We start from the raw sequence: 72,089 nt of genomic DNA, 5'->3' as shown, positions 1-72,089 counted from the left end.
GAACATGAAATATAGCTCTGTGATAAAAATATAGATTAGTAACCTTTGGCCCATAGATGATATTTGAAGTAATGGTAAGAGTAGAGTCAACTGGAGAAAACCCATATATAAGACATGAGCATGGCTGGGACAGAAGCCCCCAGGAAAACCAGCATGGGAGGACTGGCAGGGATAGAGAAACTCAAGAGGAAGGAGAAGTGTTAACTAGCACAGCATGGTTGACCAATTCTACTACAATATAAAAGTTAAAAAATGAAGAATGGAACTTAGGGGAGAGGATGCATGAAGCAGAAGCGGGTGGACAAATAGCCCAGGTCAGTGGACTCCCTTACGGAGTAGCTTCTTTAGCTCCCCACATTGCGTGGTGCATGATCTATCTGCTTTCTTTTCATCTTGTGGTTACCTGCTTCACTATCCATCCTTCCAGGTCCCATAGTTGGGGCCATATCTGTGTGCTTCTGATACCCTGTACCTAGCAGAGGGCCTGTGAATTGCTGCTGCTGCTGCTGTTAAGTCGCTTCAGTAGTGTTCGACTCTGTGTGACCCCATAGATGGCAGCCCACCAGGCTCCCTCATCCCTGGGATTCTCCAGGCAAGAACACTGGAGTGGGTTGCCATTTCCTTCTCCAATGCATGAAAGTGAAAAGTGAAAGTGAACTGCTAAGTATGCTTTAATTTCTTACTCAAGAGTCATTTCCAAGGGCTGTCCTTGATTCCAATCATTTCCCCCCATCTTCCTCATTTCCAGTATGAGTTCAGTGCTCTTCTCTGAGCTCTCTGAATATCCAGTGAACTTCTATTATTGTCCTAAGTTTCATATCTGTCTTATAGTGAATTCCACCTAAACAGACTCCAATTCAAGGATTCAAGTCCAACAGTTTATTTGGAAAGTGTGAGGATGATGGGAAGGAAAGGCAGCCAGTTAAAGATGCATTCTTAAATCAGGCAACACTGGGCAATTTGAACTTAACCCCACATCACATCTGAGAGCTAGTGTAATAAACTCACAGTTTTCCTGCCCAAGGTGGGGTATTTGTCCACCAACTCCTGATATTCACTGGTTGAGGACTGTATATGTGCACATATGTGTGTGTAGACTGTCTCACTTTGGGTAGGGTGCTTCATAAAATTCTGGGAAAAGACACAAGTTATAGAAACATAGATATTAGCAGCTGGAAAGTGCTGAACTCATTACAATTGCTAAGGTTAGAGGCACATGGGTAGGTCACATAGAGCATCTGCTTCATCTTATCACACATACACAGAAATCACCCATTCATTATCTATCTATCCATACACACATATATCTATATCTATCCATCTATTTAAGGGTCTGGTTTTCTTAGACCTTGTCCAATACATGGCACAGGAAAGGAACACAGTGAATATAAAAGGAATGAATGAATGAATAAGTAAATCAATGGATGAAAGAAGGCAAGACCATCCAAACAATTAATTTCATATATTTTGCTTTCTGGCAGACTGGGGCCAGGGTAAGGGAATTTATAGGGTTTTTAGAAGAGCATAGAGAAAGACAGTAAGCTTGCTGCAAGGAATTTTTCCTATGTAGAGGATGGAGGAACATTTAACAAACTCATCTTTATTGATTAATGGGGGGTAATTAAAATACTGCCTTTATTTTTTATCATATTTAAAGAGTCAAATGATTTATAAACTTATTAAGAAAAGAGTAGCCCCTCTCTCCATCATTTCCAAAATTTTCTATTCTCCAGAGGGAATTGATTTACTTTGTTTTTAGCTGTTTTCTCTTTACTTTTGTTTCGATATTTTCTTTTTCTTCTTGGAAAACAATGCTTTTATTTCTGTCTCAATTTTTCAGTTTTAGGAACTGTGCATTTGCCTTTCACTATATCAATAGGAGATTTATTTATTTCACCACCCTTCCCACTCCACCTACTCAAGTACACATTATTGTAATTATACAAGTGCCATCACCAGGTAAGCACATACCACAATTGCTTCTTCATTCCTATCCACTCATTTTTTAATCTGTAATATTTTATTTCTCTGTATTTCACTCTTTATATCTTTATTTTCCATACATTTATTATAAATTCGGCCCCGAACTGTATAGCAATGTTAAGATAATTCACCTATTTATAAACCTTATCTTCATGAAGAGACCTTTCCCGAGGCCCTTTCCAGTCTGTACTGTTGCATTCTAAGCCTGGTTCGTAGCTGCTGTTTCTGCGACCTTCACTTCCCATTATACTCGGAAGTCCCTTGCATTTATGTCATCTGCTGCTCTGTCTTGCATTCCTACACAGGTATATCTGAGAGATATCGCAGACTCAATTTCAGATCACTGCAATAAAGTGAATATCACAATGAAGCAAATCACATGAATTCTTTGGTTTCTCAGTGCCTATAAAAGTTATGCTTATACTATACTGTAGTCTATAAGTGTGCAGTAGCATTATGCCTAAAAATATTATACATAGACCACGATTAAAAATACTTATTATTAAAATGCTAGCCATCATCTGAGCCTTCAGCGAGTTATAATCTTTCTGGTGGTGAAGGGTCTTGCCAAGCTGCTGATGGGTGCTGACTCCTCATGGTGGGGGATGTCAAAGGTTGGGATGGCTGTGTCAATTTCTTAAAGAAAGACATCAGTAAAGCTTGCTATATAAATTAAATCTTCCTTTCACGAAATATGTATGTGTTATTCAATAGCATTTTCTTTACAGTGTAACTTTCTTAAAATTGGAGGAAATCTTCTCAAAAACCTGCCACTGCTTTAAGTAATATTAAAAATCCTTTGTTGTCATTTCAACAGTATTCACAGCACCTTCACCAGGAGTGTATTCCATCTAAAAGACTTTCTTTGCTCATTCGTGAACAGCAACTCCTCAGCCATTAAAGTTTTACCGTGAGACTGCAGCAATTCAGTCACATCTTCAGGTTACACTTCTAATTCTAGTTCTCTTGTATTTCCACCACACATCCAGTTACTTCCTCCAGTGAAGTCTAGAAACCCTCAAAGTCATCCATGAGGGTTGGAATCAGTTTCTTCCAAACTCCTGTTAATGTTGATGTTGACCTCTTCCCATGAGTCATGAATATTCTCCATGGAATCTAGAATTGTGAATCTTTTCTGAAAGGTTTTCAGTTTATTCTGTCCAGATCCATGAGAAGAATCACTATAGCAGCTATAGAGTTACAAATGTATTTCTTAAATAAAAAGACTGGAAAGTGAAAATTACTCCTTGATCCATGATCTGAAGAATGGATGTTACATAACAGGCATGAAAACAACAATAATCTCCCTGCACATCTCTATTAGAGTTCTTTGGAGATGTTGTTGATGAGCAGTGATATTTTAAAATAAATCTCTTTCTGAGAAGCAGGTCTCAATATATTTGCTGTTTCATGTATAGAGCTCAGGCAGAGTGTGGATTTAACAAAATTCTTAAGGGCCCTAGGATATACAGAATAGTAAATGAGCATTTGTTGTTGTTTAACTGCTCAATCATGTTCAACTCTTTGTGATGCCATGGACTGCAGCACACTATGCTTCCTGTCCTTCACCATCTCCCAGAGCTTGCTCAAACTCATGTCCATCTCATCCTTTGCCATCCCTTTCTCCCCTGGGCTTCTATATTTCCCAGCATCAGGGTCTTTTCTAATGAATCAGTACTGCACTGATGTGAAGTCAAAATATTGGAGTTTCATCTTCAGCATCAGTCTTTCCAATGAAAATTCAAGGTTTGTTTCCTTTAGGATTGACTGGCTTGATCTCCTTGCAGTCTAAGAGACTCCAAAGAGTCCTCTCCAACAAGTTTGAAAGCATCAGTTCTTCGGTTTTGATATTTTGAGTATTAGCCTTACTGAGAGTCCCCAGCTGTGTCAGTTACTACCAAGGGAATCAGCTTGTTCTTTGAAATTTTGAAGCTAAGTATTGATTTCTCTTCTCTTACTATGGAAGCCTTATATGACATCTTTTTCAAATAGGAGTCTGTTTCATTTATATTGAAAATATATTCTTTACTGTAGACACTCCCATTACTTGTCTTAGCAAAATCTTCTGAACAACTTTCTGTTGCTTCCACATCATACTTCCTGCTTCATCTTGCACTTTTATGGAGATGACTTCTTTCCTTAAACCTCACAACCCAATCTCTGACAGCTTCACATCTTTCTTCTGCAGCTTCTTCACCTCTCTCAGCCTTCACAGAACTGAAGAGAATTAGGCCTTGCTCTGGATTAGATTTTGACTTAAGGGAATATTGTGGTTGGTTTGATCTTCTATCTAGACCATTAAAACTTTTTCTGTATCAGCAATAACACTGATTCACTTTCATACCATTTGTGTGTTTGAGGGAGGAGCAATTTTAAATTCCTGCAAGAATTTTCCCTTTGCATCTACAAGTCGACTAACTGTTAGGCATCAGAGGGCCAGCTTTCAGCCTCTCCTAGCTTTTGACATGTGTTTCTCACTCAGTTCAGTTCAGCTCAGTTGCTCAGTGGTGTCTGACTCTTTGCAATCCCATGGATTATAGCACGCCAGGCTTCCCTGTTCATCAACAACTCCTGGTGCTTACTCAAACTCGTGTCCATTAAGTTGGTGATGCCATCCAAACATCTCATCCTCTGTTGTCCCCCTTCTCCTGCCTTCAAACTTTCCCAACATCAGGGTCTTTTCCAAGGAGTCAGTTCTTCGTATCAGGTTGCCAAAGTATTGGAGCTTCAGCATCAGTCCTTCCAATGAATATTCAGGACTGGTTTCCTTTAGGATTGACTGGTTTGGTCTCCTTGCAGTTCAAGGGATTCTCAAGAGTCTTCCCCAACACCACAGGTCAAAAGCATCAATTCTTTGGTTCTCAGCTTCCTTTATAATCCAACTCTCACATCCATACATGACTACTGGAAAAACCATATACTTGACTAGACAGACCTTTGTTGGCAAAATAATGTCTCTACTTTTTAATAAGCTGTCTAGGTTGGTCATAGCTTTTATTCCAAGGAGCAAGCATCTTTTAGTTTCATGGCTGCAGTCACCATCTACAGTGATTTTGGAGCCCCCCCCCCCCCCCCAAAATAAAGTCTGTCACTGTTTTTACCTTTTCCCCATCTATTTGGCATGGTGTGATGGGACCAAATGCCATGATCTTAGTTTTCTGAATGTTGAGTGTTAAGCCAACTTTTTCACTCTCCTCTTTCACTTTCATCAAGAGGCTCTTTAGTCCTTCATTTTCTGCTATAAAGGTGGTGTCATCTGCATATCTGAAGTCATTGATATTTCTCCTAGCAATCTTGACTCCAGCTTGTGCTTCATCCAGCAAGGCATTTTGCATGATGTACTCTGCATATAAGTTAAATAAGCAAGGTGACAATATACAGCCTTGATGTACTCCTTTTCTGATTTAATGTTTCTCGCTAAGCTTAATAATTCCTAGCTTTTGATTTCAAGTGAGAGACATATGACTTTTCTTTTCACATGAACACTTAGAGGTCATTGTAAGGTTACTAGTTGGCCTAATTTAAATATTGCTGTGTCTCAGGGAATAGGGAGGCTTGAGGAGAGAAAGAGAGATGGGGAGGCAGCTGGTCAGTGGAGCAGTCAGAACACACATACATTTAACCTTAAGTTCACTGTCTTATATGGGCATGGTATGTGGCAACCTAAAACAACTGCAATAATAACATCAAAGATCATGGATCAGTGATATCATAACAAGTATAGTAACACTGAAAAGCTTGAAATACTGCGATCATTATCAGGATGTGAAAACAGAGAAATGAAGTGGCAAATCCTCTTGGAAAAATGATGCTGTAGACTTGCTTGACTCAGGGATGCCAGAAGCCTTTAATTTGAAAAACGAAACAAAAAACTGCCTATCCATGAAGTGCAATAAGTCAAAGTGCACTAAAATAAGGTGTGCTTTTATTTTTGTTTTGTTTTGTTTTTCTTAATCTCCTCCCTTTCTGTGTAGAACCTATCTTTCAATAGCTTTATGAGAAAGAGAGGTTGGAGATCAATTTTTCAAACTGTATCTATAGAAAGGTTTACTTTTTTCTATCTTTATTCTTGAGTTTCAGTTTACTGGGGTATAGATTTGTTTTAAAGGTTTAAAGATTATTTTATTGTCATCTATCTTCTATGGAGGTTGTTGAAAATACAGGATACATATTATTCCCTGATTCTGTGCATTTAACCTTGTTTTTCTGTCTAGAGTCTTATAGGATTTTTATTCTTGTCCTCAGTTTTGTAATTTTGTGCTTTGTGAATATCTGATTTTATTCATTTTATGGGCCTTTTTAAGCAGAATATTTGTCTCCTTTGGTCTGAGAAATCTGCTTGCATTATTTCTTTGATAATTTCTTCCTCTACATGTTCTCCTTTCTCTTTTCCTGGTGTTTCTATAATATTTTTCATATGTTGGCTAACCTGGACTGGTTCACATCTTCTTTTTCATATTTTTCATTCTCTTTTGCTTCCTTTCTTGGGAAATTTCTTCAGATTTATATTCTAAATCTATCATGCTCTTATTTATGCTATCTTATTTTTAGCTTCTACAAGTTATCTTTTCTTCTCTGCATATTCCATTTCTATAGCATCATACAGTGTCTTTTACATTACTGAAAATATTTATGACATTTTGGTGGTGGTGTTGTTTCTCTGAAAAGTTTCTATTTCCTTTGATTTTTTAAAAAGTCTTTCCCAGTTTTGGTGTTTCATTTTCAGGGTAATCACATTCTTCAACTATCTAGTGATAGTTGGTTTCTGATTACATTTAAAATTAGGTATTGGGAGACTGATCGAAGGCTCTGTTACAAGAGTGAAATTCCACATGTGAGTTTCACTCTGAAATGACATGTCAAGGCCTTTCCTTGAGGAGTCACCCACCATCAATATCTTTTTGTCTTTTATCTCGGGTTAATCAGATTCTCTAAAGAGATATGTTCTGATTTCTGACTTGGAGTGTAGAGACCAGAATCCTGGAAACTGTGTGGATAAAGCGGACTATACAATTCATGGAATTCTCCAGGCCAGAATACTGGAATGTGTAATCTTTCCCTTCTCCAGGTGATCTTCCCAACCCAGGGATCGAACTGCGGTCTCCCACATTGCAGGTATATTCTTTACCAGCTAAGCCACAAGGGAAGCCCAAGAATACTGGAGTGTGTAGCCTATCCCTTCTCCAGCATATCTTCTCAACCCAGGAATCGAACCAGAGTCTCCTGCATTGCAGGCAGATTCTCTACCAACTGAGATCTCAGGGAAGCACCCAGTATGGGGGGGGGGGGGTGCCATAAATTTTTCATGTGACTATTTATTTAATCTGTTTCAAAGCAAGAAAGCAAAGAGAAAAGTGTGAACTAGTTTAGCAAATCCATGAAACTTGGTTCCTACACACAAAATGGGAAAGACAAGAAATTACTTAGGATATACAGCAAAGCACTAAAAAGCTCAGAATCTTATGACACCAAGTGTCTCTAATTGTTGGGATTAAAAACAAGGCAGAAGGCTGACGCTCCCAGTAGAGTGAGCAGCAGGTCTCCCAGATGCCCTCCACTCTCTGGCAGAGGACTGCAGGGTTCTCCCCTGGAAGGGGGCTGATTGGGCAAAGTCTGCAGACCACGAATTGTCTTGCCCTTGACACCACAACTTTTTCTCCTTGGTTTCCCATGGCATCTTGCTCCTTTCTCATCACTGTGACAGACACCACAGTGGCAGACTGTAAGCTCCCTGAAGTCAGCGCTATGTCCATGACCCTGTTGACCTGCACAGAGCCTGCGCTGGGTAGACTTATAGAGACTGAGTACCTCATTTCTAATAAATTACTTACTGATGTGGAAAACTTATCAGATGTTTAAATTCCTCTCCCTGTCATCTTTCTAACCCTTTTGGTAACCCCCAAGAGGGTTTCCTGTAAGAAATAACACGTAGGGAAACAAAATGTTTGCAACACTTCTTAACATGAAAACATCATAAGGTATTTCCTAAGTCATAAGGGTCATTGGAAAGACTGGTGCTGAAACTGAAGCTCCAATACTTTGGCCACCTGATGCGAACAGCTGATTCATTGTAACAAACCATGATGCTGGGAAAGATTGAAGGCAAAAGGAGAAGGGGTCAACAGAAGATGAAATGGTTAGATAGTATCACCAACTCAATGAACATGAATTTGAACAAATTCCGGGAGATGAGGCCAGAGGAGCTTGATGTGCTATAGTCCATGAGGTTGCAAAGAGTCAGATACACCTTACTGACTGAACAACGACAAAGGGTCAGTCCACACATGAACATGAAACTTTGGATTAAGACAGTAAGTCACAATTAGAATATTGATATCTTTGTCATGTTTTCTACCGTTATTCTAAATAACAGATGCCCATGTCTTTACTGGGCTTCCCAGGAGGCTCAGTGGTAGAGAATTCTCCTGCCAATGCAGGAGTCACAGGAGACACTGGTTGGATCCATAGGTTGGGAAGATTCCTTGGAGAAGGAAATGGCAACCCACTCCAGTATTCTTACCGGAATAATTCCCATGGGCAGAGGAGCCTGGTGGGTGACAGTCTATGTAGATCTCAGAATTGGACACAGCTGAGTGACTGAGCCCGCACACATAGTCTTTACCAGCCAGTATATGCTATAATACAAAAAACAATACAGCATAATTTATATTTTTAATATTTACCTTGTAATTCTTTAAATGAGTGACCCTAATTTGACCCTTATTAAGTAAAAAAAGGAAAAAATTGCCTAATAATTATGATCCTTTTGCAAAACACACTAAGAGGCTACTTTTCCTCTAAGACTGTTTTAGCCTTTCTGAGATGTCACATTAATTAAAATCACATGAAGAAAAACATTAAAAATGCAGTTGTATTTTATAGAAAATCCTTTTTTCTCTAGTATTTTACTATGCAAAGTTCATATTTTTTCTTAGGAAATGTATATTTTATTATACAAGTAATTGGTACAACAGGGCTTCCTTAATGGCTCAGTGGGTAAAGAATTCACCTTCCATGCAGGAGACACAGGAGACATGGGTTAGATTACTGGATTGGGAAGATCCCCTGGAGAAAGAAATGGCAACCCTCTCCAGTATTCTTGCCTGAAAAATCCCGTGGACAGAGGACCCTGCAGTCCAAAGTGTCATAAAGAGTCAGACACTACCCAGCGACTAAGCACAATTGATGTAGTGAATATCTAAAACTCCGAAAGCATTAAAAAAAAGAAATCAACTGTAAAAGACATCCATTATTCCACCCATCATGGGTAACCTGGAGAAGGAAATGGTAACCCACTCCACTATTCTTGCCTAGAGAATCCCAGGGACAGATGGAGGAACCTGCTGGGCTGCCATCTATGGGGTTACACAGAGTTGGACATGGCTGAAACAATTTAGCAGTAGCAGCAGAAACCTGGGTAACCAATGAAAGTAGCATCTTGGTTTTTTAATAAACTTTTCCCCGAATGTATATGTTGTTTTTCACATGTATAAAGATTCTATAAGGAAAATTGTATGCCCTGCTCTCTCTATATTTGTAATCAACAGTATACTGGTTCTCTGAATCATAAAATGTGTTTAAACATGGTTTTGTACCACTATTTATTTAATAATTTCCCGTATTGGATGTTTAAGTCACTTAAAAGTTATCACTATTATAAGTGATGCTGTGAGGGACATCTGTATGCATCAACATTTGCCTACATCTCTGATTCATTCCTTAGTATAGATTCCTGGAGGTGGAATTGCTCTTTCAAGGATGATATTTCTAAGGTTCTGATGCATGTTTCTGAGTTGGTTTCCAGAAAGTTTGCAGGGGTTTCTCCTGTCCTATACAGTATCACTAGAAAGTTTACTGTAAAAAAACCCTTTCTGATGCTAGTGACAAGTTCCCTTCCACCCAGAAGAAATCAAAGCAGAGCACGTAAAATCTCCCTGTTAGACACTGGTCAGAGTCAGGATATCTGCAATGCCTGGCTTTTGCCAGAAAAGCTTTGTACAGTTCATCTAAAACACTTTCTGTTAAAATGTCTGTATTCAACATTCTACTGCGTACCTGTCCCTCTCCCTTGCCAAGTACAGTGGCTTCATGGCATACAGAACCCATGAAGGCAGGACCTGAGGCAACATAAAGGGCAAACAGATATTTCTCTATAAGTTCTCTCACTCATTTGTCCATCCACGCACCTATCTATCTATTCAACCAACCTCTCCTTGTGGATGCGCATCACTCTGGATACAGGGAAGGATGAAACAAAATTCTAGCCCTCACAAACTCTCAATCTATATGGGAAGGCAGCTCTCTAATTAACTTCTTTTTCTACTGTATGAATAGATCATGTGCTTTTATTGGCTTGTGTTAATACAATCCTCTTTCACTAAATAGCTTGGGCAGCAAAGTGTCACTTATGAATAGTTGAGCCCCAAGCTTGATGCACTTATTCCACATCCTCATGCCAACTACAAAAAGATAATGCTTCTACAACCATTCCACAGAGAGGGAAACCACAGTTCATAGTGAGCAAGCTGCCCAGGGTCACCACAAAAATCCCCTGGTGTGGTGCTCCTCTCTCTGTGGCACCTGGTGGTCATCACAACAGGAGCACCCCATGGAGCTCAAGCAAGCTCAAGACTCCTCCGGATTAATTCAGTTCCTTAAAATCAGCTTAGTGTCAGCTCCTGGGGTACTTGCCTTACAGGTGCAGAGGTGGCACGTGTGAGCAGAGGCTGATGCCAGTTTCCAAGACAGAGTGCCTGGGTAGGGGAGGGGGGGATGTGAGAGCTTCCTATGGGTCAAGGGACTGCTGCAGATGAGAGCCAGGCTTATAGGTCTTGAAAGAAACCTCCTGTCAAGTTGATGCCTAGGTGAAAATCCTGCAGGACTGGACTCCACGGGCAGGAGCTGAGAAAAGCTGTCAGAAGAGAGGCAAGGAGCAGAAGAACTGCAGTTTGGCAGTCCTAGCAAGTAGTCTTTGAGACCTTAACAGTGGTCTTCATTTTGAAACAGTGAAAGATGCCTTTGTCCTTGGCTTTCAACTTGGGTGCAGCAAAAAGCTGTAAAACCAGATCCAAGTAGAGAGCAGGGCTATGCTTTCGTTACTGACTTGGGCTTCCCTTGTGGCTCAGGTGGTAGAGAACCTGCCTACATGCAGTGCAGGAGAATCAGGTTTGATCCCTGGGTCAACAATATCCCTTGGAGAAGAGAATTGACTACCCACTCAAGTATTCTTGCCTGGAGAATTCCATGGACAGAGAAGCCTGGCGGGTTACTCAAAGAGTCAGACCCAACTGAGTGACTAACACCGTTTTTTTTTTTGTTTTGTTTTGTTTTGTTTTTTAATTTTCTGCTGAGAGGACTACTTGGAACAATACAGGACTTAGGAATCAACACTAATGACTTTCTTCTTTCTCCATTTAAAAGCTCAGAAATACAAAGCTCAGAAAGATCAAGAAATCTGCCCAAGCCTCAAATGTCTTGTGTCTGTGATGTGCTCATTGTGACTCATTGGAGTGAATGATGTGCTTGAGATTGATCCTAAAGATTACATCATTTCTTAAGAAGGAAAGTAGTGCTAGTTCTTTATTTACTTCATTTATGCAATTATTACTTTATTCATAAATATTGATTAAGTACTAACTCTCTACCAGGCATGGCCCGGTCCTGGCTCTATGAAGACCAGTTCATTAGGTCTGGACTGAAGGAAGTCTAAGCTTGAGTGGAAACACCTTAGGGTGGATGCAGCAGGGTTATTTATATTATTATGCTGCATTCAGTCATGTCTGACTCTTTGAGACCATATGAACTGTAGTCTACCACGCTCCTCTGTCCATGGGATTTTCCAGGCTAAAATACTGGAGTGGGTTGCCGTGCCCTTCTCCAGGGGATCTTCCCAATCCCAGGATGGAACCCGTGTCTCCTGCATTGCCTGTACTGGCAGGCAAATTATTTAGCACTGAGCCACCTGTAGCACATTAACTGGCATTTTCTGTGGCAGTAAATGTGAAAGTGAAAGTCACTCAGCTGTGGGTGACTCTTTGTGACCCCATGGACTGTATAGTCCAGGTCAGAATACTGGAGTGGGTACCATTTCTCTTCTCCAGGGGATCTCCCCAACCCAGGGATTGAACCGGGGTCTCCCACATTGCAGGTGGATTCTTTACCAACTGAGCCACAAGGGAAGCCCAAGAATACTGGAGTGGATAGCTTCTCCCTTCTCCAGCAGATTTTCCCCACCCAGGAAGTGAACTGGGACCTCCTGCATTGCAGGTGGTTCTTTACTGACTGAGCTCTTAGGGAACAGGAACCCATTATTTTAGAGTAAAAGTTAATATTGTAACAAAAATTGTATGTGGTTCGGCTCCTAGAAAATCACAAAACAACAATAAAGAAATGCTCACATTCTACCTTGAGTTGTTACTAGTCCACTGTGGTCTTATTTTCAGCCTTAGATATTAGCTTCAACCATATAAGGTAGGTCAACCATATTCGCTTCAACCACATAAGGCAGGTAGGTAAAAATGGTTAAATAGGAATCTCAAATTATTCATCCCAAGTAATTGGGCTGAGACATTCAGAACCCTGAGACATTCCTGGAATATCTCCTAGAACAAAACAGCAAAGCTGCAAAGCTGCAAAGCTGGGCCACAACTCCTCATCTTCAAGGTGGGAAGTGTGGAGTTCTTCAAGGTTAGACCATCTCACAGATTACAGACAAAGAGGAAGTCCCACCTGAACTCACCCTCTTACAGAATAAAGGGAAAGACTGGGGGTTGGCTAGAAGTTGTGCCAACTTCCATCACCTTTATTAAAGGATAGGATTAATAATCACTAGCACCTCTACCTACACACTTAAAATGGTAGAACCCTCATTGATTCCTCTGGGAGTTTTCTCCACAGTCAGCCTGTCCATCAGTGTCTTTTGTTTGTTTGTTTGGATAACTAAAGCTGATACTTCTACCAATTTGAAAGCAAAACATTTTTGGATGAGCCCAGCCCAGCTCAGTCCTCAGCAATGACCTAACAACATCCCTGAGTTGATTCTGATTCTGCCCAACATCAGTTATGCTGCAGGCTTATCAGAGCATGGCTAGGTACATTTACATGAAACACTAAAAAATGTTTAAAATGGCCTCATCCAGGGGTTTCTCCTTGTTAGCTTGCAGTGTCACACTACCTTGATGGGACACAGTCCCTGGGGTGAGCTTTATAATAGTGGAGAACTTAAGGGTACAGAGCCTCTAGTTTCCAAGTGGTCCGTCTTGGCTTAATCAAGACAGGTGCCCTTGGCAAATTATTCTCAGACTTACAGAGTCCACAAAATTTACAATGTGTATTTTTTGCACATGCTGAAGTCCTCCATGTTGTCGGTGTAGCTGCAGCCAGATTGAAATGATGTAACATATTTGTCATGCACTTTTTCCTCCAGAAAAAGAGAAGGAAAGGGAACTAAGCTTGAATTTAGAAGGTCTACTCCTTGGAAGAAAAGTTATGACCAACCTAGATAGCATATTCAAAAGCAGAGACATTACTTTGCTGACTAAGGTCCACCTAGTCAAGGCTATGGTTTTTCCAGTAGTCATGTATGAATGTGAGAGTTGGACTGTGAAGAAGGCTGAGCGCAGAAGAATTGATGCTTTTGAACCACAGTTGGAGAAGACTCTTGACAGTTCCTTGGGCTGCAAGGAGATCCAATCAGTCCATTCTGAAGGAGATCAGCCCTGGGATTTCTTTGGAAGGAATGATGCTAAAGCTGAAACTCCAGTACTTTGGCCACCTCATGCGAAGAGTTGACTCATTGGAAAAGACTCTGATGCTGGGAGGGATTGGGGGCAGGAGGAGAAGGGGATGACAGAGAATGAGATGGCTGGATGGCATCACAGACTCAATGGACGTGAGTCTGAATGAACTCCAGGAGTTGGTGATGGACAGGGAGGCCTGGCGTGCTGTGATTCATGGGGTCGCAAAGAGTTGCTCAGGCTTATCAGAGGATGGCTAGGCACATTTACATGAAATGTTTAAAATGATCAGACTGAGCGACTGAACTGAACTGAACTGAACTGAGGGCATGAAAGATTGTGTGGGCCTCCGTGAACCTTCTCCAATATATTGCTTCATTGGAAGTCTTAATGATCACAACCCAGCAAGAAGGTTACAGGGAAGCTAGGGACTGTGGAATCAGCCCACCTGCCTCTAGTAGATTTAATTATTGTTTCTCTCTATAGATGCTCCTATAAAGAAATGTGTCTGGACACACAGACACCCCAAGACTCATACCACAGTCAGCAAAGCTCCCCATCAACTTGTTCTGTTATTTACTTCCTCAAGCCCTTTCTGGACTCTCCACCACTTCATGCTAGCTGCCTCACAGCCCAGCACTGAGTCTCAGCTCCAGAATATCCTATTCCTCCAGAAAAGCATCTCTGAATAATCCCCATCCTAGCCATACTTCCCTAGATTGAGTGGTACTCCCATAGCATCCTCTGATCAGTTCTGCTGGCACTATAATGTGACATTACTATCTTCAAAGTCCTTGGGGATTGGGATGATCTGTTACTTTTGTATCATCAGCATCCATCTCAAATTGGCATATTGTTGGAACACAATAGAAATGCCAATTTGGGGGTATATATTTATTTTTTATGCTTTTATTTTTCATTTTTTTATTGGAGTATAGTTGCTTTACAATGTTGTGTTAGTTTCTGCTGTACAGTAAAGTGAATCATCTATACATACAAATGTTATATAAGTATAAAGCATTTTTTGAGTTTCTTTCCCATTTAGGTTACCACAGAGCATTGAGTAGAGCTCCCTGTACTATATACAGTATGTTCTCATTAGTTATCTATTTTATGTTGTTGTTGTTGTTTAGTCACTAAGTCGTGTCTGATTCTTTGCGACCCTATGGACTGTAGTCCACCAGGCTCCTCTGTCCATGGGATTCTCTAGGCAAGAATACTGGAGCGGCTTGCCATGCCCATCTCCAGGAAATCTTCCCAACCCAGGGATTGAATCCACATCCCTTATATCTCCTGCATTGGTAGACAGGTTCTTTATTACCAGTACCACCCTGGAAGCCTCTCTATTTTATACATAGCATCAATAATGTGTATATGTCAATCCCCATCTTCTAATCCATCCTGCCTCCCCCCTTCCCAAATCCAAATTTTTTTTAGTTGTTTGCTTTTTTTTTAACTTAATTTTTCTTTACAGTACTGTATTGGTTTTGCCATACATCAACATGAATCTGCCACGGGTGTACATGAGTTCCCAATCCAGAACCCCGCTTCCACCTCCCTCCCCATACCATCTCTTCGGGTCATCCCAGTGCACCAGCTCCAAGCATCCTGCATCCTGCATCGAACCTAGACTGGTGATTCGTTTCTTACATGATATTACACATGTTTCAATGCCATTCTCCCAAATCACCCCACCCTCTCCCTCTCCCACAGAGTCCAAAAGACTGTTCTGTACATCTGTGTCTCTTTTGCTGTCTCGCATACAGGGTTATCGTTACTATCTTTCTAAATTCCATATATATGCGTTGCTGCTGCTGCTGCTGCTGCTAAGTCGCTTCAGTTGTGTCCGGCTCTGTGTGACCCCATAGATGGCAGCCTACCAGTCTCCTCCATCCCTGGGATTCTCCAGGCAAGAACACTGGCATGGGTTGCCATTTCCTTTTCCAATGAATGAAAGTGAAAAGGGAAAGTGAAGTCGCTCAGTCATGCCTGACTCTCAGCGACCCCATGGACTGCAGCCCGCCAGGCTCCTCTGTCCATGGGATTTTCCAGGCAAGAGTAATGGAGTGGGGTGCCATTGCCTCCTCCGTATATATGCGTTAGTATACTGTATTGGTGTTTTTCTTTCTGGCTTACTTCACTCTGTATAATAGGCTCCAGTTTCATCCACCTCATTAGAACTGATTCAAATGTATTCTTTTTAATGGCTGAGTAATACTCCATTGTGTATATGTACCACAGCTTTCTTATCCATTCATCTGCTGATGAACATCTAGGTTTCTTCCATGTCCTGGCTATTGTAAACAGTGCTGCGATGAACATTGGGGTACATGTGTCTCTTTCAATTCTGGTTTCCTCGGTGTGTATGCCAAGCAGTGGGATTGCTGGGTCATAAGGCAGTTCTATTTCCAGTTTTTCTAAGGAATCTCCACACTGTTCTCCATAGTGGCTGTACTAGTTTGCATTCCCACTGACAGTGTAAGAGGGTTCCCTTTTCTCCACAGCCTCTCCAGCATTTATTGCTTGTAGACTTTTGGATCACAGCCATTCTGACTGGTGTGAAATGGTACCTCACTGTGGTCTTGATTTGCATTTCTCTGATAATGAGTGATGTTGACCATCTTTTCATGTGTTTGTTAGCCATCTGTATGTCTTCTTTGGAGAAATGTCTATTTAGTTCTTTGGCCCATTTTTTGATTGGGTCGTTTATTTTTCTGGAATTGAGCTGTAGGAGTTGCTTGTATATTTTGAAATTAGTTGTTTGTCAGTTGCTTCATTTGCTATTATTTTCTCTCATTCTGAAGGCTGTCTTTTCACCTAGCTTAGAGTTTCCTTTGTTGTGCAGAAGCTTTTAATTAGATCCCATTTGTTTATTTTTGCTTTTATTTCCCATATTCTGGGAGGTGGGTCATAGAGGATCCTGCTGTGGTTTATGTCAGAGTGTTTTGCCTATGTTCTCCTCTAGGAGTTTTATAGCTTCTGGTCTTATGTTTAGATCTTTAATCCATTTTGAGTTTATTTTTGTGTGTGGTGTTAAAAAGTGTTCTGGTTTCATTCTTTTACAAGTGGTTGACCAGTCTTCCCAGCACCACTTGTTAAAGAGATTATCTTTTCTCCATTGTATATTCTTGCCTCTTTTGTCAAAGATAAGGTGTCCATAGGTGCATGGATTTATCTCTGGGCTTTCTATTTTATTCCATTGATCTATATTTCTGTCTTTGTACCAGTACCATACTGTCTTGATGATTGTGGCTTTGTAGTAGAGCCTGAAGTCAGGCAGGTTGATTCCTCCAGTTCCATTCTTCTTTCTCAAGATTGCTTTGGCTATTCGAGGTTTATTGTATTTCCATACAAATTGTGAAGTTATTTGTTCTAACTCTGTGGAAAATACCGCTGGTAGCTTGATAGGGATTGCATTGAATCTGTAGATTGCTTTGGGTAGTATACTCATTTTCACTATATTGACTCTTCTGATCCATGAACATGGTATGTTTTTCCATCTATTAGTGTCCTCTTTGATTTCTTTCACCAGTGTCTTATAGTTTTCTATATATAGATTTTTAGTTTCTTAAGGTAGATATATTCCTAAGTATTGTATTCTTTTTGTTGCAATGGTGAATGGAATTGTTTCCTTAATTTCTTTTTCTACTTTCTCATTATTAGTGTATAAGAATGTAAGAGATTTCTGTTTGTTGATTTTGTATCCTGCAACTTTACTATACTCATTGATTAGCTCTAGTAATTTTCTGGAGGAGTCTTTAGGGTTTTCTATGTAGAGGATCATGTCATCTGCAAACAGTGAGAGTTTACTTCTTCTTTTCCAGTTTGGATTCCTTTTATTTCTTTTTCTGGTCAGATTGCTGTGGCCAAAACTTCCAGAACTATGTTGAATAGTAGTGGTGAAAGTGGGTACCCTTGTCTTGTTCCTGACTTTAGGGGAAATGCTTTCAATTTTTCACCATTGAGGATAATGTTTGCTGTGGGTTTGTCATATATAGCTTTTATTATGTTGAGGTATGTTCCTTCTATTCCTGCTTTCTGGAGAGTTTTTATCATAAGTGGATGTTGAATTTTGTCAAAGGCTTTCTCTGCATCTATTGAGATAATCATATGGCTTTTATTTTTCAATTTGTTAATGTGGTGAATTACACTGATGATTTGTGGATATTGAAGAATCCTTGCATCCCTGGGATAAAGCCCACTTGTTTATGTTGTATGATCTTTTTAATGTGTTGTTGGATTCTGGTTGCTAGAATTTTGTTAAGGATGTTTGCATCTATATTCATCAGTGATATCGGCCGCTAGTTTTCTTTTTATGGTGGCATCTTTATCAGGTTTTGGTATTAGGGTGATGGTGGACTCATAGAATGAGTTTGGAAGTTTACCTTCCTCTGCAACTTTCTGGAAGAGTTTAAGTAGGATAGGTGTTAGCTCTTCTCTAAATTTTTGGTAGAATTCAGCTGTGAAGCCGTCTGGACCTGGGCTTTTTTGGCTGGAAGATTTCTGATTACAGTTTCAATTTCCATGCTTGTGATGGGTCTGTTAAGATTTTCTATTTCTTCCTGATTCAGTTTTGGAAAGTTGTACTTTTCTAAGACTTTGTCCATTTCTTCCACGTTGTCCATTTTATTGGCATATAATTCCAAATGCAAATTTTAAAAGTAAGTATGTGTGATGGTTAATTTTATGTGCTAACTTGCCTGGGCCACAATGCATCCAGATACCTGGCTAAACATTGTATCTGGGTGTGTCTGTGAGAGTGTTTCCAGATAAGATTCGAATTTGAATTGGTGATGAAGTAAAACAGAGGGTGGCCAACATCTCCTCGGTTGAGTGAAGAGCTGCGACACTGATTTTCTGCCCTGAAACTGGAACTCACTCCACCAACTTTTCTGGTCTTTGGCTTACACACAGAAAACTGTGGGACTTTTCTGCTTCCATAATCATGTGAGCCAATTTCTTATAATAAATCTTGATAGATAAGCTCAAGTTGCTCGGTTTCTCCAGAGAGCTAACGCAATATGAGTGGAAAATATAACAACGACAAAAAGAAAAAAAAATCCCTGCCAATTCATTTTGTGGGGAGGGAGATCTGAAATTCCCTCCCATGCATGAGTTCCCGACTTTACTTGGCAGCAGCCTCCCTTCAATTATCCACTGCTCTGCCCTGACTACAAGTCTGGCCCAATGTAAGCACAAGAAGGGTTAGCACTGTGGCCACTGAGGATGAGGCTTGAGTGATTAAGAAAGTCTACTTGAAATAGAATCTGATCTATGGCAGGCCCACTGCTTTTTCGTGGAGTAGGGTCTGAAACACGTGAATTGACTTGAGCTTTTATACTTGTGGCTCTTATGGGGTTTGAAAGGGAGAACCTGATCTTTGGGGGGAACATTAGAGCTGCATCTACTCATTCATTCCAAGGACAAGTCTATTCTCCTATGTGCTATGAGTAGTTCAAAACGTCATTCTCATGGATACAGACAGTAAATACACATCCGAGTAATATCCCCAGTGCTTCTAAGTGTCACAAGGACTGTATATATTGCCCTACATATATAGTGCATCTTCCTTATCAATTCCTCTGGTGATGGACATTTAGATTGCTTCCATGTCCTGGTTATTGTAAATAGGGCTGCAATGAACATTGGGGAATATTTTGGAATTATGATTTTATATATATTATGGAATTATGGAATTAAGGAATATTATTCAGCCATAAAAAGGAACAAAATTATGCCATTCATAGAGACATGGATGGTCCTGGAGGCTGTCATACAAAGTGAAGCAAGTCAGAAAGAGAAAAATAAATATTGTATACTAATGAATATATATAGAATCTAGAAAAATGGCACAGATGAACACATTTGCAAAGAGGAAATAGAGACACAGACATACAGAACAAAGGTATGGGCACCAAGGGAGGAGAGGTGGGATGAATTGGAAAATTGAGACTGACATATACACACTACTGTGTATAAAATAGACTGCATAACAAATGGAACTGTACTCAATTCTCTTTGGTGACCTCAATGGGAAGGAAATCAAAACAAGAGGGGATATATGTATATATATATATATATACTTGATTTGATTTACTGTATAGTAGAAACTAATACAGCATTGTAAAGCTGCTGCTGCTGCTGCTGCCGCTAAGTCGCTTCAGTCGTGTCCGACTCTATGCGACCCCATAAACGGCAACCCACCAGGCTTCCCTGTCCCTGGGATTTTCCTGGCAAGAGGCCTGGAGTGGGTTTCCATTTCCTTCTCCATGGTAAAGCTACTCTACTCCAATAAAATTTTTAGAAAACAAAGGGGACTCCTCAGGTGGAGCCTCTCTGATGAGAGAATATGGGCATGTGACATTGTTATGGTCACTGACTGGGAATTCATCTAAATGAGATGGAAAGATTTTAACAGAGAGATGACATGATATGACTGAATTGAGAAAGATTCCTGGTTTCTGTTCTGGAACAGTGTGAAGAGCCTCCTGGGCAAGAACAAAGGTTCTTTATGAGTCCTCTGACAAGCGTGGCTGGGCCAGGGTGAGGGGATTGCCAGAGAAGATCTCCAGGAAGGCGGCAGGCTTGGCTGCAGACTCGGGGAGGAAAAGAGGAATTCAGAATGGTTTTGAGGGTGATGATAGCAGAGGTCCATAAGGGCTGGGATCCAGAGCTCAGCTCTGGGCATGATGACTCTAAAATATTGTCTGCCAATGAAGGGAGATGTTGACTGCATGGCTAGGCATATGGTCTGGAGTAAGGAGCAAGGTTACAGTTGGGAGTCACTCACACAGAAGAAGCGAAGAAGGCAATGGCACCCCACTCCAGTACTCTTGCTTGTCAAATCCCATGGAAGGAGGAGCCTGGTAGGCTGCAACCCATGGGGTCGCTAGGAGTTGGACACAACTGAGCGACTTCATTTTCCCTTTTCACTTTCATGCATTGGAGAAGGAAACGGCAACCCACTCCAGTGTTCTTGCCTGGAGAATCCCAGGGACGGGGGAGTCTGGTGGGCTGCCGTCTATAGGGTCAAACAGAGTCGGACACAACTGAAGCAATTTAGCAGCAGCAGCAGCAGCACACAGAAGAAGAAGGTCTGAGCCTGTGTAGGAAGTGAGAGCATATCGAGGAAAGGAGGCTGAGGCCCAAGCCCGAGGCAGTTAGGGGGATCCAGCCCAGGACATGCAGACAGAAAAATAATGTCTTATTGAGACCTGCGTTTTCCCCACTTGAAAAGTTGGCAACTTGATCTGGGGGCTCCACACACAGCATTGAGTACCCACTGTGTTCCAGGTCTTTATTCACATTGGGGATGCATGCCTCTGCCCTCCATGAGAGTGGAGCTCCCATCCATGAACGTATTCATCCACGAGGGTGGATCCAGAGGGAAGTGGTTCCACTGATGTGAGTGCATTAGTGAAAGCAGGGGCACTTACCTTATCTGGCAGTCAGGGGAGACTGAGGAGGGTGCTGATCTGGAATGATGAATGGGCAATCACTAGGCCCACAGTGGAGGCCGTAGCATGGTGGGAAGGATGTTTCAGAAGGGACAGAAGCATGAAATATCCTGGATGTTTTTGCCAATGCAAAAGATTCTCTAGCCCACCCTGCAGCAGGCCCTGATGTCTTTCTCCCAATGTAGCACATTCTTTTCTTGCTGAAGACACAAAGGCTCAAATCTCCACATTCATTCATTCAGAAATAAATGAATTACCTCCACTATGTGCCAGTCCTTTAGGAGCTGATCTGTTGGACTATGAGTGATAAACATGATAGCCATAGGTCCTGTGAAGCAAATAAAACACAGAAATATGAAGAGGGGCTGTGAGTGTCTGCTGGTCAGGAAAACAAATTTTGGAAGAGGACAATTGAGCTGGATGGTCATGTCTGTCTGGAAGGAGAAGCAGGGCCAAGCCAGGAGGCATCCCAAGGACCACCAAGTTAGCCAGGGAAGGAGTGGATGGTTCAGACTAAGTCAAAGTATTCACAGGAAGAGAGCATGCTGGATTTTGCTAAAAAGTTGAATTTTATTCTAAGTGGAAGTAAAGCCATTGCTCAAAGTATTGAGCAAGGGAAAATAGAACTGGCTGCTGAGTGGAGAATAACTTTCAGAGGAGAAGCATATAGCTGGGAGTCTCTGTGGTCTGGGTGAGTGGTGGCCTGCATATATCTGGAGTTGTATTTGGGATGTTGAGAAATGGTTAGATCCAGGTTGTGGTTTAGAGGTAGAGCCCACAGCCTTGTTAGGGCTTGCATCTGAAAAGCAAAGGAGAGGACAGGCTCAAGAATGATTCCTAGGTTTTTGCAGTAAGCTATTGGGTGATATTTCACAGACATAGGAAAGACCTTCCTACACCCTTTGTTCCTCAACATTGGATGCCACATAGAGATCACTCAGACTGAAACTCCCCAAGGACATGGCCTCCTCAACCACAGTAACTCTGCTTGGATGCATCCAGCAATGGTTTTCACTGCCCAACCAGTTTGTCCTGGCAGCCTGCTCTTTGAACACAGGAGGCGGGCAGAGTGGATGCCCAGTTGAACTGCCAAATGGATTTACAGGAACGAGGCCCCTCCAGGAACTGTTCCAAATTCTCATCTTTTAATTTATTTGTTTGTCTCTTAATTCTGCTGCAGAAGCCAGCAGAGGGCCTAGCACATATGATCAAGTAGTCTCCCTTGTAGCATTTCATTTATTGCATCTGAGAAAGTGACAGCACAGGGGCCATGTGCCAGCAGACGTGCACATTTTCCCTCTGCATTGAAGCATATTCAGATGATGTCACATCAAACACTCAAGTATGTCTTGGAGAACTAGTGTATACTCAGAGCTGAGCTGAATTCAAAATGTTCCTCTTGTCATAATAGCTCTGGGATCTTGGCCAAGTTATCAATCTTTGTGGGTCTTCTTTCCCCCTTTTTGTTAAAGAGTTCTTACCTCAAAAATATTATGACTGTTTCCAAAGGTGGTTGTGGTGGTTGCTCCTCCATGACTTTATTTTGTAGGGTAATGAAAAGAAGCCCTTAAGCAGGGAGCACAGGGCCAGATGTGGAGCAAATATCTCATCACCATGAGCTCTTCTCCTGTGAGGTGGGACCTGCTCTGGGGTGTCAAGTGGTGTGCACTTGTCAAGCAGCTGCTATGGTTCTGTGATTCTATCTAGTAGTTTAGAGAAGGTCTCTGGGGTTTATTTTGGAAGCTACTTAAATTCTATATATGAGAGGTCACAGTGTGCTGTGCTTAGTCACTCAGTGATGTCCAACTCTTTGCAACCCTATGTACTATAGCCCACCAGTCTCCTTTGTCCATGGGGATTTTCCAGGAAAAAATACTGGAGTGGGTTACCATGCCCTTATCCAGGGGATCTTCACAACCCAGAAATCAAACCCAGGTTTCCCAAGTTGCAGGCAGATTCTTTACCATCTGATCCACCAGGGAAGCCCAACTGATGCTGAGGCTGAAATTCCAATACTCTGGACACCTGATGCAAGGAACTGACTCATTGGAAAAGACCCTGATTCTGAGGAAGACTGAAGGTGGGAGGAGATGAGGATGACAGAGGATGAGATGGATGGCATCACCGACTCAATGAACATGATTTTGAATAAGCTCCAGAAGTTGGTGATGGACAGAGAAGCCTGGTGGGCTGCAGTCCATGGGGTCGCAAAGAGTTGGATACAACTGAATGACTGAAGTGACTGACGGGTTTTTCTTTTCCCAAGTTCAGGCTGGGACATCCTGGACTTGCATGCCATCAGTGGACTGTCCTTTAGGCACAGACTATATGTCTGCTCAATGCTTATAATCCATATTCAGCCGATGCATTTGTGAGACAGAAGTAGCCTTATTTCCTTTCTTAGAATTGGTGTCAAATAAGGTTAATGATTCACAAAACATTGGTAAAATGAGATAACAATATCTGTCCTGGAGAGTTATGCTGAGCAGCTTGAAGTGCATGGCACAGTACCTGTCATATTCAGTTCAGTTCATTTCAGTCACTCAGTCATATGCAACTCTTTGCCACCCCATGGACTGCAGCACACCAGGCCTCCCTGTCCATTACCAACTCCTGGAGTTTACTCAAAATCATTGTCATTGAGTCAGTGATGCCATCCAACCATCTAATCCTCTGTTGTCCTTCAATCTTTCCCAGCATTAAGGTCTCTTCCAATGAGTCAGCACTTCGTATCAGGTGGCCAAATTATTGGAGTTTCTGCTTCAACATCAGTCATTCCATTAATACTCAGAACTGATCTCCTTTAGGATTGACTGGTTGGATCTCCTTGCAGTCCAAGGGACTCTCAAGAGTCTTCTCCAATTCCACAGTTCAAAAACATCAATTCTTCAGCACTCGTCTTTCTTTATAGTCCAACTCTCACTTCCATACATGACTACTGGAAAAACCATAACCTTGAATAAATGGACCTTTGTTGACAAAGTAATTTCTCTGCTTTTTAATATGCTGCCTAGGTTGGTCATAGCTTTTCTTCCATGGAGCAAGTGTCTTTTAATTTCATGGCTGCAGTCACTATCTGCAGTGATTTTGGAGTCCCGAGATCAGTGGAGAAATAACTCCAGAAAGAATGAGGGGATAGAGCCAAAGCAAAAACATCCACCAGTTGTGGATGTGACTGGTGATAGAAACAAGATCCGATGCTGTAAAGAGCAATATTGCATAGGAACCTGGAATGTCAGGTCCATGATTCAAGGCAAATTGGAAGTGGTCTAACAAGACATGGCAAGAGTGAATGTCGACATTCTAGGAATCAGCGAACTAAAATGGACTGGAATGGGTGAATTTAACACAGATGACCATTACATCTACTACTGCGGGCAGGAATCCCTCAGAAGAAATGGAGTCGCCATCATGGTCAACAAAAGAATCTGAAATGCAGTACTTGGATGCAATCTCAAAAATGACAGAATGATCTCTGTTCATCTCCAAGGCAAATCATTCAATATCACAGTTATCCAAGTCTATGCCCCAACCAGTAACACTGAAGAAACTGAAGTTGAATGGTTTTATGAAGACCTACAAGACCTTTTAGAACTAACACACAAAAAAGATGTCCTTTTCATTATAGGGGACTGGAATGCAAAAGTAGGAAGTCAAGAAACACCTGGAGTAACAGGCAAATTTGGCCTTGGAATGCAAAATGAACCAGGGCAAAGACTAATAGAGTTTTGCCAAGAAAATGCACTGCTCATAGCAAACACCCTCTTCCAACAACACAGGAGAAGACTCTACACATGGACATCACCAGATGGTCAACACTGAAATCAGATTGATTATATTCTTTGCAGCCAAAGATGGAGAAGCTCTATACAGTCAACAAAAACAAGACCAGGAGCTGACTGTGGCTCAGATCATGAACTCCTTATTGCCAAATTCAGACTCAAATTGAAGAGAGTAGGGAAAACCGCTAGACCATTCACATATGACCTAAATCAAATCCCTTATGATTATGCAGTGGAAGTGAGAAATATATTTAAGGGCCTAGATCTGATAGATAGAGTGCCTGAACAACTATGGAATGAGGTTCGTGACATTGTACAGGAGACAGGGACCAAGACCATCCCCATGGAAAAGAAATACAAGAAAGCAAGATGGCTGTCTGGGGAGGCCTTACAAATAGCTGTGAAAAGAAGAGAGGTGAAAAGCAAAGGAGAAAAGGAAAGATATAAGCATCTGAATGCAGAGTTCCAAAGAATAGCAAGAAGAGATAAGCCTTCTTCAGGGATCAATGCAAAGAAATAGAGGAAAACAACAGAATGGGAAAGACTAGAGATCTCTTCAAGAAAATTAGAGATACCAAGAGAACATTTCATGCAAAGATGGACTCGATAAAGGACAGAAATGGTCTGGACCTAACAGAAGCAGAAGATATTAAGAAGAGGTGGCAAGAATACAAGAAAGAACTGTACAAAAAACATCTTGATGACCCAGATAATCATGATGATGTGATCACTAATCTAGAGCCAGACATCTTGGAATGTGAAGTCAAGTGGGCCTTAGAAAGCATGACTATGAACAAAGCTCGTGGAGGTGATGGAATTCCAGTTGAGCTCTTTCAAATCCTGAAAGATGATGCTGTGAAACTGCTGCACTCAATATGCCAGGACATTTGGAAAACTCAGCAGTGGCCACAGGACTGCAAAAGGTCAGTTTTCATTCCAATCCCTATGAAAGGCAATGCCAAAGAATGCTCAAACTACAGCACAACTGCACTCATCTCACATGCTAGTGAAGTAATGCTCAAAATTCTCCAAGCCAGGCTTCAGCAATACGTGAACTGTGAACTCCCTGATGTGCAAGCTGGTTTTCGAAAATGCAGATTAACCAGATATCAAATTGCCAACATCTGCTGGATCATGGAAAAAGCAAGAGAGTTGCAGAAAAACATCTATTTCTGCTTTATTGACTATGCCAAAGCCTTTGACTGTGTGGATCACAGTAAACTGTGGAAAATTCTGAAAGAGATATGAATACCAGACCACCTAACCTGCATCCTGAGAAATCTGAATGCAGGTCAGGAAGCAACAGTTAGAACTGGACATGGAACAGCAGACTGGTTCCAAAGAGGAAAAGGAGAACGTCAAGGCTGTATATTGTCACCCTGCTTATTGAACTTCTATGCAGAGTACATCATGAGAAACGCTGGACTGGAAGAAACACAAGCTGGAATCAAGATTGCTGGGAGAAATATCAATAACCTCAGATATGCAGATGACACCACCCTTATGGCAGAAAGTGAAGAGGAGCTAAAAAGCCTCTTGATGAAAGTGAAAGAGGAGAGCAAAAATGTTGGCTTAAAGCTCAACATTCAGAAAATGAGGATCATGGCATCCGGTCCCATCACTTCATGGGAAATAGATGGGGAAACAGTGGAAACAGTGTCAGATTTATTTTGTGGGGGCTCCAAAATCACTGCAGATGGTGACTGCAGCCATGAAATTAAAAGACGCTTACTCCTTGGAAGAAAAGTTATGAGCAACCTAGATAGTATATTCAAAAGCAGAGACATTACTTTGCCGACTAAGGTCCGTCTAGTCAAGGCTATGGTTTTTCCTGTCGTCATGTATGGATGTGAGAGTTGGACTGTGAAGAAGGCTGAGCGCCAATGAATTGATGCTTTTGAACTGGTGGTGTTGGAGAAGACTCTTGAAAGTCCCTTGGACTGCAAGGAGATCCAACCAGTCCATTCTGAAGATGATCAGCCCTGGCATTTCTTTGGAAGGAATGATGCTAAAGTTGAAACTCCAGTACTTTGGCCACCTCATGCAAAGAGTTGACTCATTGGAAAAGACTCTGATGCTGGAAGGGATTGGGGGCAGGAGGAGAAGGGGACAACTGAGGATGAGATGGCTGGATGGCATCACAAACTCGATGGACGTGAGTCTGAGTGAACTCTGGGAGTTGGTGATCGACAGGGAGGCCTGGAGTGCTGTGATTCATGGGGTCGCAAAGAGTCGGACCTGACTTAGCGACTGAACTGAACTGAACTAAAAATAAATTCAGCCACTGTTTCCACTGTTTCCTCATCTCTTTGCTATGAAGTGATGGAACCAGATGCCATGATGTTAGTTTTCTGAATGTTGAGCTCTAAGCCAACTTTGTCACTCTCCTCTTAGTAAGTGCTCAATTTAATGAAAGAAAGATATATCAGTTCAATTCAATGTGCAATGGAGGGAGATATTGACAATAATGTCTGCTTTTTAATATACTCTCTAGGTTGGTCATAGCTTTTCTTTCAAGAAGCAAGAGTCTTTTAATTTCATGGGTGCAGTCACTATCTGCTATGATTTTGGAGCCCAAGAAAATAAAGACTCACTACTTCGTTTCCCCATCTATTTGTCAAGAAGTGATGGGACTGGATGCCATAATCTTAGTTTTCTGAATGTTGAGTTTAAAGCCAACATTTTCACTCTCTTCTTTCACTTTCATCAAGAGGCTCTTTAGTTCTTCTTTGCCTTCTGCCATAAGGGTGGTGTCATCTGCATATCTGAGGTCATTGATATTTCTTCCAGCAATCTTGATTCCAGCTTGTATTTCATCCAACCCGGTATTTCACATGGTGTACTCTGCATATAAGTTAAATAAGCAGGGTGACAATATATAGCCTTGATGTATTCCTTTTTCTGTTTGGAACCAGTCTGTTGTTCCATGTCCAGTTTTAACTGTTGCTTCTTGAACTGCATGCAGATTTCTCAGGAGGCAGGTCAGGTGGCCTGGTATTCCCATCTTTTGAAGAATTTTCCACATTTTGTTGTCATCCACACAGTCAAAGGCTTTGGCATAGTCAATAAAGCAGAAATAGATGTTTTTCTGCAACTCTCTTGCTTTTTCCATGATCCAGCAGATGTTTGGCAATTTGATCTCTGATTCCTCTGCCTTTTCTAAATCCAGCTTGAACATCTGGAAGTTCACGGTTCACGTACTATTGAAGCCTGGCTTGGAGAATTTTGAGCATTACTTCACTAACGTATGAGGTCAGTGCAACTGTGCGGTAGTTTGAGCATTCTTTGGCATTGCCTTTCTTTTTGATTGGAATGAAAACAGACCTTTCCCAGTCCTGTGGCCACTGCTGAGTTTTCCGAATTTGCTGTCATATTGATTGTAGCACTTTCACAGCATCATCTTTTAGGATTTGAATTAGTTTAACTAGAATTCCATAACCTCCACTAGCTTTGTCCATAGTGATGCTTTGTAAGGCCTACTCGACTTTACATTCCAGGATGTCTGGCTCTAGGTAACTGATCACACCATTGTGGTTATCTGGGTCTTGAAGATCTTTTTTGTATAGTTCTTCTGTGTATTCTTGCCAGCTCTTCTTAATCTCTTCTGCTTCTGTTAGATCTATATATATATACATGGAAAATGAAATATTGGTCTTGGCTGATTTTTTAGAGGTCGAGATTATTCATCACTTCTGCCTAGGGAACTGGGAACTTGGTTCACTTCACTAAAAGTCAATCATATGCTATTAATAGTTCACAGAAGAATGAGTGGTGACTCAGTAAAGCCAAGTACTTTACCCAAGGTCCCAGAGTCTGTCAGTAGGACAGCTGGGATTTGAGCCCCACTGTGGCTCCAAAGTGGAGAAGGCAATGGCACCCCGCTCCAGTACTCTTGCCTGGAAAATCCCATGGATGGAAGAGCCTGGTAGGCTGCAGCCCATGGGGTCACTAAGAGTCAGACACGACTGAGTGACTTCACTTTCACTTTCCACTTTTCTGCATTGGAGAAGGAAATGGCAACCCACTCCAGTATTCTTGCCTGGAGAATCCCAGGGATGAGGGAGCCTGGTGGGCTGCCGTCTATAGGGTCTTTACTCTTTCCTTCTGGCTGTGTTGTCATCAGGAGATGCTAAGCCCTTGGGGTCTGACTATGAGCATCAGCACTGGGGCATGGGGGGAGGACTCTGTGTGAAGTGTGGGGAGCAGGATTTGAGGAAAGAACACAGGTTGGAATGAGGTTAGGTTTTCAAGCTGGACAGTGGGCCAGATGCAGGGAGGGTGGAAACAGACAAAGGGCAAGATGCTCTGTAAAGCCTGAGTTCAAGTGGTCAGACTGCTGGCAGACCACCAGACCCCACTCCCACCGTGGCAAGAGTGGTAGAACAGGGAAAGAGAAAATCTGGGCAAACAAAAGGAAAGATTTCTGGTTTGGATGAGTTGGATTTAGAATGTCTGTGAAGCAGCCTAGTGGATTGGCCAGCATCAGTTGAGGACAGGGTGTGAAGCTCCGGAGAAGGGCTGGACCAGTCATTATCTGGGGTCTGTCTATACAATAGGCAAGGACATGGATCCTGGAGCCTCTGCCTGAGATCAAGTCCTCCTCAGCACGTGCCTGGGAAAAGATTCCCAAGTCCTTTGAGAAAAATAGGGATTGTGATCATTCAAGGAATGAATGAGGTTGTTCCAGAGAATCTCTTTGATAGTGCCTGGCACATGTAGTACAGACTTAATAAAAATTATGGGTGAAAGCTGGGCTCAGGAGAGAATGTCACATGCGTGATCTCCAAATTTAGTGATATCTTGTCTCTTCAGATATAATTAAACATAACATCTACTCCAGAACTGCTTTCAACCAGGGCTCTTTGATTTAGACTGAGTTGCTATGTTTTGGGTATTTACAGACTTAAATATGGCTCATATCTCTGAAGAAGAGAGAACGAGTCAGCTGCGTGGGTTGTAGGGTCTGACTGGAAATCAGTTTCTTGTTTAGTCAGGGTGGCTGTAAAATTTATAATCCAGACCAGGACATGCCTGAGAGTGAATGAGGACAGGGCACTATTATTAATGATATAGAGAGAGCAGGTGTCAAGCTGGGGTACCCCTGGACATGGAGACAACTCTTGTGTTAAAGGGAAGTAATCCCAAGAGGACTGTACTGCTATGAACAGCTTGGGAAATGTCCCAGGTTAACCAGGCAGGTTGGAGGTTTAGCTGCTGTCTGAAGTTCTAGCCCCATTTCACACTCCTCTTCCCCTCCTGTCCCTCCAACTCATTCCCACCCCAATAATTTCCTGCATGGCTATTATCACAACAGTTAGCTGATTCTCTCTCTGCTTCACTTAAATATGAGATCCACAGAGGCAGTGACTAGTCTGCCCTGTTCTCAGCTATATCCTCAGCACCTAGGACCAGCAGTGCCTGGGATACTATAACCCCTCAAGAAACATGAAAAAGTAAAGTAGGCATGACTTCAAGCTGATCATGTGAGTATCCTTTGTTTTGAAGTTTTATTGGATCAAATCTGTCTATTCTGTTCTTGATTTGGGGGAGTTTATTTGTCTATCTGAGGCCAATGGCCAATTAAAGAAATGTGTGTGCTTTCCATGAAAAGAACTCATTGAGTGCCGCCTGAAATACCCTGCCTGCCCTCCCCACTTCTGCTCCCAGCTAACTTCTCAGTTCTCACCACTCCCAGATAGCCCTTGCTGCTGTCCCAGAGCACCCAGGGTCACTCTTGGCCCCTCTCCCATTATGCTGTAGTTGCTCACTTCAGTTCAGGATTTCCTCCCCTGTAGTCTGTGCATCGCACTCAAGGCAATATCTGGCACAAGGCAGCACTCAGGCTGCTCAATGGGTGTGGGAACGATGAGGAGGGGCCCCCGAGTGTACCAGTGACTAAAGATCCTGAAAGAGGGGCTTGGTGAGGAAAATCCTTCCCCATGGGGCACCACTCGGGCTTCTATCAGCTGCAGATGTCAAATGCTAATGGTGGAGGAAATTTATTCTGAATAAAACGGCGGTTAGCATTCGGCAAACATTTTCTATCTCAGACACACACAGAGTAATTTTGATGAAATGTGTTGGTTTACAGAACCTTTGGTATTCTGCACATTCACTGAAATGCATTTGGACTTGACTCTGCCTTGGAGGACTGTTGTGGAGGAATGTAATCAAATCACTTGTGCACTCAATATTGCTTTCCTATGGATTATTTGGATGTGGCTCTAATAAAAATGCTTGCTTTTTTCCCCCTTCTCCAGCAAATCATTGCTATGTGCAGCCATGAAATGTTGTTGCACTCCTACTTTATTGCAGATTTAAATTACTTGGATTATTTTGTTGGACAGTGGCTCCCCGTAGCACAATGAATCAAATCATTAATTACTGCTTGAATGTGTGATCCACTGGCAAACATTAAACTCCACTCAGGAGCTTATTTCGTGATGATGGCTTCTGAGTCAGTCCCCTGAGGCCCAGACCAGATGGGAACTTCCGGACAAGATGTTACCATTTGCTCTTCTGGTGCTTCAGTGGCAAACACTGCATCCCTGATGACCATCTGGCACCCTAAGGTTGCTGATCTTGTTGGAATTGGCACTCTTTTCATCCTCCATTCAGTGGGCCTGGAAAAAGTGCTGTGGCACCTGGATTTCCCCACAGCAGCCTCCTGCTTTGCACTCCATACATCCTTTAGTGACTACAAATAGAAGGAACTTTATAAAATGCAATACTGTCACTCCCTTTCCCTTGAAAAATGCTTTAAGACCTTTCCATTGTTGTTCAAGGTAAATGAAATCTTCTCAACTGCAGTCTGACGTGGTTTGTTTTTTCCTACCACTCTGGCTTCCATCCCTGCCACTTCTTCCTTCCCTCCCTGCCCCGTGCTGCTTGCCAAACCGGCCTTCTGGTGTCTCTCCTGTGTTTTCATGTCTATGGACAGTCCCCCAGCCTCTGCTACTCTCTGTGTAATGGACTTGCAGCTATGGCACCCACATCAGACTATTCGGGAATTTTTAATCAGACCTCTGACTGGGTGATCTCCCAGCACCCTCTGGTTCCCAGGACCCATCCCACCATTCAGCCTGGAGGGCATCCCTCTGTGTTATAAATGGAAGGTAAATTCTCCCTTGTGGGGTCTCTGAGCACCACACCAACAGAGCCACAGAAAAGCACAAGTCATAGAAAAAGGCCTCATGGGAGGGGCACCAGGGGATTGGGCTCAATTATGCAGGTGAAGTGCTGAGAGTGAGGACCTGCAGGCAAATCAGGGGTGGGGAACACACCGAGAAGCATGAGGGTCAGAGACAGAGGCAAGCAAGAGGGGGAAACTCTGGAGGGGCCAGCTCAACACTGCGATGCCTGAGCAGGGAGTACTGCCCTTATGTGGGGATGCTGAGACAGCAGGAAAGTGGAAAGTGTTTCAAATTTACAACAAAATTCTCATATGCACACAAGTACAGCAGGTGGCTCTGTGAGAGGCAGAGGCAGGGTGGAGAGGCACTGGGGAAGAGCACTACCACCGCCCTCCAGGTGAGGCTGCAGGGAAGCCTAACTCTGTGGGGCTGGACCCTTTCACATCCCAGGAGGCAGGAATAACAGACTCACTGTAAAATCTTCCTGGATTTCTCCTGGACCTTTTAGTGTTGTAGCAAAAAGAGTTTTTTTTCATGTAGTTTGCTTTGCAAATGTATTTTCACAATTGCTGTGTTCTAAACAAAATCCTTCTACCTGTCAGATGTGGCCCACAGGCCAAAAGTGTTGGTTTCCTCTGGTTTGGATGTGGCCAGTGGATAAGAGAAGCAGATTTTATTATAGGAAAAATGGGGCATGAGATGATGGTTATGTTCTAGGTCTCAGTTGAGTTCCTGGGATGATCAAGTGAGGGTCTTTAGTTGTGAGCAGGAAAGAATTCAAGAGTGAGTCATAATGAAATGAAAGCAGGTTTTTTAGAGAGATACACACTCAGACAGAGTATGGACTGTCTCAAAAGGCAAGAGAGGCCCCAGGGTATGGAGGTGGTTAGTTCCTAGTTAAAGAATGGGAGGATTATTCCAACTGTCTTGGAGAGGGTGGAAAAGTTTAAGAATTGGGACAACACTGATGTTTTGACCCTGAAACTGTCATGCAGCTTGTGGGTATGTCATTAATTAATGTAATGCAGTGAGTGTATACTGAGGCTTAAGGTCCCCTGGAGATCGAATCTTCTGCCATCTTGGGCCTGGTCGGTTTTAACTGGTTTTTGTTGTAACCTGTTCTTGGCAGTTGTGTCATACTTTTAACAATTGCCCCCTGTCTCCTTCCTTCCTGTCTCAAATTGTTTAGTCATCAGCCTCAGGAAGAGGCACACACCTCTCTGGGTGAATTCTGGCTTTGAGTTGGAATGGAAGCAGTGTAGAGGCAGGTGACCACATCCAGTCCACACTCCCCATCCTGCTGGGCATACACGCAGCTGGCCTGGACATGTGGTGTGGCCACAGCATTGAGTTCTGGCCAGTGGACTCAGATGGGAGGGAAGTATGTCATCACTTTGCACTCCAGCCCATAGAAATCTCTCCCTCTGTTCTCATCTTCTCTTCCTTGTCTGTTCTTTGGTGAGGGGTGGGAGTGGGGGCGGGGGGGGGGGGGGGGACATAGAAAGTGACCTCAGAAGCCATAGGATTAAGAGAGTAGAACTTCTGTCAACCTAGGTCTCTAAATAACTTGGTGAATCCCCACATGCTCCACCCCGCCTCTCACCAAGAATGTTTTACATGAGCAAAAACCAAACCTCTATTGTGGTAAGCTGCTGGGATTTTAGAATTCACCTACAGCATCTCCCGTTACCCTAGCTAATACAGCAGGGCTGCGTCCAGAATGAAAGCCTAGGATATGCCTGTCCCTCGGGACAAGTGAGCACGTACAGCAGAGGGACTGAGCCTGCCTCAGGTCCCCTCTCATATGAGCAGGGAGAGACGAGGCCCCTCCAGGTCTCACTTGGTCTGCAGCCCTGACTGTCCTTTGGTCTTGGCATTGTTTGCTGCTCTCCTGATAGACAAAAGAGAAAACTTTTATTTTTAAAACTATAGTTTAATTTATATTCTGAAGAGTTCACAGAGCAGGAGCCTCCATGTGTGTTTTGTTTGTGCAGGAGTTGCACTTACTCTGAGAGGAAATACACCCAGCAGACAGGAGGGGAAGCCTGGGGGCAGGAGTGAAAGTCTGTGTTCTCTTTATATTCTCTATGTCAGTGTAATTTGATTTTTTTTAAATGAGCACACATGCTATTTTTTAATTTAAAAAAAAGGGGAGGGAGGAGAAATGGAAAGAAGAAAGATAAGAAATATAATTAAGGGGATAGAAGAAGAGAAAGAAAAGAAGTAAAAGAGGAAATGATGAGAGATGAGAGATGTAGAGGGTGTCCTTTGCAGGGGCAAGACTGTGGGAGGGCAGAGAGCAGAAAGATCCAGCAGCCTCTTCAGACCAGTCTGGAGCCTTCTGCCCTCTGCAGGGCTTTGGAATCATTCAAATTGGTAACTGCTCTGCTTCTTTCTTTAACTGCTTTTCTTTTTTAAGTATTAGGAACCCCTTGTTTAAAGTCACAGCTACCCAAGTGTGAGAAGTGCCTCTCCAGTTTGCAGGGCAGGAACCACGGCACTTGACACCACTGTGGCCATCAGGGTTGGGTGATGAATCAAAGAAATATGGCCCCATTCTGAAAGCAGGAGAATCACTGGGCTCTAGGCCATTTTCCACATTAAATCCTGTGTTCACTCTTTACCAAAGCCATTTGCCAATCAAGGAAACCACACATCAGATGTTTAAAGGCTCTCTGTTGTGCCCCTGCATAAAGGGATGCATTGCATTTACACAAAAGCAGCAACGCTCACATCATCTGCGCCACTCCTGCCCTCCCTGTCTTGGTGGTGCAGCATCCTTAGACGTTGGTGCTGGCTGTACCTTCTGTGTGTGAGTTGTTAAACCTGCTTCAAGGCAAAGGAAGGAAGAAATAGTGTGGAGTGTGACAGACTTCTTGGTTGAATACAGAGGAAGACGTGGTGACAGAGGTCTCTGCACTCAACTTCCTTCTCATTTTTTGACAAGATAGAACCAAATGAGTGGTTTGGTTTTGAATGAAAACAATATTCTATACAAGATAATCTTCAGAATTCTTCAAAATTGTGTTTTCATTTCAAAGAAAATATTGGAACCTTCCAGGAGCAAATTGTTTCATTTACAAGCAACATAAGTTGCCTGAGTGTGTGTTTGCCATTGCCAAATTGCCTGCAAGAACTTTCTAATGAAGCCTTAAAACAGTATCCCAAGAAGCCCTCTGTACTCTTTGGGATGTTTGGCTGCCTAACAGGGCATTGAAGTTACAACAGGGTGAGGCCTCATTACAGAACGTAATCTTTAATTTACATTTTTAATATGAAAATTTTCAAATGAATTCAAAAGTAAGATCTTATTATGAGTTCTGCTTCAACTTTTCAATATAAAGAAAATCTTGTTTCATCTATAGTCAATAACCCTTCTCTCCTTTTCTGCTTTATTTCTTAGCAAAAAAGAGTCTTGGCAAGAAATAGAAGTCATCCTCCAGGATATAGCTGAGAACTTATTAAAGAGTTTCTTTCTGGGTGTAGGAGGATTATGGGAATGATCTGCGGCTGGAGGGCATCTGTGTATTATTAACAACTTACCTTCCTGGTTATCACAGAGGGAAATCCCCCCACCAGGAACTGCGGATGTCAGAGAGAGAAACACATTCCTGCTGATATGTGGCAGGGAGGGAGCCGGGAACAAATGCCTCCTCTCTCTCATTCCTTCATATCCTCTTAGATTCCCGGATGATGGCTCATTGGCTGAGCCTCACCAGAAGCCAGAGGTAAGAGATGCTGAGTGGCAATATTTCACCATAACTTACTCAGAAGGGACATACAGAGAGGGACTTTCTTTCCTTTCTCAAAATAATCACAAATCTAGAGTCACTCCTAACAAAGCTAACAATAATTCCTGATATCAATGGACACCCAGTCCATGAAACAGAAGATAAATGCCACCTTTAAATTTTTTTAATTGAAGTATAGTTAATTTACAATGTTCTGTCAGTTTCAAGTATAAAGTAAAATGATTCAGTTTTATATATATTCTTTTTCAGATTCTTTTCCGTCATAGGTATTACAAGATATTGAGTATGAATCCATGTGCTATATGGTAAGTCCTTGTTTTTTAAGTATTTTACATACATTGAAAGTGTGTGAAAGTGTCAGTTGCTCAGTCATGTCTGACTCTTTGTGTCCCATGAACTGTAGCCCTCCAGGCTCCTCTGTCCATGGAGTTTTCCAGGTAAGAATTCTAGAGTGGGTTTCCATTCCTTTCTCCAGGGGATCTTCTTGATTCAGGGATTGAATCTGGGTATCCTGCATTTCAGGCAGATTCTTTACCATCTGAGCCACAGAAGAGATTATATACACTAATATATATAAATTAATCTCAAGCCCCTAACTTATCTCCTCCCTTGCTATCCACAAGTTTGTTTTCTATGTTTTTGAATCGATTTCCATTTTGTAACTAAGTTCATTTGCCTCAATTTTCAGATTCCACTTACAGATGATATCATATGCCATGTCTTTGACTTACTTCGTGAAATATGATAATCTCTAGTTGCACCCACGATGCTGTAGATGACATTATTCATCCTTCTTATGGTTGAGCAGTATCCCCTTGTGCATATAGACCACACCCTCTTTGTCCCTTTATTTGTCAGTGAGCATTTATGCCTCGTTTGCATATCTTGGCTATTGTAAATAGTGCTTCTATGAACACCATGAACATTGGGACCATTATCTCTCTCTCTTTTTTTTTCAGTTTAAATTTCAATGTCCAAATTTATTTATATATTTACCTAAAGGATGCTACCTTGATTAATCAACATCTGTTTACATTTCTACACTTGAAGTTCTTTTTTTAAATATAAATTTATTTATTTTAATTGGAGGCTAATTCCTTTACAATATTGCATTGGTTTTGCTATACATCAACATGAATCTGCCATGGGTGTACACTTGAAGTTCTTTAGTCTTAAATTCCATATGAATGAGCTACAGTGAAATTAAAAAAAAAAAAAAAAAGAAAGAAAGAAAACAAACAAAACAGTAAGCTCTTTAAAGTTAGTCTTGAGATAGGACATGCAGTCCATCTATTTGAAAATTACTTTTCTCTGCTGTGCACATTAGCCTTGCTGGAACCTGGTCACAGATATGGATGCCCTAATGACTATTTTAATAACAAAGTCAGATAGGAGCATGAAGGGAAAGAAGTCACTTGCCACCAACAACCCAGTATCCCAAATCAAAATTCTAAACTGGCTGAAAAGAGCTAAAGTCTACTCAGGAGTTGGCTTCTCTGCCTAAAAAAATGTTGATGTCTCACCTAAGTTGCCATCCATCGAACATCCTGGCCAGAGAAAATAGGCAGGTGCTGAAAGGAGCTATCCCAGGTCAAACATTCCAGAGGAAAGCAGATAAACTCATCACTGACTCTCAGGATTCCCCACCACTGCCTTAGGTGAAAGCACTGCCACACTTGCTATCTAACAAGTCTGTTAAATCTCTGGTCCCAATTACTTAGTTCAAGAAATGTCATTTTTGCTAAAGAGAGGGTTGTTTGTGAGGACTCCAAACTAATCCAAAACTAGTTAAGTCTTATAAACATTGGCCAGAAGTAATCCACCATCCCACCTGAGGAGGAGGGGATTCAGAGAAAGAGGCCTATTACATGGAGTGGTCACCATTAGCTTACTCTATGAAAGGTTTCAAGGCTTCACTTTATTTCTCTAAGCAGCCTCTCCATGTTCTCTCCCCTCTGACAGAAATATCCTTTGTCCTTTGAAGTCTCTACCTATGTGAATAGAAAACACAGGTTTACTCTAATAAATAGGAAAAGGGACTTGATCCCAAGGCTGGGGTACCAGAATTAACAAAATCCTTGAAAGGTCATCTGGTCTAGCTTCTGCCGCAGGCAGATGGACATCCAAAGTCACACTGCTCAGACCTTTGTCTCACTCCTGATACATGAAGTGACAAAGACCAGAAAGACTTTCTCAACAATCCACTGCAGTGTTTTCCAGAGGTCAGCCTTCTCATGGTGACATGCAGCCTTCACCCCATCTCCTCAAGTCACTCAGGAAGTGGTGAGAGAATCCACCTTAGTTACTTTTAAGCCCAAACCCAGCAGCAGCTCTGAAAGTGGTGGCTTCCAATGACCTACCAAGGCAGGATACAAAACCAAGGCACTCTATTCTTACATTTAGGGAGGAAGAGAAGAAAGGAGGTGCAGAAATTACATTTATTGGAAGTATAAACTATATTCCTTTGTGTCAATTCAATAAAAAGTCAGGCTGTCTGGGTATGGGTGAACTTCCTGTGTAACAGCAATTCACCCCCTTGTATGGGCAACAGAGATTGTCAGTGACCAACATGAAATTGATGCCATAAGCCTCTAACAGGTTTGTAAGAAAGCCCTGGTCTCCTTGGGGATCTAACATTGCAGTGTAATGTGAGTCAGATAACAGGGAGGCCTGATTTGTAATCTACTGCATGTGTCATTTTAGGCAAAGACATTTGGTGACTTCATCTAAAAATCAGAAATGATGATTCCTGACTCACAGGGTTGTTGGAGGATTAAATGGTTTGAAGGGTGAGAATCTAGTTTCTTGACACCCCACTCCTTCATGTCGCATGGAAAATTTTGCTGTTTTCTTATCATTTAGAAAATATAGTCATAATGGAAGTCTTGCTCAAGAGCCTTTGGTTTTAAAATGTCTAATTGTAAAAAAATTAAAAGATATTCACAGTTTAATGGCTATTACAAATCTCTTCACCAACTAATCTATAAATCTCTGTTTAGCACTTATTATTTGCCAGGTGTATTATCCATAGAGAAGCACAAAATTGTTGACCTTTAAAACACCTTTCAGTCCTAAATTTATGATTCTTTCAATATCACTATATAACACAGGCAAGTCATCTGCTCCTTTGTGTCTTAATTTCTTTATCAGTTCAGATGGGTACAACGTCTGCCTGAGGTAACCCAGACGGCTGTGGGAAGGCCACTATATCTCACCTGAAGGGTTGGATGCTGGATTATTTTTACTTATTAACAGTTATTCTTAAGAATTTTATGATATTGGGGGGAAAAAGGAGTCCAGCGATCTCTTTTATAGGTAAGCAAAGCAAGACTTATAAGAATTTAACGATCTGCTTGGTGGTGTTAAGGCAGCATTATGATGGCATTAAAAACAGCCACTGTCTATTGAGAACCTACCGGGTCCCAGGTATTTCAGTAGATGTTTTTTCTCTTAGTCTTCAAATGAGCTGTCTGATGTTATTATCTACAGTTTACAGATGAAGAAATCAAGACAGAAGAAGCTTCAACACAATTAATCCTCCACAACTTGTTGAAAGTCAAGCTAGGGTTCGAACTCTGACTACTCCACACTACCAAAGTCCTGTTGTTCTAACCCAGTAAGTCCAGAACAAAGATGCCAGGCAAGAAGGGGCCAAGATTAAGACAACAGCCTGAATGAGGGGGCTAGCATGCAATGGAAAGACTACTGCATGCTTTGATTCCTTGCCCCAGCCCTAAGTCTGTTGCAGGTACTCTAACTATACAAAATCTCCTAGTGCCTGGTAGGTGCTCTTTGTGGGAACTATTCATATTATTGTGATTCCCATGTGCCTGCAGGATATGCTGCTCCATTCCCTCAGTCTGGTAGGTGAAAGATGGGCCAATATCTCCTTAGCCTTACCCAGAATCCCAGCAGGAGTTGGAATTGAATGAATCTGCCAGCATCTAGATATCTTTACTTGCATAGTTCAGATGGCCAAACCCCATCCTGAGTAACCATAGAACTTTCCTTGAGCACCTGCATGGACTACCCCTTGATGGGCATGAGTACACAGACATGAAAAAGGGAGTCCTCAAAGGGCTTACAGCTCAGATGGAGAGGCTGATGCATAACCAGGAGATTCCTCTGCACTCTGATTGGTGCTGATGCAGAGAGGAACATGGAGGACTCCTACCACACAGCAAGGACACTTGACTCTGTTCCATAACACTGAATTGAAGAGTTCTTGGTGTTGCCTGATTGGGAACCAGTCCTTATAACTGCCCAGCCCTTACTCTCAAACCTATGACTATCTGCCTCCATAGACCAGACCTCAGTTTGAACCTTGATTTAATTTTCCCTTCTCCATCCTCATCCTTCATTTGATCTTAGATAGCTTCCACCACTAAATATTTTTTCCCTCACTCCTGTCAGTTTACACCTCCCACTAAGGAATTCTTCCCTGATTTTCAGTCTTCAGTTAGCCCTGAGTATACCATACCCACTGCTGGCATATCATACCCATGCCAGACACTTGCTGGGATGTTAGTAAAACTGAACTCAGCAAAGTCAAGATGGTTTCATCCATCAGTAGACACATAGGATGTGTTTTTCATGCCAGGCCTTCTGGTGGAACTAAAGATGCCAAGATTACTAACACATGTGACAAATTTGAGGAAATCACCCATTTATTCAGGGGCAGGTAGAATGTAGCACTAGGTCACTCTCTGCTTGCCCAGGACAAAGATCACTAATCAACCACAGTATGCATTCCTGCTGAGTTAGAACTTGGGTTTAGAAACTTTCTTTTTAATCTGATAAGAAATATGAAATGTATGTGTTCCTACTGCTCTGCTATGTAAGAGCAGATACTACAAAGAATTCAGATTCAAATGGACAGAAAATTTTAATCAGAGTGGGAGCACCAGCTGGTGGGAGAGACTGGGAGCTCAAGAGTTCCCACTCTAATTTTCAGGTTACCTGTCATGATTGGCAAAGACCCTGATGCTGGGAAAGATTAAGGGCAGGAGGAGAAGGGGGTGGCAGAGGATGAGATGGTTAGATAGTATCACCGACTTAATGGACATGAGTTTGACCAAACTCCTAGAGATAGTGAAGGACAGAAAACCCTGGTGTGCTGCTGTCCATGCATTGCAAAGAGTCAGATATGACTTAGTGACTGAACAACAGTAGCACCAGCAGGCGAAAGAGACTGTGAGCTCAAGAGTTAATGCTCTAGTTTTCGGGTTACCGTGCCATGGTTGGAAACAGTGCAGGTCTTGTATCAGAGCTGTGCTATTCATCAGACGGAGGTAGGAGCTCCATCTGTGCTATGCGCTGCAATAACATGAGCACAGTAATCCTCATCGCCCCACAGAGCAGGCACAACTCCTCAGACTTCAAAGACGAGCAGAGTGGGCTCAGAGGATGGCAGCCCTTTGCCTAGGTTTGCACAGTGGGTATAACGGGACTTGATTTTGAGTGTGTGATCTGTCTAAATCCCAAGAGCCAAATTCATTCCATTCCACAAGTCTGCCTGTCTGTAAAGATAGTGCTTCCAAGGGTCCATTCCTGATTCAAGGAAGGGAAGTTGTTTTATTACTCTAGGTTGGATCATGGTCACTGCTACAGAGCTAGAACAAGGACTGAGTTTTGCGACTTGTAAGTCCAACATTCTTTCTCCTAAACTGTGAGTCTGTTCGATGAAATGCAAGATGTGGATAGTTCTGAAAATACTGATAATGAAAATAGCTGAAGTGTCATTTACCTACTGTTATGCCCCTTCTGAGAGGATCCCAGGAGGTTGGGGAATGATTCTTCCTGGGATCAACTCACCTGGTGTACAAATGTATAGGAGGAGAAAAAAAGAGAGAAAAGATCCTGTAAAGAATGTTAACCCTGGAAGACAAGAAAGCAAAGGTGAAAAGTGGGCTCTTTCTTTATCTCCTTAGTGGGTTTGAATCAATGCAGCTGTCTTGTTTTTTTTTTTTTTTTTTTTAAAGATATATGTGTGTAACCTCCAAATTTAACAGAACAAAAGAGGCCAGGATGAATCAATTAGGCTTAATTCCTTTGTGAGGGCTGATTTGCAGTTATGGCTAACAAAAAATCCCAAATGTTTCTAAAGCTCTAGGGACATTAATAGACATAACCCAGATTTGTACTAGACTGGATATGTAAAAGATATACGAAGTTTTAAGAGTTTAAACTTGGCCAGATTCCTGGCCCTCTTTCCCATCCCTCCTCACAACTGATATGTGGCATGACAATTTTTTTTGGAGAATTGCTATTCCAGTTTTATCTAGATGCATCAGTAGCAGTGCTGCTGAAGAGGAGGATGGAGGAGCAGACCAGGCAAGAACACAGTCACTTCTTTAGGAAAGCTACTTTCTGGAACATACAGTTGCAGCTGTGTCTGCCAGTGGCCTGGATGGAGCTGATTAGTATGCCGATCCTTAGTGACATGTACACCGGCCTTGCTGCCACTCTGTACAGTTTTTCCTTCTCCCGTGTCCTGCCTGACTACTGTAAATCTGGAGCCACTGAGAGCAGGCGCCAAACACCCTTGATATGGTCATAGGGAATCATTAACTGCCTTTTACCATTCCTTCAACTCATCTTCACTTCCCACAAGAGTCAGTCTGCACAGTGAGTCCTGAGAATTAATTTTCTATTCCAAAATAGCATAAAGCTAATTCAGTGACTCAGGTATGTATTTAAGCTTCCAATCCAGCCAGTCATTGCCTTTATTCTCTTGTTTATTTCAGAAGTAAAGCCTACCGCTTAACACAATAGCATTGCCTCTTTGTAGAGAAGGGAATGAGAAATTAAAAGCAGGCATTTTAGAGTTAAGCACACAAGAGTCTCAGGAGTTTTGGACATTGAAGATGGTGAACTTCAGGTTAGATATGTTGAAGATAATGTACCCTGGTCGAGTCTAGCACTTCATATTGCATATTAGATTGATAGCTCATCAGAAACATTATATTTCCAAGGCTGCAGCTTGGAAACAGTAAGTTTAAAAAAAAAAAAAAAGTTTTTAAGTCAATTTTAATGTTTGTGAAATAAGAGTATAGTCTCTCTTCCTGTCCTGCTCCCTTTGTTTATATGTCCTCGCTGAGGTTTTATATACACAGCCCTTGGTGCACTGTGAACATTGGTTAAAAGATTATAGCTGTAGTTACATGACCAACGTCAAGAGGGCATACTGGCAAGGCACCACAGTCTTAGTAGGAGTGATGGATCTGTCTGTACCATAGTAGGTTAGAAGCAGGTGGGAATACTCAGAGAAGGTATCTTTGTGATTGATAAAGGGCTGGATCTCATAAAAGTCTGGAAAAGGCTTGGACTTCCTTGCAGAGTTTGGAGGTAAGAGCTATGTGATGTTGACTCATATCTACACTCAAGAAAAATAGAACTGGGATGCTGTCAGCCTCCCTCTCTGAGTACGGATGGCTTTTTGCTCCTTCTTGTCAATTCATAGTAGAGGGAGATCTTTTGCAAATCTGTTATGAACCTCTGGGATTTTCAGGAAGAAATTGCTAAGTAGTGGTTAAACTGGTGAGCTGAAGATGGGCAAGTAAAGCACTTCATCTAACATACCCCACTGTGGGAGGTAAGATTAGCTTCTCTCTGAAAACTGCAACCACCGACTGTGGGGAAAGGTACTCAAACGTTATCAATAGGAACTCTTAAAATGGCGTCATCCCTATGGAGGGCAGCTTGGCAATATTTAAGCAAAAGTACAGGTGGATATATCTTGACTCCGCAGTGTGTGCTCAAGAGAACATATGCCCAGGATTATTAACTGAAGCAGTTTATTTTAGCAAAATATGGGCAACAACTCCAATATCTATCAGTATGAGACAGTGTATTTATATAATGGGATCTCTGCAGCAACACAAAGAAATAAGGTACTTTCCATGAATCTATATGAAAAGACCTCCAAGAGATATTGATTAGGTGAAAAGAATAAATAGCATTAGAATGGAATGCATAATGTGTTGCATTTATTTAAATAGGAGTGAGTACTAAGAAATGCTATTAATTCCTCGTATATAAGCAAAGAAATCAGAAGGATATATAAGAGGAAAATAAACGTGGTTACCTATGAGTGACAGTGGTGAGAACCAGGAGGATAATGGGTACTTTTTCAAAATACATTTTCATACTCTTTTGTTTTTTTAACAATGTAAATGCATTTATCTGCAAATAAGTGTGGCGGCTACAATGGCGCATGAGTGCGGCCAAGAGGAGCTACTCCACACCACAGGGCGGGAGCAGCCATGAAGAGAGACCCCACATCCAAGGTAAGAGAAACCCAAGTAAGATGGTAGCACTGAGAGAGGGGATCAGAGTGATGACAGACTGAAACTGCAATTACTGACAACTAGTGGATCTGATCACACAGACCACAGCCCTGTCTAACTCAATGAAACTAAGCCATGCTGTGTGGGAACACCAAAAACAGCCGGGTCATGGTGGAGAGGTCTGACAGAATGTGGTCCACTGGAGAAGCGAATGGCAAACCACTTCAGTATTCTTGCCTTGACAACCCCATGAACAGTATGAAAAGGCAAAAGGATAGGACACTGAAAGATGAACTCCCCAGGTTGGTAGGTGCCCAATATGCCACTGGAGATCAGTAGAGAAATAACTCCAGAAAGAATGAAGGGATGGAGCCAAAGCAAAAACAACACCCAGTTGTAAATGGCACTGGTGAAGGAAGCAAGGTTCGATGCTGTAAAGAGAAATGTTGCATAGGAACCTGGAATGTCAGATCCATGAATCAAGGCAAATTGGAAGTGGTCAAACAGGAGATGACAAGAGTGAACGTCAACATTCTAAGAAGCAGTGAACTAAGATGGACTGGAATGTGTGACTTTAACTCAGATGACCATTATATCTACTATTGTGGGAAGGAATCCCTTAGAGGAAATGGAGTAGCTATCATAGTCAAGAAAAGAATCAGAATGCAGTATTTGGATGCAATCTCAAAAATGACAGAATGATCTCTGTTCATTTCCAAAGCAAATCAATCAATATCACGGTAATCCAAGTCTGGTAATCGATTACTGGTAAAACCAGTAGTGCTGAAGAAACTGAAGTTGAACAGTCCTGTGAAAACCTACAAGACCTTCTAGAACTAACTTCCAAAAAAGATGCCTTTTTCATTATAGGGGGCTGGAATGCAAAAGTAGGAAGTCAAGAAACACCTGGGGTAACACGCAAATTTGGCCTTGGAGTACAGAATGAAGCAGGGCAACGGCTAACAGAGTTTTGCCAAGAGAACCCACTGGTCATAGTAAACACCATCTTCCAACAACATAGGAGAAGACTCTACACATGGACATCACCAGATGGTCGACACCAAAATCAAAAAAACTATATTCTTTGCAGCCGAAGATGTAGAAGCTCTATACAGTCAGCAAAAACAAGACTGGGAGTGGACTGTGGCTCAAATCATGAAGTCCTTATTGCCAAATTCAGACTGAAATTGAAAAAAGTAGAGAAAACCACTAGACTGTTCAGGTATGACCTAAATCAGATCCCTTATGACTATACAGTGGAAGTGAGAAATAGATTTAAGGGACTAGATCTGATAGACAGATTGCCTGATGAACTATGGACAAAAGCTTGTGACATTGTACAAGAGATAGGAATCAAGACTATCCCCAAGAAAAAAAAATGCGAAAAAGCAAAATAGCTGTCTGGGGAGGCCTTACAAATAGCTGTGAAAAGAAGGAAAATGAAAAGCAAAAGAGAAAAGGAAAGATATACCCATTTGAATGCAGAGTTCCAAAGAATAGCAAGGAGAGATAAGAAAGCCTTCCTCAGCGATCAGTGCAAAGAAATAGAGGAAAACAATAGAATGGGAAAGACTAGAGATCTCTTTAAGAAAATTAGAGATACCAAGGGAACATTTCATGCAAAGATGGGCACAATAAAGGACAGAAATGGTAAGGATCTAACAGAAGCAGAAGATATTAAGAAGAGGTGGCAAGAAAACACAGAAAAACTGTACAAAATAGATCTTCATGACCCAGATAATCACAATGGTGTGATCACTAATCTAGAGCCAGACATTCTGGAATGTGAAGTCAAGTGGGCCTTAGAAAGCATCACTATGAACAAAGCTAGTGGAGGTGATGGAATTTCAGTTGAGCTCTTTCAAATCCTGAAAGATGACGGTGTGAAGGTGCTGCACTCAATATGCCAATAAATTTGGAAAACTCAGCATTGGCCACAGGATTGGAAAAGGCCAGTTTTCATTCCAATCCTAAAGAAAGGCAATGCCAAAGAATGCTCAAACTACTGCACAATTGCACTCATCTCACATGCTAGTAAAGTAATGCTCAAAAATCTCCAAGCCAGGCTTCAGCAATACGTGAACCGTGAAATTCCATATGTTCAAGCTGGTTTTAGAAAAAGCAGAGGAACCAGAGATCAAATTACCAACATCTGCTGGATCATCAAAAAAGCAAAAGAGTCCCAGAAAAACATATACTTCTGCTTTATTGACTATTCCAAAGCCTTTGACTCTGTGGATCAAAATAAACTGTGGACAATTCTTCAAGAGATGGGAATACTAGACCACCTGACCCAATTCTTAAGAATCAGAGGTCGGGTAAATTTTAACATAAACTCTATACTTCATCCTATAGAGAAGAGTAACTTTCTAACAACTCCAACCTGCCTCTTGAGAAATCTGTATGCAGGTCAGGAAGCAACAGTTAGAACTGGACATGGAACAACAGACTGGTTTCAAATAGGAAAAGGAGTACATCAAGGATGTATATTGTCACCCCACTTATTTAACTTATATGTAGAGTACATTATGAGAAATGTTGGGCTGGAGGAAGCACAAGTTGGAATCAAGATTGCCAGGAGAAATATCAATAACCTCAGATATGCAGATGACACCACCCTCATGGCAGAAAGTGAAGAGGAACAAAAAAGCCTCTTGATGAAACTGAAAGAGGAAAGCAAAAATGTTGGCTTAAAGCTCAACATTCAGAAAACTAAGATCATGGCATCTGGTCCAATCACCTCATGACAAATAGACAGGAAAACAGTGGAAACAGTGGCTGACTTTATTTTTTCTGGGCTCCAGAATCACTGCAAATCGTGATTACAGCCATGAAATTAAAAGACGCTTACTCCTTAGAAGGAAAGTTATGACCAACCTAGATAGTATATTAAAAAGCAGAGACATTACTTTGCTAACAAAGGTCCATGTAGTCAAGGCTATGGTTTTTCCAGTAGTCACATATGAATGTGAAAGTTGGACTCTGAAGAAAGCTGAGTGCCAAAGAATTGATGCTTTTGAACTGTGGTGTTGGAGAAGACTCTTGAGAGTCCCTTGGACTGCAAGGAGATCCAACCAGTCCATTCTAAAAGAGATCAGTCTTAGGTGTTCATTGGAAGGACTGATGTTGAAGCTGAAACTCCAAAACTTTGGCCACCTGATGCAAAGAGCTTACTCATTGGAAGAGACCCTGATGCTGGTAAAGATTGAGGGCAGGAGGAGAAGGGGATGACAGAGGATGAGATGGTTGGATGGCATCACCGACTCAATGGACATGGGTTTGGGTGAACTCCGGGAGTTGGTGATGGACAGGGAAGCCTGGTGTGTTGAGGTTCATTGGGTCGCAAAGGAGCTGGACACGACTGAGCGACTGAACTGAACTGAAACAAATATTCATTAAAAGCTTAAAGAAAGACCAAAGAGAAGGCTGTTCATCTATTTCCTGATGGTTGCCTGAGATCTCCTGTCAGACTCATACTGTCTGCAGAGATGGTAAATCCAGTCACAGCCCATATCAGCTTACCCGCAGTAAAAGTTGCTGAAGTCATAATGAAGGCCATCTCATTTAAATGACAATGTTGACAAATTCCTGGATTCTGAGTGTGGACTAGTATAAGAGTGAGAATCTTTGGGGGGCTTTAGTCTTAATGCTTTTGGTGGCTTTCATGCTTTTGCTGATTTTACCTCTAGGAATCCACCATGTTCTCATGGAAAAGATCTGAGAATATAATTTTAGAGAATCTGGTAAGGGAAGGGAAAGACTTGTTGTATAGTTACTAAGTCATATCCAACTCTTTTGCAATTGCACTGACTATAGCTTTCCCAGCTCCTTTGTCCTTGGGATTTTCCAGGCAAGTACACTTGAGCAGGTTGCTATTTCCTTCTTCAATAGATCTTCCCAACCCATGGATGAACCTGTATCTCCTACATTGGCAGGCAGATTCTTTACCACGGACCACCTGGGAAGCCCAAGGGAAAGAGTAATTCTTGTGAAATATGCCAAGAGTTTTCTATTTAATTTCAGCTTTTTTTTTTTCAGGGGAAAAGATTTTACCAGAGTCTCATCCTGCCAAGGGAAGGGCATTTCTCACACTCCAGCTCCCTATAGTCAGTCTTCCTGTTTAAACTAAAAATGAAACAAAATGAAAAAGCTAGCACTTTTGAAGGTTCCAGCATAGAGACATAGTCCACTATAGACTGGGGTTTAGTCACAAGATTATAAAACACTTCTTCTCCCCAGGCCTTCCCACCGCAACAGTATGAGAAAAGAGGATGACAGCTTAAAGAGTTACACAATACAGACTCTATGGGGATGAGTGTTTGGAAAACACGAAGTTATTAATAACATGGGGAAAAATCAAGAACATTGGAAGAATTTGAAGTGTGTAGCACCTACAGTTATAGCCAGCATTAAACGTAGCTGAACTGCTAGCCAGTTGAACATAAATTCTCACATACAAAAGATGTCTTTTCCATCATTTCTATTACTTGATGCATCATGTATGGCTTTCAAATACAACCACAAACCATGCAAGCAGTCATAACAATAATAAAAACAACATAGTCTGAAGAGACAAAGCCGTCATCAAAAGCAGACTGATTACATAATACAGATGTTGAAGTTGTCAGACAGGTGTTTAGAGAAACTTTGATGGATATGTTAAAGACTGTAGTTTTATAAGTATATAACATGCAAAAACAGATGAGTAGTATAAGCAGAGAAATAGAAATTCTAAAAATGAATCAAAAGGAAATACTAGAAATTAAAAACAAAAGTAAGAGTGTCTTTGATGGTCTCATAAGTATAATAAACTAGACACAGTAAGGAAAAAAATAGTGGTTTTGAAGACAGGACAATAGAAATTCCCAAACTGGAATGCAAATATAAAAATAACAATGAAAATAAAAGCAGAACATCTAAGATTAGTGAGAAAATTTCCAAATGTGTAACTTGTGCAAAGTTGGAATATCAGAAAAAGAAGAGAATGTTGAAGTAGAAGAAATATTTAAGTTAGTAATGACTGAGAACTATTCAAAATCAATGGCAGCCACCTAAGCACAGACCCCAGGAAGCCCAGAGAACACTAAGACAGATGTCCATCTAGGGACATAATATTCTAGCTGTTAGGAGCCAAAGACAAAAAGAAAATCTTGACTTAAGACCGAGGGGGTAATGATTTAGAACCAGGTAATATAAGAGTACATTGGACTTTTTTTTAAATAGTGAAGTAAAATATTTAAAATGTTGAAAGAAAATATCCACAACTTACTGTGGTACATATATACAATGGAATATTACTCAGCCATTAAAAAGGAATGCATGTGAATCAGTTGAACCGAGATGAATGAACCTAGAGCCTATTATACAGAGTGAAGTAAGTTAGAAAGAGAAAAACAAATTTAGTATATGAATGCATATATATGGAATCTAGAAAAAATGGTACTGATGAACCCATTTGCATGGCAGAAATAGAGAGGCAGACATAAAGAAGAGACTTGCGGACACAGCAGGGAAAGGGGAGTTTGGGATGATTTGAAAGAGAAGCATTATATATATGTATGTATGTATGTATGTATATATATATATATATGACCATGTACAAAATAGATAGCTAGTACGAAGCTGCTATATAACACAGGGAGCCCAGCCTGGTACTCTGTGATGATCTAAAAGTTGGGATAGGTGTTGGGGGGAGGTTTCTGAGGGAGGGATATATATTTACTTATGTCTAATTCACTTTGCTGTACCAGAAACCAACACAACTTTGTAAAACAATTACCCTCTGATTAAAAATTTAAAAAAGATATCCACAACTTAAAATTCTATATCCAGCAGAATTGTTCCTCATAATAAAGGAAAGACAAAAACTGAAGGACTTCAATCTTCCCTGAAAGAAATGCTGACAAGTGCTCTTCTGGAAGAAAGAAATGATATAGACCAGAAACTTTATAGAGCTACATAAAGAAAAGAAGAGTGTTGGAAAATAAATAAATAAAGGTAAAATATTTTTTATCTTAAATTGAATTGAAGATTTTTTATTTTATATTTATTTATTTATTTTTTTAAATTTTAAAATCTTTAATTCTTACATGTGTTCCCAAACATGAACCCCCCTCCCACCTCCCTCCCCATAACATCTCTGTGGGTCATCCCCATGCACCAGCCCCAAGCATGCTGTATCCTGCGTCAGACATAGACTAGCGATTCAATTCTTACATGATAGTATACATGATAGAATGCCATTCTCCCATATCATCCCACCCTCTCCCTCTCCCTCTGAGCCCAAAAGTCCGTTATAGACAGCTGCGTCTTTTTTCCTGTCTTGCATACAGGGTCGTCATTGCCATCTTTCTAAGTTCCATATATATGTGTTAGTATACTGTATTGGTGTTTTTCTTTCTGGCTTACTTCACTCTGTATAATCGGCTCCAGTTTCGTCCATCTCATTAGAACTGATTCAAATGAATTCTTTTTAACGGCTGAGTAATACTCCATTGTGTATATGTACCACAGCTTTCTTATCCATTCATCTGCTGATGGACATCTAGGTTGTTTCCATGTCCTGGCTATTATAAACAGTGCTGCGATGAACATTGGGGTACATGTGTCTCTTTCAATTCTGGTTTCCTCGGTGTGTATGCCCAGCAGTGGGATTGCTGGGTCATAAGGGAGTTCTATTTGCAATTTTTTAAGGAATCTCCACACTGTTCTCCATAGTGGCTGTACTAGTTTGCATTCCCACCAACAGTGTAGGAGGGTTCCCTTTTCTCCACACCCTCTCCAGCATTTATTGCTTGCAGATTTTTGGATCGCAGCCATTCTGACTGGTGTGAAGTGGTACCTCATTGTGGTTTTGATTTGCATTTCTCTGATAATGAGTGATGTTGAGCATCTTTTCATGTGTTCGTTAGCCATCCGTATGTCTTCTTTGGAGAAATGTCTATTTAGTTCTTTCGCCCATTTTTTGATTGGGTCGTTTATTTTTCTGGAATTGAGCTGCATAAGTTGCTTGTATATTTTTGAGATTAGTTGTTTGTCAGTTGCTTCATTTGCTATTATTTTCTCCCATTCAGAAGGCTGTCTTTTCACCTTGCTGATATTTTCCTTTGTTGTAAGGAAACAATTCCATTCACCATTGCAACGAAAAGAATAAAATACTTAGGAATATATCTACCCAAAGAAACTAAAGACCTATATATAGAAAACTATAAAACACTGATGAAAGAAATCAAAGAGGACACTAACAGATGGAGAAATATCATGGATCGGAAGAATCAATATAGTGAAAATGAGTATACTACCCAAAGCAATTTACAAATTCAATGCAATCCCTATCAAGCTACCAGCCATATTTTTCACAGAACTAGAACAAATCATTCCAAGATTTGTATGGAAATAAAAAAACCTCGAATTGCCAAAGCAATCTTGAGAAAGAACAATGGAACTGGGGGAATCAACTTGCCTGACTTCAGGCTCTACTACAAAGCCACAGTCATCAAAACAGTATGGTACTGGCACAAAGACAGACATATAGATCAATGGAACAAAATAGAAAGCCCAGAGATAAATCCACACACATATGGACACCTTATCTTTGACAAAGGAGGCAAGAATATACAATGGAGTAAAGACAATCTCTTTAACAAGTGGTGCTGGGAAAACTGGTCAACCACTTGTAAAAGAATGAAACTAGATCACTTTCTAACACCGCACACAAAAATAAACTCAAAATGGATTAAAGATCTAAATGTAAGACCAGAAACTATAAAACTCTTAGAGGAGAACATAGGCAAAACACTCTCAGACATAAATCACAGCAGGATCCTCTATGATCCACCTCCCAGAATTCTGGAAATAAAAGCAAAAATAAACAAATGGGATCTAATTAAAATTAAAAGCTTCTGCACAACAAATGAATTGAAGATTTTTTTAAGTTATAATAACATATTAGGTAATTATAGGATGTGAAAAGTGAAATGAATGAAAGCTATGCCATAATAGGGGGAAGAAAGAAGCTAGGAATACTGTGTTGAAAAATACCTGCATGACATATAAAGTGGCATTATGTTGTTTGAAAGTGGACTTGAATTAGTTTTAAAATGTATATTTTACACTTTAGACAACCACTAAATTTTTAGAAAGTATAACTGATACGCTACAAGAAGAGATCGTCTAATGTACTCACTTAAAACCAGAGAAGGTGGGAAAAATGAGAAAATAAACAATAAATAATGCACACATAATAAATAGTAATGAACATGAGGAATATATGTCCAGTTATATCAATGGGACTTCTCTGATACTCAGCTGGAAAAGAATACACCTGCAATGCGGGAGACCCCAGGTTGACCCATCATCCTGGGTCAGGAAGATCCACTGGAGAAGGGATAGGCTACCCATTCCAGTACTCTTGGGCTTCCCTTGTGGCTCAGCTGGTAAAGAATCTGTCTGCAATGCAGGAGACCTGGATTTGATCCCTGGGTTTGGGAGATCCCTGGAAAGGGAAAGGCTACCCATTCCAGTATTCTGGCATGGAGAATTTCATGGACTGTATAGTCCATGGGGTCACAAAGAGTCGGAAATGACTGAGTTATATCAATAGCCACTTTATTTTTAATTAATTAATTTAATTGGAGGCTATTTACTTCACAATATTGTAGTGGTTTTTGCCATACATTGACATGAATCAGCTGCCACTTTAAATGTGAATGGTCTAAATAAAGCCATTAAAAGACAAAGATTATCAGAGTGTATAAAAAATAAAAAAGATCCAAATACCCAATACATCAAGAAGACAACACAATCTGAAATGAATTATAACCTAAAAATGAAGTGGAAAAATGCATGAAGCAAAAGCTGACACAAGTGAAATAAACAAATTCACAATACTTGAAGTCTTCAATGCCCCATCTCAATAACTGATAGAAATTGATACAGAAAATCAGCAAAGATATAAATCCCTCTTGTTTCTGATAACTTTCTTTGTCATGAAGCCAAATGTGGCACATATTAATATCATCACTGAAGTTTTTCTTTGATTTGTATTTATATGCTATTTATTCTTTCATCCCTTATCTTTGTATTGTGGTAAACAGATATAACATTAAAATTTACCACTTTATTTTTAGGAATATGGTTCACATAAATTCTAAAAAGAGCAAACTTTAGAATGAGGAAAATTATCAGGCCTAAAAGAATAATTATATAAAGCTAAAAGCATCAATTATCCAAAGACATATTCATTCTAAATGTGCATGCATCTAACAACAGTATTAAAATATGTGAGGTAAAGTGGAGAGAACCAAAACTATAAATCCATAAATCCACTATTACAGTTGATTTCAACACCTCTCTTTCAGTAATTGATAAGACATGTGAGTTGAAATCAGTAATGATACACTTGCTCTGCCCAGCACTGTCCATAAACTTGATCTAATTGACATTTATAGAATCCCATTCCATCCAACAATAGCAGAAGTCACATTTTTCTCAAGCTCACATGGACCATGCACCAATACAGACCATGTGCTGGGCTAAAATCTTACCTGGGCATATACTTTGAGAAAACCATAATTCAGAAAAATTATACCTTAAAGAATTGGTGCTTTTGAACTGTGGTGTTGGAGAAGACTCTTGCGAGTCCCTTGGACTGCAAGGAGATCCAACCAGTCCATTCTGAAGGAGATTAGCCCTGGGATTTCTTTGGAAGGAATGATGCTAAAGCTGAAACTCCAGTGTTTTGGCCACCTCATGCGAAGAGTTGATTCATTGGAATGGACTCTGATGCTGCGAGGGACTGGGGGCAGGAGGAAAAGGGGACGAAAGAGGATGAGAGGGCTGGATGGCATCACCGACTCAATGGATGTGAGTTTGTGTGAACTCCGGGAGTTGGTGATGGACAGGGAGGCCTGACGTGCTGTGATTCATGGGGTCGCAAAGAGTCAGACACGACTGAGTAACTGAACTGAACTGATACCTGGAAAACAGGGTATATGAAGTGGCAAAGTAATGAACTAGAGACACTACTTATGCTACTTACTCTCATAGGCATTCATTTGTTCAACCATTCATACATTCACCAAATATTTATTGACCCTGCTGCATAGATAGTGCTGTACTAGATGCTGAAAGACAGAGTGGAGACCATACAGTTTGATAGGACAGGGACAGAAGGGAATACAGGGGACTGAGAGGAGACATAAGACAGGTGTATGGATGTATATTAAATACAAGATGGTTACTATGTAAAAACAAACAAATAAATAGAGAAGAATAAAGTGCCAACAAAGATGTGGAAAACTTGGAATTTCTGTGCATTGCTAGTGGTAATGTAAAATGATGCATCCTCTTTATAAAAGAGTATGGAATTTCTTCAGAAAATTAAACATTACTGTGTTCTAATGAGGTGGATAAACCTAGAGCCTACTATAAAGAGTGAAGTAAGTCAGAAAAAGAAAGACAAATATCATATATTCATACATATATATGGACTCTAGACAGATGGTACCAACAATCTTATGTCAGCAAAAGAGACACAGACATAAAGAACAGACTTTTAGACACAGTAGGAGAAGGAGAGGGTGGGATGATCTGAGAGAATAGCATTGAAACATAAACATTATTATACATAAAATAGATAGACAGTAGCTCAGATGGTAAAGAAATTGCTTGCAGTACAGGGGACATGTGTTCAATCCCTGGGTTGAAAAGATCCCTTGGAGAAAGGAATGGCAACAGACTCCAATATCCTTTCCTTGAGAAGCCCATGGACAGAGGAGGCTGGTGGGCTACAGTTCATGGGGTTGAAAAGAGTCAGATATGACTGAGTGACTAGCACACTCATGGGAGTTTGATGTATGATACAGGGAACCCAAAGCCAGTGCTCTCTGACAACCTAGAGGAATGGGGTAGAAAGGGAGGTGGGAAGGGATTTCAAGAGGAAGAGGACACATGTATGCCTATGGTGAATTCATGTTGATGTATGGTAAAAACCATCACAATAATGTGAAGCAATTATCCTCCAATTAAATAAGTAAATAAATAAATTTGAAAAATTTTACAATGTAATCTAACAATTCCACTACTGGTTATATACCCAAAAGGATAGAAAGAAGGGACTAAAAGAGATATTCATACACTAAGGTAGACGTAATCCAAATGTTCATCAGTGAAGGACTTGAAAAACAACTTATGGTATATACATTCAATGGAAAAAAAGACTTAAAACTCAACATTCAAAAAATAGGGTCACAGCATCTGGTCCCATTTCATGGCAAATAGAAAGGGAAAATTGGAAGCAATGAGATAATTTTTTTTCTTAGGCTTCAAAGTCATTGCAGGTGATTACTGTAGCCTTGAAATTAAAAGATGCTTGCTCCTTGGAAGGAAAGCTAAACCTAGACAGGATATTAAAAAGCAAAGACATCACTTTGCCAACAAAAGTCAATATGGTTAAAGCTATGGTTTTTCCAGTAGTCATGAACATATGTAAGAGTTACACCATAAAAAGGTTGATCAATGAATAACTGATGATTTTGAATTGTGATGCTGGAGAAGACTCTTGAGAATCCCTTAGACTGCAAGGAAATAAAACTAGTCAATACTAAAGGAAATAAACTCTGAATATTCATTGGAAGGACTGGCACTGAAGCTCCAATACTTGGACACCTGATGCAAAGAGCCAACTCAATGGAAAAGGCTATGATGGAGAAGTGTTTGCCCAAAAGGAACAGGGAGAAGCCGAGGATGAGATGGTTGGATGGAATCACTGAATGGTCATGAATTTAAGCAAAGTCTGAGAGATAGTGAAGGACAGGGAAGGCTGGTGTGCTCCAGTCTATGGGGTCACAAAGAGTCAGACATGACTTAGTGCCTGAACAACAGTAAAAACAACAACAACAAAAGGCTAATAAGGACACTGTGAATAACTTTAGGTACATAAATTCTGCAAGTTAGTTAAAGAGGATCAATCACTGGAGACCTACAAACTATCGAAACTCATCCCCCAAAACTACATAGATTACTTAAATTGCACTAGAACTATGAAACACATTGAATTTTTAGTTAAAAGCCTTTCAATAACAAACATCTTCAAATCAATACAGTTTTATTAGAGATGTTTCCTAAACATTTAAAAATGAAATCACGCCAATTAAACGCATATCTTTCAGAAAATCGAGGAGGAAGGAAAACGTCCTATCTTGTTTTATGACATTAGAAATTATCCTGACACCAAAACCAAGCAAAGAGAACATGAGAAGGGAAAATTACCAATTGAAATTACTCATGAAAACTTGACATAATCACCTCTATGGTGCTCTGTGACACGCTGGAGGGATGAGGTGGGAAGGGAGGTAGGGGGGTGGAGTTCAAGAGTGAGGGAACACATGTATGCCTATGGTTGATTCATGTTGGTGTCTGGTGAAACCATCACAATATTATAAAATAATTATCCTCTAATTAAAATAAAAAAAATTAACAAATACTCAGCAATATATAAAAGAATACTGCCATGTACAAGTAGGGCTTTATCCACTGAATTCAAGGCTGGTTCAATATTGTAAAATATATAATCCATAACATTAACAGTTTGAAAAAGGAACGCATAATGTCATATCAGTGTCAAAATACACGCTGGACATAAAACATCTATTAATGATAAAAACTCTAAGAAAACTAACGATAGATAGAAACTTTCTCAATCTGATAAAGGGACTCTACTTAAAACCTTCAACTGTCAGTGTTTTAATGATGAAATGAAATGCTTTGTCCTCCACATTAGGAACAAAGCAGGACTCACTATTCCTATCAATACTGAACATGAATTAAACTACTACTATAAGACAAAAGAAACAAACACAAGGTGTATAGGTTGGAATGGAAGAAATAAGCCTATTTCTACACTCAGATGATATGATCATGAAGAAAATCTCAACTAATTGACAATATACAGACACAGACACATACCATTTCTAGAATTAAAAAATGTGATTGGCAATATTGTTTTCAAAAGTCACACACAAAATCAACCTTATTTTTGTTTATCTGGGATGAACAAATGGAAAATAAATGTAAATAATTATGCCACTTACAATAAATTCAACAATATAATTCTTTGGTATAAATCTAACAAAACTTTGTAGGGAATTTGAATGCTACTGATGACCACATATTGATGAAAAATCCCTCTGATTTCTTATTTGTAAATAAATGGGGAATTATACCATGTTTATGGATTGAAAGGTGTAATGGCATAAAGATGCCATTTCTCCCCAAATTTACATACAAATTAAATATAATACCAATAAAGATTCAGATAGGATTATTTATAAATATATACAAGCTTATTATTAAAACTGTGTACAAAGTCAAAAGAGCTAGAGTAACCAATATAAGTTTGGAAATAAAAATAAAGTCAGAGGAGTAATATGATCATGCTTTTTGTAAAGTCACGGTAATGACGTCAGTTGGCATTTCCAAGTGGGTAAATGCACAAATCCAAGGGCCTGGGTGGAAAGCCCATGTAAACCACCCACCTGTACTTTGATGAGAAAACAGAAATAGAAGGAGAGTGACAGCTTATTCAACGAGTGGCATTTGACCAACTGTGCATCCACATATATAAAAATGTTCGATGCAAAGATTTAGCTCAAACTGCACTACAAATTTAAATATATAATCCAAAACTATACAATTTTAGAGGAAATATAGGAGTAAATCTCTCTTACCCAGGACTACAAGGAGATCCAACCAGTCCATTCTGAAGGAAATCAACCCTGGGATTTCTTTGGAAGAAATGATGCTAAAGCTGAAACTCCAGTATTTTGGCCACCTCATGCGAAGAGGTGACTCATTGGAAAAGACTCTGATGCTGGGAGGGATTGGGGGCAGGAGGAGAAGGGGACGACAGAGGATGAGATGGCTGGATGGCATCACTGACTCGATAGATGTGAATCTGAGTGAACTCCGGGAGTTGGTGATGGACAGGGAGGCCTGGCGTGCTGTGATTCATGGGGTCGCAAAGAGTCAGACATGACTGAATGACTGAACTGAACTGAACTGAACTGAGGCAGTGAGCACTTACATACGACACATAAATGTGCAACCCATAAAAGAAAAAAAAAATGCATCAGAATTCATTCAAATAAGAAAAAAAAAACAACTTTTGTTCTGCACAATACACAGTTAAGAGAATAAAAAAATAAACAGGTTGGGAGAAAATATTTGTATATCACATATATAACAAAGAATTTGTGTCCAAATTATATAAAGAATTCTCAAAACTCAAGATAAGAAAGCAAACTGACTGAAAAGCGGGCAAAGGATTTGAATAGACACTTTATCAAAGAGTATACACAGATGGCAAATAAGTACTTGAAAAGATGTTCAATCATGATAAAAATGCAAATTAAAACCACAGTGAGACTGCCATATGCTTATCAGAATGGCTAAAAACAAATACTGACTGTATTGAGTACTGGTGATAATGTGTAGCAACTAGATTATGTAGGTTAATGGTGAAAATGTAAAACGGTATAGCCACTCTGAATAATAGTTTGGTAGTTTCTTATGAAGTTACACATACACTTATCATATGTCCCAACAATCACACAAGTTGCTATTTAGCTGAGTGAATTTAATTTAATTTACACAGATATCTGTACACAGACATTTAGCAGCTCTTCTCTCAAACAGCAACAACCAAAAACAACCCAAACAACCTCTACCTGGTGACTCGCTGAGGGACATGCAGTACATCCATGCAATTGACTACTACACAGCAATCCAAAGGAATAAGTTACTGAAAAATAAAGTAACTTGAATGACTTTCAGAGACATTATGATGGGGAAAAGAAGCCAGTCTCAGAAGGTTCCATATTGTATAATTTCATCCTTGAAGAGACAAAACTAGTGACAGAGAACAGATGGATGCTTATAGAGAGAATGGGCATGTGACCTCAAAGAGATGGGGCAAAGGAGTTTTTGGAATATTGGAACTATTCTGGGTGTTATAATCCTGTCTGTGTTAATTATACATGCATTAATAGTAAGGTTCATAAGTTTATACATAAAAGCATTAAAATCATGTTGTATTTGTTCATTTCAATAGGTGTTTATTGAGCAGCTACATTGTGTTAAGACTGTACTTATGTAGCCAGACCCAAAGCTTGCTGCTTTTCCTTAGGAAGCCTTGGTCTGAGAGATTTTTTTATTTAGAAAGTGTTGTCGTCACAGACTCTGAAAAGCCAAGCTGTTTGTATGAGGCCCCAAACCCTCTCCACCCCAAATTCAGTCCCCTGCTGAGGCCACAGATGGTATTCCAGAAGCAGGTCCTGATTAGTATGTAAAGATGATATATTAGCTTAATTAAGGTAAAATATCCTTCACTGAGCTATGGCTGAGTTATGAAGGACATCACAATGCCTGTCAGGTTCCTGTCAGAAAATATGATGTTGCTGTTGATAGAGATAATAGTAAAAATGGAGGAAACAGACTTTGGGATCAGTAGGAGCTCGTTTCCATCTCAGCTTTACCACTAAAAAGCTACTGTGTAGAGCCAAGACTTTTGCATCTCCCCATACATAGAAAAGTTCTAAATTCCTTAACTTGGGCTATATGGTTTTCTTTAATTAACAGTAATATTTTGATGTTCAGACTATCTGCCCTGTGATGCAAAACTTCTATACAACCTGGCTCCTCCCTTCACCTCCTCAGAGGAACTCTCTCAGGATCACTTGAGATACTGCCTCCTGGGCTAAAAGTCCTGAAGTCCTAAAACTTCCTACTGACAAAACATAACAACAACAACAACAAAAGTTACTATGTAGCACAAGGGACTACTCAATACTCCACAATTACCTATATGAGTAAAGAACTGAAAAAAGTAGATATTAATATATGTATATGTATAAGTGATTCACTTTGCTGTACAGCATCAGTTCAGTTCAATTTGGTTCAGTTGCTCAGTCGTGTCTGACTCTTTGCAAACCCATGGGCTGCAGCATGTCAGGCTTTCCTGTCCATCACCAACTCCCGGAGCTTAATCAAACTCATGTCCAATGAGTCAGGGATACCATCCAACCATCTCATCCTCTGTCATCCCCTTCTCCTCCCACCTTCAATCTTCCCCAGAATCAGGGTCCTTTCCAAGGAGTCAGTTATTTGCATCAGGTGGCCAAAGTATTGGAGTTTCAGCTTCAGCATCAGTCCTTCCAATGAATACTCAGGACTGATTTCCTTTAGGATGGACTGGTTCGGTCTCTTTGCAGTCCAAGGGACTCAAAAGAGTCTTCTCCTGTCGGGAGCCGTGTTAGGCATTACTGACAAAATGGAGGCATAGCTGCAACCCCCTCTCTGTCCCACAGACATGGACCCGGGATGAAGGAGTTCGGCTTTGTGATTCTGATTTGTTTTTTCCTTTCCTCGGCTAAAGAATATTAAGGTGTTTATTGTTCTTGAGAGGAGCATGAGAAGGCACAAAGTCTGCAGCTGTGCTCAGAGAATAATTCATAAAGTTAATCATTGACATTTGCTCAAGGACTTTTACAAAAGAGTGTTCCAGGATGAGCACACAGGCTGCAGCTTGAGACCATGGGAGGGATTGCTATCCGAAGCCTATTTGTGAGGAAAGTGTTTATGGCAAAAGAGTTTGCTGAATTTAGGGCTTAGGAATAATTAAAATAGTTAGAAGCTAAAGATTTAAGGAATGTTGTAATGTTAGCTTATTCTACTATAGCTTATAGACATTAGGGACTTTAGAGATATTATTAGCTAGAAGCCCTTTCTAAGAAATAGTGAGCTTAGGATACTAGGGGCAAACAGGACTTAGAAAGATAAGAAATAAACAGGAATGTGGTATGCAGCCCAGACATTAGCATGAGTTACAGTGTATTCACAAGGACACATGAGAAAAAGTAGATAAGAGAATCGCTGAGGAAGGAACTCCTTTTGAGGGGCAACAATGATTTATGGAGACAAAACATCTGGGTTAGTGGGAACTGAAAATATCAAACCTCTGACCTAATGCTTTTGTAAAAGTATAAAAGAGAATCATAAGCTTGAAATAAACAGGCAGTCCAAGAAAACTGAGAGGCTGACTCAGTTTCTCAGCAATACCGCTCATCTCTTCAGGTTGATTCCCTGGCTGCTGGAGCTTGACTCTGGCATTCTCTAACACTACAGTTCAAAAGCATCAATCCCTCAATGCTCAACCTTCTTTATAGTCCAACTCTGACATCCATACATGACTACTGGAAAAGCCATAGCTTTGACTAGACAGACTTTGTTGGCAAAGTAATGCTTCTGCTTTTTAATATGCTGCCTAGGTTGGTCATAACTTTTCTTCCAAGGAGCAAGTGTCTTTTAATTTCATGGTACAGCATAAACTAACACACACTGTAAATCAACTCTATTCCAATAAAAAAGAGAATAAAAAACTCATAACCTGCCTATATGAGACTCAGGATCTTCCTGAGATTCTCTTCTGTCAGTCAGAAAAGGAGAAAATACCTTACATGTAGACTGTCATAAAGATTAAATTAGATGGAATAATCTATCTAAAACATGCTAGTCGAGTCTTGACCCTTAAGGGAGCACTCAGTTAGTGGCAGTCTCCTGTCTCTTTGTGAGAGAATCATTATAAGATGTTATTTAATATTATCTTAGTGTTTATAGAATCATATTTGTGATTAAGAACATGCATATGATTTAGAAGTCTTTAATTTTTTATGTCACTTATCATAGTATTCACTGAAGGATGGTTATAGGCACCCAAGGCGGAAGTTATAAGTGAGGAGTGAGCCTGGGCCTCTGTATGCCCAGGGACGGGTCTTCCCAGTGGGTCTGCTAGTGCACTGCCTCAAGCAACCAGTTTGGAGAGCTAAGGTGGCGCAACCTATTGTGCTTGCGATGAACATGCTTAAAATGTCAACTGAAGTTTGACTTTTCTGGAATTTTCCAGTTGTGGGTTGTAGAGGGGAAAATGGAAAGTAGAAATGTATTGGTCTCCAACCATGAACTGAGTCCTTTGAGTTGCCCAGCTCCTGGAGGCTAGATGAGACATTAATTTTGCATGGTTTTTAGTCCTTAAGCCTACATTTATTTTAGAAAACAACGGCCAAGTGGGAGTCTCTAAAGATTGAATCTTTCCTATCTTGGATTTGCGTAAAACATGTACCATTTGCCTTCTTTGTAAGAGAGTTTTAATATACGCCCTTAAGCTTAAGATTTCTGATTCAATTAGAATCTCTCAGTGTTTCTCCAGTGCTTTGCATGTGTTACCCACATAGTGACTATTTGTCAGACAGATGAAACTTTCTATGCTTAGGAAAAGATCATCTGTAAGGAGGTATGGACACCATTTCAGTTCTGACTCACTGGAATCTGACCCATGATCTGTCCTTACCAAAACACTTCAGCCAATACATCAGTTTATCTGTTAGAGCCATGTCTCTGAAACTCTCCCCAGTAGACTGAAAAAGAAGAACAAGCCTTCTTGCAATGGCTATGGCATTATAAATTGGGAAAGTCAAAGAAAAGAATCTTGGGTAGCTATGTTTCCTTTGGAGTAGGTTATATTTTTTCATTAGGCTGAACATCCCTTATTTTATGTGATGTCATACTTTTTACATTTTCCCATTGCAGCATAAGTGAGTGGAAAATTATCCATCTGTTTTCGTTTGCAGCCCTAATTTATTAAATTTGGCTCAAATGATAAATTCAGTATGACACCCAGAAAATCTCTTCAGTTATATTCCATCAGTTCTAAAAGTAAAACATGACTCTCAGTACAGTGAATGAATTGTTATATTTGTCACATTGCTCACTGGATTTCTGGCTTCATATTGGCAATTAAAACATGGGCTGTTCACATCCTTTTGCCATCAGGTTTGGGAGAGGCATTTTTACTTCTTTCCTCTACTAAATTGGAACCTTCTGAAAATATTTAGTTTTTGTAACAAGTATTGACTGAAGAAGATATGGTGATACAAGAACTCAGTGGGGTCCCAAACTGAAAAATGTCATCTCTGCCTGATGCATATGACTTTGAAACAATAATTGTAGTACTTCTGTGCTTCCATTTCCATAAGCATAAAATGGGACTATGTGTGGTCATCTTTTAAGAGCTGTGAAAATTAAAAATTGGAATATATTAGGCAACTGTACATGTTCTTCAAGTATTTATTTCACTCCTGCACTACCTAAAGGAAGACTTGTGGATTTTACTTGTGGAAGTCAGTTACTAGTTTATTGACTCTCATCTCTGAATACACCCTCCAGTATATGATCTGTGATAAGCAATAGAGCTCCACTGAGAATTTCTTCCCCACAGTGGTGTCAATACTCTGCTTTTCAGCAGAGGTGCTGGTGGACATTGAAGAAGGAAAGGGCTCTCCTGCAGTCTCCAGTGTGTACTGGAAGTTGATGTGGATGAGAAGAAAGGAACACAGGTTACCCAGACAATATGAGCAAGTAAAACTATCTATTCTCATATGTGATATGGTACTCTACAAAGTCCTAAAGATTCCACTAAAAATCCTATAGAGCCAATAAATAAGTTAAGAAAATTCATATGTGAGTGAAATCATTCTGTCGTGTCTGATTCTTTGCAACCCCATAGACTGCAGCCTGCCAGGCTCCTCTTTCCATAGGATTTTCCAGGCAAGAATACTGGAGTGGGTTGCCATTTCCTTCTCCAAGGGATCTTCCTGATCCAGGTCTCCCACACTGCAGGCAGACTCTACCCTCTGAGCCACCAGGGAAACCCAGGAAGAAAATTCACATGGTACATGATCAATGAACAATCCAAAAATAAGATTATAATATTAAGAAAACAGTTTTATTTACCACAGCATTAAAAGAATAAAATATTTAGGAATATATTAATGAAAGATGTCCAAGACTTGTAAGTTATAAACTTCAAAATGTTGTTGAAATTAAAGATGTAAGTAGGGGGGAGGTCCTAAGATGGTGGAGGAATAGGACAAGGAGACCACTTTCTCCCCCACAAATTCATCAAAAGAACATTTCAATGCTGAGTAAATTCCACAAAACAACTTCTAAGTGCCGGCAGAGGACATCAGACACCCAGAAAAGCAGCTCATTGTCTTCAAAAACTGGTAGGAAAAAATGTAAAAGACAAAAAAAGAGACAAAAGAGGTAGGGATGGAGCTCCATCCTGGGAAGGGAGTCTTAAAAAGAGAGAAGTTTCCAAACACCAGGAAACACTCTCACTGCTGAGTCTGTGGCCAGCCTTGGAAGCACAGAGGGCAACATAACAGGGAGGAAAAATAAATAAATAATTAAAACCCACAGGTTATGAGCCCAGTGGTAACTCCCCCAGTGGAGAAACAGCGCAGATGCCTGCATCTGCCACTAGCAAGCGGGGGCTGGGCAGAGAGGCGTGGGCTGCATTGCTTTTTAAGGATTGGGCCCGAATGCCCCAAGTGTAACCAGAGCGAACTTGGGCTAGCAAACCAGACTGTGGGATAGCTACCACGCGAAAAGCTCTAACATAAGACAGAACAAAGGATGAAACAGAATTAGCCTGGCTGCAGACCATCCCCCTCCGGTGACAGGCAGCCAGAGCCAGAAGGGCCAGAAGGGGGCAATAGCAGCCCCAGAGAGACATTAACTACCAAACTGCAAGCAGGCTTCTTTGCTTGGGGTTATGGACAGTCATCATCCACCTGAGAAGGTGCGCCAGTTGTACACCCAGAAAACTGAGCAGCAGGAAGAGGCGATAAGTCGCAGCGACCGTGCTTGCCAAACACCTGAGCTACTCGGACCAGGGAAGGGCACAAAACGCAGGCCCAACCAAGTCTGCACCTCTGAGGACTACCTGAGTGCCTGAGCCTGAGCCTGAGCAGCTTAGACCTGGGAGGTGCATGCAGCCTAGGGCCAGCCTCAGACGGTTCCCAGCAGAGCAACCTAGAGCCTGAACTGTGTGCGCTGTGAGCGGGGGCAGGCCCAGCATGGCTTAGACACTGCAAGCACACACCAGTGTTTGTTTGCAGCATCCCTCCCTCCCCACAGCGTGACTGAACAAGTGAGCCTTAAAAAAAGTGTCCACCACCGCCCCTCTTGTGTCAGGGCAGAAATCAGACACTGAAGAGACCAGCAAACAGAAGAAGCTAAAACAGAGGGAACCGCCTTGGAAGTGACAAGTGCAATAGATTAAAACCCTGTCGTTAGTACGACTACATAGGAAGGGGCCTATAGATCTTCAGAAATATAAGCCGGACCAAGGAAGTATCCAAAAATGAACTGACCCCACACTGCCCACAACAACACCAGAGAAAGTACTAGATGTATCTTTACTATTTTTACGATAATTCTTTTTTTGCTTGTTTTTTCTTCTTTTTTTTTTAAACATTTTTTAATTTTTAAGTCCTCTATTTCTCCTTTAATTTTTATTTTTATAACCTACTATTACTTTTCAAAAAAAAGACCCTATTTTTAAAGCAAACTTCATATATATATATATATATATATATATATTTAATAATTCTTGTGACTTTGTTTTTTTTTCTTCTTCTTCTTCTTTTCTTTAATATTGTATTTTTGAAAATCCAACCTCTACTCTAGATTTTTAATCTTTGCTTTCTGGTATTTGTTATCAATTTTGCACCTTCAAAAACCCAATCTTCAGTACCCATTTTTACTTGAGAGTGAGATTACTGGCTTGACTGCTCTCTCCTTTAGACTCTCATTTTTCTCCACCAGGTTGCCTCTGTCTCCTCCTTCCCCCTTCTCATCTCTACCCAACTCTGTGAATCTCTGTGTGTTCCAAACGGTGGAGAACACTTAGGAAACTGATTACTGACTGGATCTGTCTCTCTCCTTTTCATTCCCCTCTTTTATCCTCCTGGCCACCTCTGTCTCCTTCCTCCCTCTCCTCTTCTCTGTATATCTCCTTGAACATCTCTGAGCGGTCCAGACTGTTGAGCGCACATAAGGACATGATTACTGGCTAGCTTGCTGTCTCCTCTTTTGATTCCACCTCATCTCATTCGGGTCACCTCTAACTACCCCCTCACTCTTCTCTGTGTAACTCTGTGAACCTCTCTGAGTGTCCCTCAATGTGGAGAAAAATTTCATCTTTAACCTAGATGTTTTATCAATGGTGCTGTATAGAAGGAGAAGTTTTGAGACTACTGTAAAAATAAGACTGAAAACCAGAAGCAGGAGGCTTAAGTCCAAATCCTGAGAATATCAGAGAACTCCTGACTCCAGGGAACATTAATCGATAGGAGCTCATCAAATGCCTCCACGCCTACACTGAAAGCAAGCACCACCCAAGGGCCAACAAGTTCCAGAGCAAGACATACCATGCAAATTCTCCAGCAACACAGGAACACACCCCTGAGCTTCAATATACAGGCAGCTCAAAGTTACTCCAAAACCATTGACATCTCATAACTCATTACTGGAGACTTCATTGCACTCCAGAGAGAAGAATTCTAGCTCCACCCACCAGAACACTGACACAATCTTCCCTAACCAAGAAACCTTGACAAGCCACTGACACAACCCCACCCACAGCAAGGAGACTCCATAATAAAGAGAACTTCACAAACTGCCAGAATACAGAAAGGCCACCCCAAATGCAGGAATATAAACAGATGAAGAGACAAAGGAATACCCAGCAGGTAAAGGAACAGGATAAATGCCCACCAAACCAAACAAAAGAGGAAGAGATGAGGAATCTACCTGACAAAGAATTCCAAACAATGATAGTGAATTAATGATCCAAAATCTTGAAATCAAAATGGAATCACAGATAAATAGCCTAGAGACAAGGATTGAGAAGATGCAAGAAAGGTTTAACAAGGACCTAGAAGCAATAAAAAAGAGCCTATATATAATGAATAATGCAATAAATGAGATCAGAAACACTCTGGAGGCAACAAATAGTAAAACAATGGAGGCAAAAGATAGGATAGTGAAATAGAAGATAGAATGGTAGAGGTAAATGAATCAGAGAGGAAAAAAGAAAAACGAATTAAAAGAAATGAGGACAATCTCAGAGACTTCCAGGACAATATAAAATGCTCTAACATTCGAATTATAGGAGTGCCAGAAGAAGAAGACAAAAAGAAAGACCATAAGGAAATCCTTGAGGAGATAATAGTTGAAAACTTCCTTAAATGGGGAAGGAAATAATCACCCAAGTACAAGAAACCCAGAGAGTCCCAAACAGGATAAACCCAAGGTGAAACACCCCAAGACACATATTAATCAAATTAACAAAGATCAAAAACACAAAGAACAAATATTAAAAGCAGCAAGGGAAAAACAACAAATAACACACAAGGGGATTCCCATAAGGATAGCAGCTGATCTTTCAATAGAAACTCTTCAGGTCAGGAGGGAATGGCAAGACATACTTAAAGTGATGAAAGAAAGTAACCTACAGCCTAGATTACTGTCCCCAGTGAGGATCTTATTCAAATATGAAGGAGAAATCAAAAGCTTTACAGATAAGCAAAAGCTGAGAGAATTCAGCACCACCAAACCAGCTCTCCAACAAATGCTAAAGGATATTCTCTAGACAGGAGACACACAAAGGGGGTATAAACCTGAACCCAAAATAATAAAGTAAATGGCAATAGGATCATACTTATCAATAATTACCTTAAACATAAATGAGTTGAATGCCCCAACCAAAAGACAAAGACTTGCTGAATGGATACAGAAACAAGACCCCTATATATGTTGTCTACAAGAGACCCACCTCAAGACAAGGGACACATACAGACTGAAAGTGAAGGGCTGGAAAAAGATATTCCATGCAAATAGAAACCAAAAGAAAGTAGGAGTAGCAATACTCATATCAGATAAAATAGACTTTAAAACAAAGGCTGTGAAAAGAGACATAGAAGGACACTACATAATGGATCAATTCAAGAAGAAGATGTAACAATTATAAATATATATGCACCCAACATAGGGGCACTGCAATATGTAAGACAAATCCTAACAAGCATGAAAGGGGAAATTAACAATGACACAATAATAGTGGGAGACTTAATACTCCACTCACACCTATGGATAGATCAATTAAACAGAAAGGTAACAAGGAAACACAAACTTTAAATGATACAATAGACCAGTTAGACCTAATTGATATCTATAGGACATTTCACCCCAAAACAATGAATTTCACCTTTTTCTCAAGTGCGCACAGAACCTTCTCCAGGATAGATCACATCCTGGGCCATAAATCTAACCTTGATAAATTTAAAAAAAAAAAATTGAAATCATTCCAAGTATCTTTTCTGATCATAATGCATTAAGATTAGATCTCAATTACAGGAGAAAAACTATTAAAAATTCCAACATATGGAGGCTAAACAACACACTTCTGAATAACCAACAAATCACAGAAGAAATCAAAAAAGAGATCAAAATATGCATAGATATGAATGAAAATGAAAACACAACAACCCCAAACCTGTGAAACACTATAAAAGCAGTGCTAAGGGAAAAGCTCATAGCAATACAGGCATACCTCAAGAAACAAGAAAAAAGTCAAATCAATAACCTAACTCTACACCTAAAGCAACTAGAAAAGGAAGAAATGGAGAACCTCAGGGTTAGTAGAAGGAAAGAAATTTTAAAAATTAGGGCAGAAATAAATGGAAAAGAAACAAAAGAGACCATAGCAAAAATCAACAAAGCCAAAAGATGGTTCTTTGAAAGGATAAATAAAATTGACAAATCATTAGCCAGACTCATCAAGAAACAAAGGGAGAAAAATCAAATCAACAAAATTAGAAATGAAAATGGGGAGATCACAACAGACAACATAGAAATACAAAGGATCATAAGAGACTACTATGAGCAATTATATGCCAATTAAATGGACAACGTGAAAGAAATGGACAAATTCTTAGAAAAGTACAACTTTTCCAAACTGAATCAAGAAGAAACAGAAAATATTAACAGACCCATCACAAGCACGGAAATTGAAACTGTAATCAGAAATCTTCCAGCAAACAAAAGCCCAGGTCCAGACGGCTTCACAGCTGAATTCTACCAAAAATTTAGAGACGAGCTAACACCTATCCTACTCAAACTCTTCCAGAAAATTGCAGAGGAAGGTAAACTTCCAAACTCATTCTATAAGGCCACCATCATCCTAATACCAAAAACTGACAAAGATGCCACAAAAAAGAGAAAACTACAGGCCAATATCACTGATGAACATAGATGCAAACATCCTTAACAAAATTCTAGCAATCAGAATCCAACAACACATTAAAAAGATCATATACCATGACCAAGTGGGCTTTATCCCAGGGATACAAGAATTCTTCAATATCCAGAAATCAATCAATGTAATTTACTATATTAAAAAATGGAAAAATAAAAGCCATATGATTATCTCAATAGATGCAGAGAAAGCCTTTGCAAAATTCAACATCCATTTATGATAAAAATTCTCGAGAAAGCAGGAATAGAAGGAACATATCTCAAGATATTAAAAACTATATATGACAAACCCACAGCAAACATTATCCTCAATGGTGAAAAATTGAAAGCATTTTGCCTAAAGTCAGGAACAAGACAAGGGTGCCCACTTTCACCACTACTATTCAACATAGTTCAGTAAGTTTTGGCCACAGCATTCAGAACAGAAAAAGAAATAAAAGGGATTCAAATTGGAAAAGAATTAGAACTCTCACTGTTTGCAGATGACATGATCCTCTACATAGAAAACCCTAACGACTCCACCAGAAAATTACTAGAGCTAAACAATGAATATAGTAAAGTTGCAGGATATAAAATCAACACACAGAAATCCCTTGTATTCCTATACACTAATAATGAGAAAGTAGAAAAAGAAATTAAGGAAACAATTCCATTCACCATTGCAACGAAAAGAATAAAATACTCAGGGATATATCTACCTAAAGAAACTACAGACCTATATATAGAAAACTACAAAACTCTGGTGAAAGAAATCAAAGAGGACAGTAATAGATGGAGAAATATACCATGTTCATGGATCAGAAGAATCAGTATAGTGAAAATGAGATTCAATGCAATCCCTATCAAGCTACCAGCGGTATTTTTCACGAAGCTAGAACAAATAATTTCACAATTTGTATGGAAATACAAAAAACCTCGAAAAGCCAAAGCAATCTTGAGAAAGAACAATGGAACTGGAGGAATCAACTTGCCTGACTTCAGGCTCTACTACAAAGCCACAGTCATCAAGACGGTATGGTACTGGCATAAAGACAGAAATATAGATCAATGGAACAAAATAGAAAGCCCAGAGATAAATCCACACACCTAAGGACACCTTATCTTTGACAAAGGAGGCAAGAATATACAATGGAGTAAAGACAATCTCTTTAACAAGTGGTGCTGGGAAAACTGGTCAACCACTTGTCAAAGAATGAAACTAGTTCACTTTCTAACACCATACACAAAAATAAACTCAAAATGGATTAAAGATCTAAAAGTAAGACCAGAAACTATAAAACTCCTAGAGGAGAACATAGGCAAAACACCCTCTGACATAAATCACAGCAGGATCCTCTATGATCCACCTCCCAGAATACTGGAAATAAAAGCAAAAGTAAACAAATGGGATCTAATTAAAATTAAAAGCTTCTGCAAACAAAGGAAACTATAAGCAAGGTGAAAAGACAGCCTTTGGAATGGGAGAAAATAATAGCAAATGAAGCAACTTACAAACAACTAATCTCAAAAATATATAAGCAACTCCTGCAGCCCATTCTAGAAAAATAAAGGACCCAATCAAAAAATGGACCAAAGAACTAAATAGACGTTTCTCCAAAGAAGACACACAGATGCCTAACAAAAACATAAAAAGATGCTCAACATCACTCATTATCAGAGAAATGCAAATCAACACTACAGTGAGGTACCATTTCACACCAGTCAGAATGGCTGCGATCCAAAAGTCTATAAGCAATAAATGCTGGAGAGGGTGTGGAGAAAAGGGAACCGTCTTACACTGTCAGTGGGAATGCAAACTAGTACGGCCACTATGGAGAACAATGTGGAGATTCCTTTAAAAATTGCATTTTGAACTGCCTTATGACCCAGCAATCCCACTGCTGGTCATACAAACTGAGGAAACCAGAATTGAAGGAGACACGTGTACCCCAGTGTTCATCGCAGCACTGTTTATAATAGCCAGGTCATGGAAGCAACCTAGATGTCCATCAGCAGATGAATGGATAAGAAAGCTGTGGTACATATACACAATGGAGTATTACTCAGGCATTAAAAAAAATACATTTGAATCAGTTCTAATGAGGTGGATGAAACTGGAGCATGTTTTACAGAGTGAAGTAAGCCAGAAGGAAAAACACCAATACAGTATACTAACACATATATATGGAATTTAGAAAGATGGTAATGATAACCCTGTATGCGAGACAGCAAAAGGACACAGATGTAAAGAACAGACTTTTGGACTCTGTGGGAGAGGGAAAGGGTGGGATGATTTGGGAGAATGGCATTGAAACATGTGTGATATCATGTAAGAAACGAATCGTCAGTCTAGGTTCGATACAGGATACAGGATGCTTGGGGTTTGTGCAGTGGTATGACCCAGAGAGATGATATGGGGAGGGAAGTGGGAGTAGAGTTCAGGACTGGGAACTCATGTACACCCGTGGTGGATTCATGTTGATGTATGGCAAAACCAATACAGTACTGTAAAGTAAAATATATCTATATATATCCATATATATATCTATATCTATTTATATATATATATAAAGATGTAAGTAAATAAAATGACAATCATATTCATGGACCAGAACACAATATTGTTTAGATAGCAATATTCCCTAAAGTGAGCTATAGATTTAACTTAATCCCTGTCAGAATTTCAATTGGCTGTTTTTTTCCAAACAGAAATTGACAAAGTGATTCTAAAAAACACACTTCCCAAATTCAAAATATATTATAAG

This window comes from Budorcas taxicolor, chromosome 2 (assembly GCF_023091745.1).
Source record: "Budorcas taxicolor isolate Tak-1 chromosome 2, Takin1.1, whole genome shotgun sequence".
Lineage (NCBI taxonomy): Eukaryota > Metazoa > Chordata > Mammalia > Artiodactyla > Bovidae > Budorcas > Budorcas taxicolor.
Note: the sequence above shows the minus strand (reverse complement) of the source record.